Source organism: Oreochromis aureus, linkage group 18, assembly GCF_013358895.1.
Source record: "Oreochromis aureus strain Israel breed Guangdong linkage group 18, ZZ_aureus, whole genome shotgun sequence".
Classification (NCBI taxonomy): Eukaryota; Metazoa; Chordata; class Actinopteri; order Cichliformes; family Cichlidae; genus Oreochromis; species Oreochromis aureus.
In genome coordinates this window covers 33,177,823-33,246,347 of record NC_052959.1, presented here as the reverse complement: position 1 = coordinate 33,246,347, position 68,525 = coordinate 33,177,823, and the positions used below count along the sequence as shown (strand labels likewise).

Sequence of the window (68,525 nt, the reverse complement as noted above, 5' to 3'; positions counted from 1 at the left end):
ACTCCCACTCGCTCCATCGGGGCCCCCACCAGGTACTGCTGAAGGGGGGCAGTGGAGCGTCGGGTTGGGCCCTTCTGTGCCGTGCAGGTGTCACAGCAGTGCACATGAAGTTCCACATCCTGTCGACAGCCAGGCCAGTAGAACCGTCCTCTGAGACGGCGGAGAGTTTTGGCATTCCCATAGTGGCCGGCCCCCACCGAGCCGTGTACGAGCTCGAGCACCTGCGACCACAGCGTCCGAGGCACCAACAGCTGCAGGAGATCTCTGCCCTGCCCGGGGGCCCGCCATCTCCGGTACAGGAGGCCGTCGTGGGTCTCCAGGTTGTTGTACTGGGAGTAGTAGGCCTTCACTTCGGGCTCCTGTCCCGACACCCCCGTCCAGTCGGGGCGTTGCGCCGCCACCAGCCAGGCCCCCACCTGAACCAACGTCGCATCGGCCTCCTGCTCCCGCTTCAGCTGCTGCGTGGTCAATGGGAGCCATCCCCCTCCGCTGGCTGTGGCCTGAGCAGTAGCCACCCCCAGCGCCTCCTGGGCCTGCTCCTCCTGTCGCAGACAGTAGAGGCACTCGACGGCCATGCAGGGCCGTCTGGAGAGGGCATCAGCGTTGCCATGCTGTCGACCTGCCCGATGCTGGATCTCGAAGTCGTAGCCCTGAAGGACCTCCAGCCAGCGGGCCACCTGACCGTCTGGATGTTTAAAGTTCAGGAGCCAAGTCAGAGATGCGTGGTCAGTGCGCAGGAGGAACCGGCAGCCATGCAGGTATGGCCGGAAGTGCCGCACCGCTAGCACTACGGTCAGCAGCTCCCGCCGGGTCACACAGTAGTTCCTCTCGGCTCGCCCCAGAGCACGGCTGAAGTATGCCACCACTCGTTCTCCGGCCTCATCCTGCTGGGAAAGGACCGCCCCGACCCCTACATTGCTAGCGTCAGTGTCCACAATGAAAGGTTGCCGGGCGTCGGGGTAGGCCAGGACTGGGGCTCTGGTGAGGGCCTCCTTCAGCTGTGCGAAAGCCGCAGCGCAAGCATCACCCCAGCCAAACAGCTGGCCCTTGTCGGTCAAGCGGTGGAGGGGGCTGGCTGTCGTCGCGAACCCCTTGATGAACCGACGGTAGTAGGAGGCTAGGCCCAGGAAGCTCCGCAGTTCTTTGACGTTCGAGGGAGTCAGCCAATCCCGGACTGCAGCCACCTTTGCGGGATCGGTGGCGATACCCTGAGCGCTGATCACATGGCCTAAGAACGTAGTCTCTCTCGTCAACAGCCGGCACTTCGCAGGGTTGAGCCGCAGCCCAGCTCGACGGATGGCACCGAAGACCTCGCTCAGGTGGGACAGTGCACTGTCGAAGTCGCCACCGTGTACCAACAGGTCATCCAGGTACACAACACAGCGGCTACGAGGGATGTTCACGAGCACCCTCTCCATCAGCCTCTCAAACGTCGCTGGCGCATTGCAAAGCCCAAATGGGATGACGCTGAACTGCCACAGCCCCTGTCCAATGGTGAATGCAGTCTTAGGCCTTGCTTCGGGGGCTAGCTCCACCTGCCAGTAACCGCTGCGTAGGTCGAGGGAGCTGAACCAGCTGGAGCTGCTGACGTAATCTAGGGCCTCGTCGATCCGTGGAAGCGGGTACGAGTCCTTCTTGGTGACTGCGTTGAGACGGCGAAAGTCCACGCAGAACCTCGGGCTGCCATCCTTCTTCCCCACCAGGACCACGGGTGCCGCCCATGGGCTGTTGGACGGCTCGATCACCCCAGCCGCAGCCATCTCACGGATCTTTTCCTCCGCCACCTGCCGTTTTGAGAGGGGCAGCCGGTGTGGGCGCAGACGGATGGGTTGGGCAGAGCCGGTGTCGATGGTGTGCTGGACCAGCCCTGTCTGCCTGCAGTCTTTGTCACTGGTGGCAAAGATGTCCACATTCTCGTCCAGGAGGCACCTCAACCGCTGGCGCTGATCACCGTTGAGACCTACGCTGCTGCGCTGCCACAGGTCACCAACAGCCTCGGTTGTCTCGGTCGAGGGAGATTTGTTAGGCTGAGAGGCCGGGGCTGAGGTGAGTAGAGATGACCCGGAGCCACCGGCACCCGAAATCTGCTGAGCGGCAGCTGCCCGACGCCTGTCTCGTCTGGCTCTGGTCCCCTCCGCTCCCTGCTTTTGACCGCACTGGAGGGCGAGAGTCTCTGTGCCAAGAGTGATAGCCCGCTTTGCGGTGTCGACGCAGGGCCCCCCAGCGGGTCAGCAGATCAAGGCCGATGATGCACTGGTCTTGAATGTCAGCAAGCCAGAAGTCGTGCACCAGCTCCAGATCCTTCACTCGGATCTGCAACGGTTTCTTCCCCCGCATATCAGTTCTCTCCCCCGTCACTGTCATCAGCTGGGTGTCGGTGGGCGACCAACCCTGTCACGGCCCGGCGGCACGAAGTAACTGAGATGGACACAAGTGCAGGAACCAAACCGGAAACGAGACGGCAAGTGAACAAAGGATTTATTTCACCCATAAGAAAACAAAACAAAAACAAAACTACGCCACCACACTAGCGGCGCGCAGAAAAGCCCGAGGTAACTGAAATGGCCTTGACAACCCTAGGATGCTGCAGAGCAACAGAGGCAGAGGGAGCTGAGCTAGGTAGTGGCCGGGGCACTGTAATGAGAGGAGAGCACAGTCAACGTGGTCCAGCAGATAAACAGCGATCCTCCACAGTTCGAACTGAGTTGTCTTACTTGGTTTCAGGTGAAGGGGACAGAAAGGGCAGATGGCGATGGTGAGTTGTGGCCCAGTTGGCCACGTCGTGTCAGCAGCAGGTGGCCCAGGTCCAGGACAGCAGGAATGAGGGAGGCGAGACCTCCACTCCAGGAGCTACCTCTGGAAACAAGAAGAGCAGGTAGAACGTCACACAGGTTTAGGACAGAGATAAACACACTCCACTAGACTGACATGGGATTGCAGATACTCAGGCGAGGAATGGTTGAGAGCGCAGGTCTAATATGCTGCTGGAATAATTGCCCACAGGTGGTCAGCCAGGGAGGAGCAACCATTCTCCGCCCGAAGAGGAGGAGCCACTGTGGAGGCCTGCAGGTACCCACCCAGATCATGACAAACCCTTCACCAACGACCCGGACGTTCCAGGGAGCACGCCAGGTCGTATCAGGGAAATGGTAGACCCCGTGTCCACCAGGGCCCGGCATGGCTGGCCCTCAACACAGCAGCTCAGGTAGAGTCCCTTGAGGTGCCCAACCCGGCCCACCACCGTGCATCATCCTTGGAGGGGGACAGGAAGCTGGGGCGGTGGTCCCCTCGCTACACCGCTCCCACCCCGTTTCCCTGAGGCTTTGTAGTTCTGGCCGTCGGGGCAGGTGCCGGGCAGTCACGCGCCACGTGGCCAGGGTCATTGCACCGGTAACAGCGGTCGGTGGGTCGACGAGGACGCCTCCGGGGCACTGAGGGCTGCAGCTGGCATATCTCCGCGACCTCCCCCTCCCCGTCGCAGTCTGCAGCTCTGATTTGGGGGTAGTTTGGGGGGGGCACTTGCTGGTTAGGTGGCGAGGCGAGCACCAGCTCGGCCCTTTCAGCCTCAAGGAGCGCCCCACGGAGAGTTTGGGGCATGGCCAGGGGGACATGTTGGCGTAGTCGCTCTGGAAAAAGTCCTCGCAGGAAAGCATGCAGGCTAAGCTCCTCACGGGCTGCTGCTGGGAACTCTGGGTAGCCACGACGAGCATACAGCAACACATCCGCTGCAAAGGTGCCCAGGCTCTCCCCCGGCCTACGGCTCCGGGTGGTCAGTTCAATTCAATTCAATTCAATTCAATTTTATTTATATAGCGCCAAATCACAACAAAAGTCGCCTCAAGGCGCTTTATATTGTACAGTAGATAGCACAATAATAAATACAGAGAAAAACCCAACAATCATATGACCCCCTATGAGCAAGCACTTTGGCAACAGTGGGAAGGAAAAACTCCTTTTTAACAGGAAGAAACCTCCGGCAGAACCAGGCTCAGGGAGGCGGCCATCTGCTGCGACGGTTGGGGTGAAAGAAGGAAAACAGGATGAAAGACATGCTGTGGAAGAGAGACAGAGATTAATAACAGATATGATTCGATGCAGAGGGTCTATTAACACATAGTGAGTGAGAAAGGTGACTGGAAGGAAAAACTCAATGCATCATGGGAATCCCCGGCAGCCTCGTCTATTGCAGCATAACTAAGGGAGGATTCAGGGTCACCTGGTCCAGCCCTAACTATATGCTTTAGCAAAAGGAAAGTTTTAAGCCTAATCTTGAAAGTAGAGATAGTGTCTGTCTCCCGAATCCAAACTGGAAGTTGGTTCCACAGAAGAGGGGCCTGAAAACTGAAGGCTCTGCCTCCCATTCTACTTTTAAATACTCTAGGAACAACAAGTAGGCCTGCAGTGCGAGAGCGAAGTGCTCTAATAGGGTGATATGGTACTACAAGGTCATTAAGATAAGATGGGGCCTGATTATTTAAGACCTTGTATGTGAGGAGCAGGATTTTGAATTCAATTCTGGATTTAACAGGAAGCCAATGAAGGAAGCCAAAACAGGAGAAATATGCTCTCTTTCTAGTCCCTGTCAGTACCCTTGCTGCAGCATTTTGGATTAGCTGAAGGCTTTTCAGCGAGTTTTTAGGACATCCTGATAATAATGAATTACAGTAGTCCAGCCTGGAAGTAATAAATGCATGAACTAGTTTTTCAGCATCACTCTGAGACAGGATATTTCTAATTTTAGAGATGTTGCGCAAATGGAAGAAAGCAGTCTTACATATTTGTTTAATATGTGCGTTGAAGGACATGTCCTGGTCAAAAATGACTCAAGGTTTCTCACAGCATTACTGGAGGCCAAGGTAATGCCATCCAGAGTAAGAATCTGCTTAGATACCATATTTCTAAGATTTTCAGGGCCGAGTACAATAACCTCAGTTTTATCTGAATTAAGAAGCAGAAAGTTAGCGGCCATCCAGGTCTTTATGTCTTTAAGACATTCCTGCAGTTTAACTAAGTGGTCTGTGATACCTGGCTTCATGGATAGATAGAGCTGCGTGTCATCTGCATAGCAGTGAAAATTTATGCTATGTCTTCTAATGATGCTGCCTAAGGGAAGCATGTATAATGTAAATAGAATTGGTCCTAGTACTGAACCCTGAGGAACACCATAATTGACCTTAGTGTCTGAAGAGGACTCTCCATTTACATGAACAAATTGGAGTCTATTAGATAGATATGATACAAACCACTGCAGTGCAGTACCTGTAATACCTACAGCATGTTCTAACCGCTCTAATAGGATATTATGGTCAACAGTATCGAATGCAGCACTGAGGTCTAGCAGGACAAGCACAGAGATGAGTCCACTGTCAGAGGCCATAAGAAGATCATTTGTAACCTTCACTAAAGCTGTTTCTGTGCTGTGCTGAGCTCTGAAACCTGACTGAAACGCTTCAAATAAGCCATTCCTCTGCAGATGATCAGTTAGCTGTTTGACAACTACTCTTTCAAGGATTTTTGATATGAAAGGAAGGTTGGAGATTGGCCTATAATTAGGTAAGACAGCTGGGTCTAGAGATGGCTTTTTAAGTAAAGGTTTAACTACAGCCACCTTGAAGGCCTGTGGTACATAGCCGATTATTAGAGATAGGTTGATCATATTTAAGATTGAAGCATTAATTAATGGCAGGACTTCTTTGAGCAGTTTTGTAGGAATGGGGTCTAAAAGACACGTTGATGGTTTGGAGGAATTAATTATTGAAGTTAACTCAGAAAGATCAATTGGAGAAAAAGAGTTTAACTTAACATTGATGGTACTAAAAGTAGCTGTAGATAATATTACATCTGTGGGATGATTATTGGTAATTTTTCTCTAATGATAAAAATTTTATTTGTGAAGAAGTTCATGAAGTCATTACTAGTTAACGTTAAAGGGATTGTTGGCTCAGTAGAGCTCTGACTTTTTGTCAGCCTGGCTACAGTGCTGAAGAGAAACCTGGGGTTGTTCTTATTTTCTTCAATCAGTGACGAGTAGTAAGATGTTCTGGCTTTGCGGAGGGCTTTCTTATAAAGCAACAAACTATTTCTCCAGGCTAAATGATGATCCTCTAAATTTGTGACACGCCATTTCCTCTCCAGCTTACGGGTTATCTGCTTTAGGCTACGTGTTTGAGAATTATACCACGGAGTCAGGTACTTCGGATTTGAGGCTTTAGTTTTCACAGGAGCTACAGTATCCAGAGTCGTACGTAGTGAGGAGGTAAAATTATTAACAAGATAATCGACCTCTGTTGGAGTAGCGTTCAGATAGCTGCTCTGCTCTATGTTGGTACAGGGCATTGAAGATGATAACAGTGGGTGGATTATATTCTTAAACTTAGTTACAGCACTTTCAGAAAGACATCTACTTTGATAAAGTCTACTCTCCACTGCTGTGTAATCAATTATTGTAAATGTAAATGTTATCAGGAAATGATCAGACAGCAGAGGGTTTTCAGGAAACACTGTTAAATGTTCAGTTTCTATGCCATACGTTAAAACAAGATCTAGAGTGTGATTAAAGTGGTGGGTGGGTTCTTTTACATTTTGAGAGAAGCCAATTGAGTCTAATAACAGATTAAATGCGATGTTGAGGCTGTCATTTTAGCATCTACATGGATGTTAAAATCACCCACAATAATTATTTTATCTGAGCTGAGCACTAAATCAGATAAAAAGTCTGAAAAATCAGAGAGAAACTCTGTGTAAGGCCCAGGTGGACGATAGATGATAACAAGTAAGACTGGTTTCTGAGTTTTACAGCTGGGGTGGACGAGGCTAAGCATCAGGCTTTCAAATGAATTAAAAGTCTGTCTTGGTCTTTCGTTAATTAATAGGCTGGTGTGAAAATTGCTGCCACACCGCCCCCGGCCTGTGCTTCGAGATTTCTGGTAGTTAGAATGACTCGGGGTGTTGATTCATTTAAACTAACATACTCATCCTGCTGCAACCAGGTTTCTGTAAGGCAGAGTAAATCGATTTGTTGATCAATTATTAAGTCATGTACTAACAGAGACTTGGAGGAGAGAGACCTAATATTTAATAATCCACATTTCACTGTTTTACTCTTTGGTTCAGATGTGGATACTGTATTGTTCTTTCTTTGTTATTTTTTATGTTTAAGTTGTTTCTTGCTGGTTTTGGTTTGTTTTTGTCTTTTGGGAGCTGACACAGTCTCAATGGAGATGGGTTTTTGGGGGGGTAGCAGGAGGAGAGAAGCTGCAGAGAGGCGTGTAAGACTGCAACTCTGCTTCCTGGTCCCAACTCTGGATAGTCATATTTAGTAGTATTTAGTAGGATAGTCAGCTGCTCCCTGCTCTGATCAGTGGAGTGCCGCTGCCCAAATCGCCTCTCGAGTGCTATGGTGAGGGCCTGGAGCTCATGCTGCTCTGACGCGGCTAGGTCAAGGAGTACCTGCAGTGCATCTCCTTCCAATGCTAGCGCTAGGTGTGTAGCAGCCTCCTCGTCGCTCCAGCCATTATGTCTCGCGGCTAGCCGTACTTGTGAGAGGTAGGGCTCTAGCGGGGTTAGCCCGTTATATTTCGGTACCTTAGCTGGCGTTGCAGGCATCACTGCTCGCTGTCGGGGGCCTGGTGTGTCGGCCGACGGAGGCAGCCCATCGAGCATTGCCCTAGCGTCGGTCGCGGTGCGCTCGCGCCATCGGGACCCGTCGGGGGACTTACATGGCCGCTCACGTCCTCTCTCTTCAATCGCCAGCTTCCCAAGCGGGTAATGTTCTCCTCGATAGCTTGCTCTAGCCACCGAATGTCTCTCTCCATTATGGTGAGGGTGAGCAATCCCACTTCTGACACCAATGTGGCGAGCTCAGACAAGGAGGAGACAGAGGTTTCGTTTGGTCTTGCTTTCCGCCGTGTTAGCCAGGAAGCACAGCCGTTTATTCTTATCTGCCAGAAGAACACTGCCGCTAGCTAACTGCTCAGCAGCACTAGCACAACAACAACAAAAGGCGCTCTCTCACCCGGAAATACACACAGTCGCCGAGAGAGCGCGTCACCTGTAACCATGGCAACATGACAACAAAACATAACTGTAAATAACAAAACAGAACATAAATGTCCATAACAAATCCCCGAACAGCCCTGGTCCGCTACAGTATTTCCACGTTAAGCTTTACAACTGATATATTGAGCCACAGCTGGACTGGCCACCGGAGTTCCATATTGAGGCGAAAAGGAAGCGATTTGTCCCGTACTTTGGCTAGAATTAAAAAATAGACACAAAGCTGGAGTTATTCTGTCCTTGCTGCGCAGTTGCATCTACTTCTGTCATTCACTCCCCCTCCCTCTCCTGTTATTACTTCAAACATGAAATGATCAGCTGATCGGCTTTTCTGCCAGAAGTCCCGTCTTTCTTGTTTGTTTATCGCCCACTTTGCACTAGAAAGAGGAGACCAGCGGATAAACAACAGCAGCATGTTTAAGCGTTATAAGCTGTTGTTAGAATGTAGCCTATTTAATATTACTTTCTAGTAGGCCTATCAGCTGAGGTTTGCTGGAGCCACAGCTGTAAAAGCTGCTGGTCATGATATCCGTTTGGATATGTGGTCAGAGAGAAACATGAAGATGAAACCAGGAGATGTCCTTACTGAATCATCAGAGCTGAACAGGTGATGGAGAAACACGTTTACCTTTTAGGTGACATGAATGAGTTGAAGTTATGAACTGTTTCTGAGAGACAAATAACACCAGGACCCTTTTCTATGTAGCTGACAGCTGGTAACTGTGCAGGGGCGGCTCTAGCAAAGTTTTGTCGGGGGCCAGGTTGGGCATTAACAGGGAAAGGGGGGCACAAAGAAATATTTTTCTTTGTTATGTCATTTAAAAACTTTGAATAAATAATTATCTAAATCTTACAACAAAAGTGGTCATCTGATTAAATGTATAGAAATCCATTTTTGTATACAGTAACTAATAACTCTAATATACACCCTAGTAAGCTATAGTACTTTTTCCTTTGGGAAGGTACCATCTGTGCAGTCTGCAATTCTGTTGAAGAAAGATGTTGAATCTATTGTTTATTGTATTGTCTATTGTATTGTTTTATACTTGCATTAAAATAAAGTTGATTACATCGATTAAGGGCGGGGGGTGGTTCCCTGATATTTTATCTGGGAGTTGGCAACCCTATTAGTTAGGTAAGTACTCTTTAAAATACCAGTACCAGAATAGGGAGGATGGTGTAGGTTTAAATTTATTAGATTGATCAGTGTTGCTGAATTATAAAATGTTTTGGGTGGAGTGTATTTTTTGCATACAGGTATAACAGAACAGCTTCAGTCTCTTGTTTTTTGAAACTTGAGTATAAACTTATACACAATATGCAGCAAAATATTAATAAAAAACAGTTTTATTGACTACAAAATACGCTATATCGGATTCATATCGGTATCGACAGATATCCAAATTTATGATATCAGAATCGGTATCGGACATTAAAAAGCGGTATCGTGCCATCTCTAGTCCTAACTATATGCTTTATCAAAAAGGATGATGTCATCCTGTATTGAGTATAGACACAGCAAAATATAGAATGCTGACACAAAGCTGACTGACTGCAGTGAATAACTAAATTTTAAGCAGACTAAACAGAAGCCTTTTAATTGCAGTTGCATTATGGATGTCAGGTGTTTCAGTACAGACCTCAAATGTTAACCTAGATCTAAAATTCATAATCCACCGAGTCAGTTAATGAAGCAGACAGGTTTTTGTAGCAGTCTGTCTCACTGTGGGAGACATCTTTGGCTCTGGAACTAAACTGTATGTAACAGGTAAGAAAAAACATTTATTTTCCTTCAGTTGTTTTATTGTAGAAGCTGAAAATGTGTTTAAAGTCAGTTTCTGCTGCCTCAGGCTTTACATGTTAGTTTTTTCATCATTAGTAGAGAATTCATCTGCAGCCATTGTTACATAAGAAAAGCTCAATAATCTCTGAGAACATGTTGAAATCTCACTGAACAACTAAAGTTATTCTTTATTTCTGCAAATATTAGTGATGTTACAAATATTTAGGATTTGATCATCTCAGTAATTCTGCACCATCTGCTGCTTTTTCAACACAAGATCATATTTGACGTTAAAATTAATTTAGTAGCAGATTTGTAAATATGAATTTGCTCAGAAGAAAATGTAGATATGTTTTTAATAGTGAACGATATAGCATGTTGGGTCAAAGAGTCATTTTTGGAAAAATATTATTTTATTAATTGTCATAGATACTGATCAGTGAAATATTAAGCATGTCTAAATGTGATGAAAAATACTGGATAAAATATGAAATTGCTAGTCAGGTTTCATGAGTCAAAATGGCAAATGATAATGAAAGTTCAAAAATGTTACCTGTAAATACTTCTTTGAAAAATGCCAGGGACTCCTTGACGTATTTCTCCATGGCTGTCTTCTCAGGGCGTGTCAGGTTGTAGAGGCGGCTTGAGGGTAGGGTGGAGCCCGGTAACAAGTCTATGGCGCAATCGTACGGTCTGTGCGGGGGTAGTGCCTGAGCTTTGTCCTTGTTAAACACCTCCAGTAAGTCGTGATATGCCAAAGGCACAGCAGAAAGGTCCACATTGCTGCTCTCCTCACGTGCGGGGCCGCCATGGACAGACGGCGGGGCTGAGACAAGGCAATTGGCATGGCAAAACGGGCTCCAACTCATAACTTTCTGCCCTGCCCAGTCCAGATGAGGGTTATGTAGCTTTAGCCAGGTGAAACCAAGGATAATGGCTGCACTGGGGGAGTGGAAAGCTAAGAAGGGGAGTCTCTCTCTATGGTTTCCTGAGGTGACTATAGTGACAGGTGCGGTCCGGTGAGTGATGTGTGAGAAAACCTGGTTGTCTAGTGCTTTAACTGGGATGCTAGACTCCATATCATAAAGGGGAATATTTAACCGTTTGGCTAACTCCTTATCGATAAGGCTCTGCTCCGCGCCTGAATCGACTAATGCCTGAAACGACTAATGCCTGAAACGTGTGGGTCGCGGTGCCAAGCAAGAGCGTAACCGGCAACAAAAAACGGGGCTTAGAGTCAATATTAGTACCGCCCACCCGTATCCCCGGACTTACCGGCGGGCGTTCCCGTTTCCCTTCTCGGGACAGGTGGAAATGAAATGCCCCGCGGAGCCACAATAGAAACACGAGCGTGAGCGACGACGCCTCTCCCTCTCTTGCGGGGATAATCGGGACCGCCCGAGCTGCATGGGTTCCGGCTCTCTCTCGGTCCTCTCCGCGGCGACTGCGCCGGGGGCAGAACCGGAAGCGGCGACGGGGGAACGAAAACCGGGGACGCACGCCGCACTGGCCGACGGGTAATGGAGTTCTTCTCCCGCTCCCGCTCCCGCAGTCTGTTGTCAACGCGAAGCGTGAGCGAGGCTAACTCCTCGAAAGTACCCGGTTCGTCTCGGGACGCTAGCTGATCCTTCATATCCTCATTCAGCGACTGCGAATAGACTCCCTGAAGGGCCTTATCTGGCCAGCCAACTGCCGCTGCGGCAGTGCGGAAGTCTATCAAATAATCCGCGATGCTACGGCGGCCCTGACGGAGATTCAACAGCCGCCGAACCGCGCTGTCTACCGAGACGGGGTGAGCGAACATCCTCTTGAACTCGCCAAGAAAGGCATCATAGCTACAAGACGGCAACGGGTGTGCGCTCAGGTAGGCCTCGGCCCAATTCAGGGCTCGATCGCGCAGTTTATCAATGATGTACGAAATTCGAACTGTGTCTGCAATGAACGAGCGGGGCGAACGCCCGAACGCCAGCTCGCACTGCAAAAGAAAACCGCTACAGGCCCCCGGGTCGCCTGCGTACGCCTCCGGCTCCGGGGAAGCTGCGTCACGGAACAGCTGAGCGCGCTGGGGCTCGGAATCAGCCACAGGCTGAGGTGCAGGCGCCATCGGGGCGGCCTGAGCCGAGCTACCGGCGGCGGAGTCCGACTCCGCCGGAGAATGAAGGGCCTGAATGTCGGACTGCATTGTAGCCTGCTTGTCTGTGATCGCGCGCACCTGGGCTAACAGATACTGCAGCGTCTGTTCGTGACTACCGATGATAGCCCCCTGCTTACTAATCGCTACACGGGTTGGGTCCGCTGTGTCCATACAACTGGCCTGAGTATACTGTCACAACCCGGCGGCACGAAGTAACTGAGATGGACACAAGTGCAGGAACCAAACCGGAAACGAGACGGCAAGTGAACAAAGGATTTATTTCACCCATAAGAAAACAAAACAAAAACAAAACTACCCCACCACACTAGCGGCGCGCAGAAAAGCCCGAGGTAACTGAAATGGCCTTGACAACCCTAGGATGCTGCAGAGCAACAGAGGCAGAGGGAGCTGAGCTAGGTAGTGGCCGGGGCACTGTAATGAGAGGAGAGCACAGTCAACGTGGTCCAGCAGATAAACAGCGATCCTCCACAGTTCGAACTGAGTTGTCTTACTTGGTTTCAGGTGAAGGGGACAGAAAGGGCAGATGGCGATGGTGAGTTGTGGCCCAGTTGGCCACGTCGTGTCAGCAGCAGGTGGCCCAGGTCCAGGACAGCAGGAATGAGGGAGGCGAGACCTCCACTCCAGGAGCTACCTCTGGAAACAAGAAGAGCAGGTAGAACGTCACACAGGTTTAGGACAGAGATAAACACACTCCACTAGACTGACATGGGATTGCAGATACTCAGGCGAGGAATGGTTGAGAGCGCAGGTCTAATATGCTGCTGGAATAATTGCCCACAGGTGGTCAGCCAGGAGGAGCAACCATTCTCCGCCCGAAGAGGAGGAGCCACTGTGGAGGCCTGCAGGTACCCACCCAGATCATGACAAACCCTTCACCAACGACCCGGACGTTCCAGGAGCACGCCAGGTCGTATCAGGAAATGGTAGACCCGTGTCCACCAGGGCCCGGCATGACTGGCCCTCAACACAGCAGCTCAGGTAGAGTCCCTTGAGGTGCCCAACCCGGCCCACCACCGTGCATCATCCTTGGAGGGGGACAGGAAGCTGGGGCGGTGGTCCCCTCGCTACACCGCTCCCACCCCGTTTCCCTGAGGCTTTGTAGTTCTGGCCGTCGGGGCAGGTGCCGGGCAGTCACGCGCCACGTGGCCAGGGTCATTGCACCGGTAACAGCGGTCGGTGGGTCGACGAGGACGCCTCCGGGGCACTGAGGGCTGCAGCTGGCATATCTCCGCGACCTCCCCCTCCCCGTCGCAGTCTGCAGCTCTGATTTGGGGGTAGTTTGGGGGGGGCACCTGCTGGTTAGGTGGCGAGGCGAGCACCAGCTCGGCCCTTTCAGCCTCAGTATGTTGGCGTAGTCGCTCTGGAAAAAGTCCTCGCAGGAAAGCATGCAGGCTAAGCTCCTCACGGGCTGCTGCTGGGAACTCTGGGTAGCCACGACGAGCATACAGCAACACATCCGCTGCAAAGGTGCCCAGGCTCTCCCCCGGCCTACGGCTCCGGGTGGTCAGCTGCTCCCTGCTCTGATCAGTGGAGTGCCGCTGCCCAAATCGCCTCTCGAGTGCTATGGTGAGGGCCTGGAGCTCATGCTGCTCTGACGCGGCTAGGTCAAGGAGTACCTGCAGTGCATCTCCTTCCAATGCTAGCGCTAGGTGTGTAGCAGCCTCCTCGTCGCTCCAGCCATTATGTCTCGCGGCTAGCCGTACTTGTGAGAGGTAGGGCTCTAGCGGGGTTAGCCCGTTATATTTCGGTACCTTAGCTGGCGTTGCAGGCATCACTGCTCGCTGTCGGGGGCCTGGTGTGTCGGCCGACGGAGGCAGCCCATCGAGCATTGCCCTAGTGTCGGTCGCGGTGCGCTCGCGCCATCGGGACCCGTCGGGGGACTTACATGGCCGCTCACGTCCTCTCTCTTCAATCGCCAGCTTCCCAAGCGGGTAATGTTCTCCTCGATAGCTTGCTCTAGCCACCGAATGTCTCTCCATTATGGTGAGGGTGAGCAATCCCACTTCTGACACCAATGTGGCGAGCTCAGACAAGGAGGAGACAGAGGTTTCGTTTGGTCTTGCTTTCCGCCGTGTTAGCCAGGAAGCACAGCCGTTTATTCTTATCTGCCAGAAGAACACTGCCGCTAGCTAACTGCTCAGCAGCACTAGCACAACAACAACAAAAGGCGCTCTCTCACCCGGAAATACACACAGTCGCCGAGAGAGCGCGTCACCTGTAACCATGGCAACATGACAACAAAACATAACTGTAAATAACAAAACAGAACATAAATGTCCATAACAAATCCCCGAACAGCCCTGGTCCGCTACAGTATTTCCACGTTAAGCTTTACAACTGATATATTGAGCCACAGCTGGACTGGCCACGGAGTTCCATATTGAGGCGAAAAGGCGATTTGTCCCGTGCTTTGGCTAGAATTAAAAATAGACACAAAGCTGGAGTTATTCTGTCCTTGCTGCGCAGTTGCATCTACTTCTGTCATTCACTCCCCCTCCCTCTCCTGTTATTACTTCAAACATGAAATGATCAGCTGATCGGCTTTTCTGCCAGAAGTCCCGTCTTTCTTGTTTGTTTATCGCCCACTTTGCACTAGAAAGAGGAGACCAGCGGATAAACAACAGCAGCATGTTTAAGCGTTATAAGCTGTTGTTAGAATGTAGCCTATTTAATATTACTTTCTAGTAGGCCTATCAGCTGAGGTTTGCTGGAGCCACAGCTGTAAAAGCTGCTGGTCATGATATCCGTTTGGATATGTGGTCAGAGAGAAACATGAAGATGAAACCAGGAGATGTCCTTACTGAATCATCAGAGCTGAACAGGTGATGGAGAAACACGTTTACCTTTTAGATGACATGAATGAGTTGAAGTTATGAACTGTTTCTGAGAGACAAATAACACCAGGACCCTTTTCTATGTAGCTGACAGCTGGTAACTGTGCAGGGGCGGCTCTAGCAAAGTTTTGTCGGGGCCAGGTTGGGCATTAACAGGGAAGGGGGCACAAAGAAATATTTTTCTTTGTTATGTCATTTAAAAACTTTGAATAAATAATTATCTAAATCTTACAACAAAAGTGGTCATCTGATTAAATGTATAGAAATCCATTTTTGTATATAGTAACTAATAACTCTAATATACACCCTAGTAAGCTATAGTACTTTTTCCTTTGGGAAGGTACCATCTGTGCAGTCTGCAATTCTGTTGAAGAAAGATGTTGAATCTATTGTTTATTGTCTATTGTATTGTCTATTGTATTGTTTTATACTTGCATTAAAATAAAGTTGATTACATCGATTAAGGGCGGGGTGGTTCCTGATATTTTATCTGGGAGTTGGCAACCCTATTAGTTAGGTAAGTACTCTTTAAAATACCAGTACCAGAATAGGGAGGATGGTGTAGGTTTAAATTTATTAGATTGATCAGTGTTGCTGAATTATAAAATGTTTTGGGTGGAGTGTATTTTTTGCATACAGGTATAACAGAACAGCTTCAGTCTCTTGTTTTTTGAAACTTGAGTATAAACTTATACACAATATGCAGCAAAATATTAATAAAAACAGTTTTATTGACTACAAAATACGCTATATCGGTTCATATCGGTATCGACAGATATCCAAATTTATGATATCAGAATCAGTATCGGACATTAAAAAGCGGTATCGTGCCATCTCTAGTCCTAACTATATGCTTTATCAAAAAGGATGATGTCATCCTGTATTGAGTATAGACACAGCAAAATATAGAATGCTGACACAAAGCTGACTGACTGCAGTGAATAACTAAATTTTAAGCAGACTAAACAGAAGCCTTTTAATTGCAGTTGCATTATGGATGTCAGGTGTTTCAGTACAGACCTCAAATGTTAACCTAGATCTAAAATTCATAATCCACCGAGTCAGTTAATGAAGCAGACAGGTTTTTGTAGCAGTCTGTCTCACTGTGGAGACATCTTTGGCTCTGGAACTAAACTGTATGTAACAGGTAAGAAAAAACATTTATTTTCCTTCAGTTGTTTTATTGTAGAAGCTGAAAATGTGTTTAAAGTTAGTTTCTGCTGCCTCAGGCTTTACATGTTAGTTTTTTCATCATTAGTAGAGAATTCATCTGCAGCCATTGTTACATAAGAAAAGCTCAATAATCTCTGAGAACATGTTGAAATCTCACTGAACAACTAAAGTTATTCTTTATTTCTGCAAATATTAGTGATGTTACAAATATTTAGGATTTGATCATCTCAGTAATTCTGCACCATCTGCTGCTTTTTCAACACAAGATCATATTTGATGTTAAAATTAATTTAGTAGCAGATTTGTAAATATGAATTTGCTCAGAAGAAAATGTAGATATGTTTTTAATAGTGAACGATATAGCATGTTGGGTCAAAGAGTCATTTTGGAAAAATATTATTTTATTAATTGTCATAGATACTGATCAGTGAAATATTAAGCATGTCTAAATGTGATGAAAAATACTGGATAAAATATGAAATTGCTAGTCAGGTTCCATGAGTCAAAATGGCAAATGATAATGAAAGTTCAAAAATGTTACCTGTAAATACTTCTTTGAAAAATATATGTACAAGTAAATACACAATCATTCACAAAATGTAATTTTTAATTAATAATAATAATAAATTAATTGAAATGGCCAAAAATAGGATTTAATTATCTCTCAAATTGAGCTAAATTGCATTTTAATTTATTTAATAATTCATTTACATATGGAAGAAAATAACAATCAAACCAAATAATAAAATTAAAGCTGATCAAATTATTGCAGTAAAAGATTTAAGAATTTTAAAGTCTATGAAAGAAGAATGTTAGTTATTGTAACAAATATAAAACATGTCTTTAAAGACTATTTAAAATTTACATATTTTCAGTGCAGAATAATGTTAAAAAAGGTTAATGGATGTTTTGGAAGACGATCAACTCTGTTTAAACGTGTTTGGGATTGGAAATATATTTAAAAAGTTAGATAAAGACAAATCTCTCTATATATACATTTAGAGTTGTGATAAATTACATTGTGAAGTAAAGCCAAAAATAAAAGAGAAATACATTTTATTTCATGATGCAAGATCATGCTGAGTGTTCCACATGTGAGCCATGATGACATGAGGATGGGCGATCGTGGCTCAAGAGTTGGGAGTTCGCCTTGTAATCGGAAGGTTACCGGTTCGAGCCCCCGGCTCCAACAGTTTCAGTCGTTGTGTCCTTGGGCAAGACACTTCACCTGTTGCCTACTGGTGGTGGTCAGAGGGCCCGGTGGCGCCAGTGTCTGGCAGCCTCTCCTCTGTCAGTGCGCCCCAGGGTGGCTGTGGCTACAATGTAGCTTGCCATCACCAGTGTGTGAATGGGTGAATGACTGGATATGTAAAGCGCTTTGGGGTCCTTAGGGACCAGAAAGGCGCTATATAAATACAGGCCATTTACCATAAATACAGGCCATGAGGTGATGACTGTGTTTGATATGAAGCTGAATCCAGTGTATGTAGTGAACTTTGTGCTGTATTGATGAGTAGTTTAGTGATCAGAGTCCATGTAGTTTCCAGGATCAGACTGAATGCAGTGCAGTGCTGGAAGCTGCTGCTGACTGTGTGAATGTGTGTCTGTGCTGCTTGTTGCTGCTGTCAAACTTCAGATGAGCAGGTAGTGAAGCCCGTGGTGGCGTGTACCCAGCAGCATCCAGAGCCCACCTGGAGGGAACAGCTCCCTGCTGTGTGTGGCCTCAGCCATGTTTCCTCCTCTGGTCCAGTTCTCCTGGAAAAGACAGAAGAAGAACGGCGGAGAAGCAGAGGAGCTGCCCCCTGCTGAGGGAGAGCAGCTGGAGCTCAGAGAGTCGGGGCGCACCATTGCCATCAGGATGGTTGATGGGAGTGATTCTGACACATATAAATACAGCTGCTGGGTGAAGCACGAGGGGGCACAGTGGAGGCCCAAACACAACAAGGTAATGAAGGCTTGGTGACTGTGTTCAGCAGTGATTCAGCTTCATGTGGAGATGCTGTCAAAGAGAGCAGAGGAGCAGAGGACTGACATTTCTCACTGCAGCTCCAAACATTTGACTCCTTTTCTGTTTCAGAGCTTCCAGCTCCAGCAGCCTCCTGTCCTCCAGAGAGAGAGCCAGCAGACCTGCCAGCTCTGCAGCCAGCTGACTGTAAGATCACCTGCTGCCTCTCTGCATGGACAGCTCCAATGTCCAATGAGGGAACAAGTTTAGGGACTTAAAGTGTCACTAATTGATCAAATCTTCATCCAACAAGCTCTGATAAAGCCACTGTACACTAGCTGCTCAGCACCAAACAGCAGACAGACCATAATATGTCAGAGATCAGTTTGTTAGCTGCTTGTGGAGTTCTTCTGCCCCAAGTGGACACAAACACTACATCAATTCATCCACTTGAAGAAGAAGCTGTGACTGTTTCTATTTGGACTTTTTCTCCTTGATGTGAGAGGAATAACCCGACTGTCTGTCTGTCTCTTTGTGTCTGTCTGTCCTTCAGTGTCCTTCCAGTCTCAGTGCAGGGTGAAGCTGCTCTGCCTGCTGTACACAGTGCTGATAGTGAAGAGTCTGGTGTACTGCTGTGGACTCTCTCTGCTGATGATCCTCACAAACAAGGGAGCGTCCACCAACTGCACACATGCTGACTGACTGTTTTCTGCTCGCCTTTTCTCACCATCAAATCTCATCAATTCATCTCATTCATCACTTTGATCAGTATCACAAATGTTAGTTATGATGTGTTGTGCTTATTTTGGCTTTTTATTCAATAGTTAGAAGATCATCTGAAATAAATACATCTTTACATGTATTGTTACTCTGAGTTAGAATTCTTTTGTACTTATTGTGACTTTTATTGTAGTAACAAAAATCATCAGGTATATTTTTATCACAAGTTTTCTGTTTGATTTGTTTTTGGTTGATTTTCAAATGTCAAACAGTGTAGTTGTGTTTATAAGTGTGAATAATAAAGATTTCAAGATGAAGAATTTGATTCTACTTTCATTGTGTGATAAACAACAACCCGTGTGAGTGAAGCACAAACTGACTGTATCCAAACTTGCTCTCCTGCAGCAGACGGGCTGTGTGGGTTTCTGCTCTGCAGCCTCCACACCGTTAGCTGTGGCTTTTCACTTTAATAACACAATGACAGTTACAAGCATGAACTCTGCTTCAAGAATGATTCCAGGAAGGATCTGTGTTCTTCACCTGTGAGAGAAACAGCTCAAATCCTCAACTCAGAGCTGACAAATGAACTTTAATGGAATCAAAGGAGAGACCATGAAGCCCCTGCAGTCTGCTCAGCTCCCATTTTATTACCAGAGTTGGAAATGAAACACAACATGAAGAGGAAATATGACATAATGGAGAATAAAAATAGTATTTTTTGAATACTTTTGATTTTAATTAGTGTTTACAGTGGCACCAAAAGAGCACAAACCACACAGCAACAGAAACACAAACAGAAAAATACGACGTCTTTAACAGAAAAAAAAAGCTGTTTGTTTTACATCAACACATCATTATTTTAGTCGTTCAGTCAAAAGGTTCTCAGACATGTCAGAGGAGTCTGTGCAGACCAGTAAGTTTGATTCTTTCAAACTGTGGCCAATAAGTTCAAACACAAGTAAACTATGAACCATCAAATATCTATGAGACAGTGAATGATGCAGCTACATTTACTGAATATTTCCAAGCTTCAAAATAACACTCAAAAACAGAAATGACAGTAAGTTAGATATATGTGCATTTATATGTTTAGAACAACTGCTTCTAGTGTGCAGAAAGAGAACATTTACAAGCAAACACAACATGTCATAACTAACATTTCTACAGACTGATCATTTTAGGCGTCACCATGCATGAATATTTTCTACAAAGACAAATGAAAATCAGTGACAAAGCTTTTTTGCTTTATTGAGGGTGTTACACTTAAAGAATTTTCAAAGCTGCCACACGACACATAAAGTATGAAAAATAACACAAGAGCAAAAAATGTGTTAACAATGAAATCTATTGTATGCTGGATGAGCGAATGATTCAGCAGTGACAGTTAAATTCACAGCAACCTGAATGTGTTTGAGTGTTTCTGCATCATGTGACCCAGATTTTTGGATCTGCTGTCAGATTGAAATGAAGACGATGAAACCACACAGCAGCTTCAGCTGAGCTGTCAATCAGCAGCAGCAGTCTTATCTGTGGGCCGCAGGGGCTGATGGGAGCTTTGAGGACCTGTTAGAAACCACGTGGCCCTCGTCTGATCTCACAGCTCGTCCTTGTTTGGCCTCAGCTGCATCAGAGCGCCACTTCTCCCCAGGTTCACCAGAGGAAACACCACTGCACAAAATGCTTTTCCTCCCAGCTGCTGCTCTGTGCTGTCTGTGTTCAGGTGAGTGTTTCCAGCCAATCAGGAGCCAACAAAGTCAACCTGTAACAAACACTGTCACACTAACCTTCATCTATCTGTCTGTGTCTCTACAGCACTGGTTACCATGGCAGCAGGACAGCTGATTCAGGACGATTTAACATTGACCAGGAGAGTTGGAGAAAGTGTCTCCTTCAACTGTGGAGGGACTGAACAGTGTGATGTCAACAATTATGTATTCTGGTTCCAGAAAAGAGAAAAAGAAACATTCAAAGTCATTCTTTATATTGATAAGGGTAGTGGTTACATAGAGAAAGCTTTTGGTCATCCTCAGAGAAATGATTTCACTGCCGAGAACAAACAGAATGGCTGTGAGTTGAAGATCGACAAAAATAAACTCGATCATTCAGCCACCTACTACTGCAGCTGTTGGAAGAGAGATACCCACAGTGTGAAATGATCCCTGCAGCCTGAACAAAAACCAACAGATGAACAGATGTCAAACAGTGTTTGTGACAGGAAGAGAGCAGTAAACCACAGCCCAGGTTCACATGTTTCACCTCCATCTCAGATCTATATTTAATGTCAGCCACACAACTAAATTCAACAACCTGTTTGTGTAGAACTCAAAGCAGCCATCATGGACATGAGAGTGTCAGTATGCTGAGCACTGCAGCAGGTCGACGCTCTCACACATAATTCTGCTGTCAAAGCTGAATTCTACTCACATGAATCAATCTCAGTTTCGGAGGTTGGAGCCCACAGAAGGAAAGGCCCTGATGTGATTGGTCACTTTCAAAACAGTGATAGTTCACCCTGCTGTTGAAGCTGAGCTGAGAAGAGAGGTGATGATCAGTGAACAGCAGTATGGCTTCATGCTGAGAAACAGTGCCACAGATGTGATGCTTGAGAGTCTTGAAGTTTAGACGAGCTTCACTGTGTCAGGGAAAGAAGATGATTGGGCCCTAAGAGGAAGTGAGGAAGTCAGGAGTGGCAGAGAAGTATGTGAGGGTGGTGAAGGGCATGTATGAGGAGAGAGAGAGACAGTGGTGGCGTGTGGGGTAGGAGTGATAAATGGGTTCAGATGACAGCACAGGTGGAGATTACATCATGGATCTGCTCTGAGACTGACACAAAACACACAAAGCTGACTCTTGTTCAGGACATCATTTGACTTTGAACTTTTCTTCCTACAAACCATCTAGAAATTCAGCAGTATCAGAAGAAGTTCCTGATCTAAATTCTGTTCTAGATCCAGAAGTGACAAAAAGAAAAGCTTCAATATGTGTGTGACCAAGATGGATAGAAAGACACGGCGCACATTCATCAAGTACAAGAAATAAATATTCAGTAGTCAGAGAAGCTGTACCTCATGTTTGATATCCCAGCATAAAAAAGCTGTTTGTTCAGTGAGCCTGAGGTACAGAGACATGAATCTGTTCAATTTCTAATTCAGTTCAAAGATGAAAACATCGATGGTGTTAAGAGACTTTTATTCATAAATTGACTTCAACAGAGGGAAATTCAATATCTTGATCATAAATCTGTTAAGTATATTTGATAATTTTTTAATGGTTGTATTGATTTAAAACCTAAAATGTAGTGGGTCCACCAAACCCATGGACACTGAGCGAGTAACAAAAACATGAGCAGCACACAAAGGTTAATTTAAGACACGGTTACGTCCCTGAATAAGGGCTCGAGCATGGAGGTAATAAGAATATTATAACTGGGAAATGAAAAGGTCAAAATGATCAAGGATCAAGGAAGCTTTGTTGTCATTCACGTCACGTTTACATGAGGTGGAACGAAATTACGTACACACGGTCCCAGAGCGAAAAGAAACAGAATAACGGAAAAACAGAAATAACAAATAACAAGTTATAAAATAATACAATATAGGTAAAGTGCAACAACCTGAGTACCAGTATGGAGTATCTAAATATAGGTATAAATATTTTAGCAACAAGAGGGCATGATGACCAGCATTGATAAAGTGGCGGTGTCAGTAAAGTATCAATAGTGATTAAGGTGCTACAATAACAGTTCTTGTCCTTTATGCATTGAGAAGTCTAACAGCTTCTGGAATGAAGCTGTTTCTCAGTCTGGTGGTTTTGCATTTAATGCTCCTCAGCCTCCTGCCTGAGGGGAGCGGGACAAAGAGTGGGTGTGCTTGGTTAGTGGGGTCCTTCATGATACAGGTGGCCCTCTTCCTGCATCTGCAGGTGTATATGTCTGTGATGGTTGGGAGGCTACCTCCGACAACTCTCTGTGAAACCTTCACCACCCTTTGTAGAGCTTTCCTCTCTGCCACAGTGCAGTTTCTGTGCCACAGGTTGATACCAGCGCACAGAACACTCTCCACCGCACATCTGTAGAAGGAGATGAGGACTGAGTTATCTCATCATTGTTTGTGATGCATCCAACCACAGCTGTGTAGTCCACAAACTTTACAATATGACAGCCTGGATGGTTGGGGTGAGCAGTCATATATAAACAGTAGGGGACTTAGCACACAGCCCTGACCGGAGCCAGTGCTGAGGACTATGGAACATGAGGAGACATTGTGGATCCTCACATACTGTGGCCTGTTGGTCAGGAAGTCCAGAACACAGTTACAAGGAGAAGAGCTCCGACCAAGAGTCAATAATTAATCAACTAGGGTCTGCGGGATCATTGTGTTCAAAACAGATGTGAAGTCCACTAAGAGCATATGGATGTAAGAATTCTTCTGCTCCAGGTGGGTGAGCGTGGTGTGAACCACAGAAGAGATGGCATCTACGGTGGATCGATTCTTCCGGTAGGTGTACTGGTGTGGGGGTTAATCCTCTTGAGGGTCCTCTTCACTTCAGCTGCAGTCACACTGAGGGTTTCTTCTTCTGGTGGTGGGGAGAGTCTGATGCTGGGCAGGGGCGTGTTAGGGTCCTCAAAGTGGGCATAGAACCGGTTGAGAGCCTCAGGCAGAGAAGGATCTCTAGGGCATTGTGTATCCCTGGTATTGTAGTCAGTGATGCACTCAATACCCCTGCACATATTGCAGGGATCCTGGGAAGAAAAATGACCCCGAATCCTCCATGCATATGAGTTTCTGTGCATCACCAGACCTGAAGGCAGCGTCCCTGGCTTTCAGCAGGGCACTGACATCAAGTTTCAAGTTTTATTGTCATGTACAGATAAACAGTGTAGCCACATTTATCCATAATGAAATTCTTTGGCTCGTGCTCCTCAGCTTTACATGAGCATATAGAGAGTGTGCAGTTATATTGAGAAGACATTAACATTAATAATAATAACAATAAAAAGGTGAGAAAAAAAGTATTAAATATTAGAGAATTTATTTGGTATTTACAAGTTTGTACAAGAGTATTTGCAGGTTGTACAAAGTTGTGCAACGAGCATTTAAGTAGCATTTCTTGAAGTGACAGTGTACAGAGTCCTGTAATTGTAGTGACTGTTCACAGCCCATTGTTCCTTCAGTGGGCTGGTTTCAGTCATTATGCAAATGTACTGTTTATAAGGTTTGGGGAAACCTGCAGTCAGCTGAGACTGAAGAAGTCACTTGGATGAGTGACGAAACGTTTCTCCCACAAAACGCTACGTCCAGATGAACAGATTCAACTTTTGGAGAGTTCTTCTGTGTTATTCAGGATTTAAAAGTCACTTGTAGCGTAGTTGTTTTCTGTTTATGTCTTTCATTTTAAACCAGACGGGAAAGATCTCTGCAGATGGCTTTCAGAAAAGTTTTTTTGAGTGGGAAGCCGTGAGATATGAATTAGACAAGATTTTAAAGGAGGATCCCTTCACATGTCATGCATGTGCCCCAGACATGCTTGCAATTTCAGTGGATGGAAATCGCAAGCATTACCGTTTCAAGAATGCAGCCAGGTACAGCAAAATATGTGTAATACCAACGTTTGTATCAGACAATGTGACTATAAGGTGCACCAATTAACTTTGGACTAACCTTGTATGACACCATAAAGTATACTGTATTGCTATTTTGTTCAGATCTGAGGAACAGGACATCTTTGAAGACGCCTTCATAGCAAAGGATGAAGATGTGGGAAGATTTGTGGACTACATACACAGCACATCCAGACATGTAAGATTGAACGCTCTAATTACATAGACATAATTATGGTAACCTTTGACACTCTGCTGAAGAGATTGTGAAAAGACACTGTCACCAGCTATTTAATGCATTTTAGGTCTCCGGACGAGGTGTTTGTGGAGGGGAGTGGTCAGCAGCCAGAGAGACCTCCCAAAGATCCAGCAGCAAGGTGGATGAGGAGGGACTGGAGCTTGCAGTGTGTAGGCATGGAGTGCTGCTCAGTGCTCTAAATATGTACAGGGGTGAAATTTTTGCTTATCCCTTGTACCTGCAACAAAAGCTGGCCAATAGACATATCACTTTTTTTTGTACGGATGTTACCTGCAAGTATTGGCCATATCTTGAAAGAGTAACAAAAAGCTGTCCAGAGCTCAAGCACCTTATTAGCATGAAGCCATTTCTTTCAGTCTTTCATGCTAAAGCCCACGATTTCAAATGTGAGGTATGAAATTCTGACTTTAATCACTTTATCTGAACACTTGCACATCAACATTTTGTGTAATTTGTATTTTATCTGTGTGTGTATGTGCATCTGTGTGTGTGTGTTTTTTCCAGGTGAAATGGAGTGGAGCATATCAAGATGGGGCTGGTTTGACTCTAGGGGAGGAGGTGGAGCAATGTAATGCCTTTTTGTCAAGGATTGCAGTTACCACAAAACATATGTCCAAAGCAGATGAGAAGGCAAATCCTGCACTAGTTAGATTTAAGTGTCTAATTATGATGAAAGTGGTAACACTACGTTTTCTGTGTTTGCAGGACGGAGGGACATGCTAACTCTTATGGCCATGCGCTGGAATCAACAAAAGCTAGACCAGTTGGCCACTTCTCTGACCCATCGATATCAGAAGGTAATGATATTGGTACTTTATTTTTAGATGATTACTCCTCTGTGTTCTTATTATTTGGAGTAAACATATTAGTGTTCTTTTTTTTTGTTTGTTTGTTTGTTTTTTAATCTCAAATTGACAATGTAGGCCACAAAAGCTCTTCTAACCCAGCTTCAGAACCTGGAGTCCTTAAAAGTCCAATTAGCAGTGACTGACAGTCAACTGGATGAATGGGTCAGTGATGTAAAGGATTGGGCAGAAGGTGAGCAAAAACTGATTCAAAAATGTGATGCAATTGCACAATGACTTTATGTAAGTGCAGCTGTCTTATTTCTTCTAAGCAGCAACAACAAGCACAAGTGATGTTGATCCCTTAGTGAGCAGAATTGAAGTGCTCGTAGCGAGCATAAAGAGACGATCCCAGCGTCTTTATAAAGACACCGATGGAAATAAAGCCCGTGCCAAGATTCGTCGCAAGATCAGAGAAGAGAAAGGAATCTTGACTTCTGCTGTGGAAAAATACAACAGAATGGTTCCAGACAAAGAAACTCTGTGCTTGGAAGAAATTCTGTCTGGTGACACAAGCTGGCCGTGGCAGCGAGCACACAGCGGTAGTTGTACAAATATGTTGTCTACTTTCAGCATATCTGACATATAATGAAACCCTAAACTTCAGGTGTTAACCTAAAATCATTTACGACTTCAGACATTCTTTGTGAATTGATTTATAACTTTGTTATAAATGCATTTCAGACTCTGTCAGCCTTACAACAAAGAGAAGGGCATTCGATATCATCATGGCAATAAGAAGACCCGAGGAGGAAAAGAAGATTCTTGTTAGAGAGATGGACCATCACTGGAAATCTCTTTCAAAATATGATGATACCCTGAAAGAGCTGTCCGGCCTGCTTTCCAGTTAGATATTTTAAAGTATGTATTTAAGTAATGCATACAAAACACTGACTGTTTCTGAAGGCAGTAAAGCAGACTAAATTATATGTTCTGTTTTTAAGGTTCGCATTGTGGCCTAAGTGAGGAGGGCTTGAGAGGTCTACAGAGCATCATCCTCAGAAAACGACATAATGTGAAACAAAACAAGCTGCACGCAAGACAGTGTTACATGCAAGTTTTGTCAGGAGCAAAGAACATTAACCTTGATCATACTTCCGATGATGACTTTTACAGTGACTCTGAATTTTCTGATTAAAGTCGGTAATAAATATCTGTAAATATCAGTCTGTCCTCAAAGTTATATCAACTTCCTACCTAGCAGGTTTAATGCTGGGGGCCCAAATTTTTTCATGTCTGCCATATACTAGTCATTGACAGTGCATTCCCAAGACTTCATCACATTAATGCATATAGTTTTTTACAAAGACAGCTGGCACATTTTTATTTAATGTCATTTGTCGAGCCTGTTACACTGTTTTTAAACATGCATTTTGGTAATACAGAATAGTACACTGGTATGTATCAGAGGGAGATTTTGTACTTTTTACATTTTTGTCATGTTAAGTTACTGTAATATATTTTTGGCTCACAGAATTTACAAGACATACTGAAATGTGATTGATAGAACTTTGTAAGCAAATTTCAAGTATGCTTGTCACAGGTGATAGTTTTCATTCTTGAGTATTTTGATGTACATGTTAAGTATATTTTCATGGTATGTATCATTAGTATCAACAGTATCAATAATGTTAGAGTGCATTACTAGTACTTGTGCTTATTTTTAAAACAATCATACTGAAGTACAGTAGGCAGTTCAGCTGATTCTGTCACAACAACCCTGATCCACAAATTAACTTTTGGATATATAACTTTTTTTGTTTAGTTCCAGTTGTACAGCGATGTGCTCAACCATATCTTTTTCAAATTTACTGTCTTAATTGATCCAGTGGTTACTAAGCCTACAGCGTGTTGGGGTGGACCAAGATCATTGTCATTTTATCCCCACCGAATTTCATGAAATTGTCTGTATCACTGTAGTTTATTTGTTTTTAGATTACCAATGACCACAATCAAATAAAGCTGAAAAATAACTGTCAGTTTGATGTTTTCATGCAGTTTCAATGGATCATTTTGTCACCACAGTTAAAATTTAGCGACATTTATATTTCCATGACAAAGACATAAAACACATTTCTGTTTAATATAGTTATGACTGTAGACTTGATATGTAAAAACTGAAAATGACTGCCAATTATGTAAGTAATTTGTGAAAAAGAACGTAGAAATCTATTTTAAAAACAAAAACAATTTCTTATTATGCAACCCTTTCAATACTACAGCCCACACCAGATCAAATTTAGCTATTTGTGACACATACAGCACATAAATTTATTCCACAAAAGGACTAGATGGATGGCCACTATGAGGAAAGGCAGTCCTGAAACTTCATCAGGAGGACAAATCGTTGTGTTGCATCATCGTTGTTGTGTGCATCAACTTCACAGTGTCTTTTGGTCTTTTATCAAAAGCTATTTGCCATTTTTTAGTTTCTTTTAAAGTTCTTGGTTAGGTTTAGGGATTAAAGACCAAATCCAGATTATAATATTAAAATATTGTGACACATCATCAGTAGTGGGCCTTGGATTCATTGGGTGTTTTGGCCCTTACCAGTAGACACCCTCATAAATGGAGGCCCTGCCAGGGTTGATCAGGCCCCGGGGTGTGTCACTGGTTGAAGTGAAATTGTTATTTCTCTTCTACTTTTTCCTGTTTAGTTTTCTACAATTTATTTTCTTCTATCAATTCACTGCAAAATGAGAAGTACTATTTAGCTCTTTAGTGCTTAAAGAGCCACACTTCTTAAAGAGATAGAAAAGGTGAAAGAGAAAAGTAAGAGAAAAGAGATAAGATAGGAGAGAGGAGAGCCGGAAGCCGAGAGCATCTGATCTGGCATCCCATACCTCCGCGCCCAGATCGGGCTGTACCCTCTACATCTCCACTGCCTCCCACAAACAGGAAAAAGAGCTGAGGGGAGAAGAGCAAAACGTTTTTACATTCCTGCCTTATGTTTCACTACCATGAGGTTAACTGCACAGCCCCAGGAGGCCCTGAGACAGCTGTATCAGTCAACAAGGCTTCAGGTTTATCGCAGTACAAATTATAGTGTTAGGTTTTCTACCCTTTTGATGCCCTCTGCTTAGGTAGCTCCACCACAGTTTGATCAATTCTGGGCATGTGTGTCGCGGATAGCTGACTGCCCAAGTCATCTCAGCCCTCTTTAACCACAGCCAGTGATTGGCCCACTCAGCAGTGTTAGCTAATTTTCTTATAGCCTGCAGCAGCACCTGTCCTCTGGCTCCAATCTCTTTAAGCAGTTTTGCTTTTGTACTGGCCCCTAACCCTAAATAGTAGTTCAGGTTGTATCTCTCTACAGAAACAGCTTAATTCCCTTTGTCCTGTGACGGCCAATATTTATTAGTAATCTTCTAAAGCCAAAAATGACATATTCCCAAAATACAGGGTTAAGTGCTGTTAGAGCTCAGAGGGTTGACTTAACCCACTAATAATCAATGTAGTTAAAATACTCAAAACAATGTTGTCAGTGGTAATGGGACAAAGCCACATTCAATGTTGATTTTAATTTGAAAATATGTGTACATAATCTAACATGCTTATTATTTGTGGGGACATCAAACTTGAAATAATTACTGGTAGTGCAATTAAACATTTTCTGTGTTCTATGTATACATTATATGTACAAAACAGAAAAAATAATATTTGCATAGAGAATGAAGTTATGTAACAGTGTAGGTGGACCAAGGCCAAGTCAATGTTGAGCATCTAAGAAAAGTATGAAAGTTTATACTACTAGTAATGGAAACTTTCAGTCTCAACATAAAAAAGTACTACAAGTTCTCACATCTCAATAAACCTTTGATTTTTTATTTTACTTTTCATTGACAGTACTCAGTACAATTTCACCAGCCTTCATACTTCAAACAAAACAAAACACCTGTTTACAATAACAACTTCATATGAGAAACAAAGGGAAACAGACTGATGGGTTTTATGGATTCAGTTGCTAGCTTCGGGTCAAATTCACTGTAACAATGTTAACAGTCTACACTCACTTTTTAAAGAATGTAGCAAAGATAAATGCTGTACAAAAACATTCAAGTTAAGAACACAGAACTACTATTGTAGTTAACAACATAAGATAAAGTCTTTTTTTACGTAACACAATGCATTTAAACAAGTATAAATATTTGTCTAACATTTCTAAACAATCAAACTGCTGAAAATGAACATATCCTGTCTGTGAACAGAGAAGATCAATGTGACATCTGGATGTATGGACCTTTGGTTCCACATATTTCTGAAAGTGTTCCTTGTAGACAGTACACAACTGCAGTTTTCAGACATTATATGTTACTTGTTTGTAACATGGAAAAACAATCATCACAACATCATAAAAAGACTTCCTCAGTGGCTGAAGGAGGTGGCACATCTGGCATGGCAAAGTGGTGTCATCCCAGATTTTCCCACTGGAAAATATAATTATTGAAAGAAACAACACCAAAAACATTAATATCAGGTTGGGGATTACTTCATGCTTTTTATGTTTAACACCAGAGGTGGAACATGATAAATACATTTCCTTAAGTACTGTACTAAAATGCAAATTGTCATTTTTATGGATATTTTTAGCTTCTGCTACACTATTTGTAATTTAGATGGCTTACAAACAAAACACTAGTGTACAGTTACACTCGACACATATGAAAGATTTAGTTATTGTTTTTCAGTTTAACATTTCATAATATCCTTTCTGTGAAGTGAAAATAAAAATTGTCCAAATGTGATAATTACTTTCTTTTTGATCATTCTAAAGGCTGTTGTTTTCTCTTTAATTTGTAGAGATGCATTGCTGTCACACAATTGTAATGCTAGAAATACAGGATGCAAAACAACTGAAAGCTTTCACAGTGTGATATTAGTACTTCTTTGGAAAGTTCAGAATCTGAATACTCCCTCCACTGCTTAGGCAATTTATCCTTTGGCACACATAAATCTGTGTAAGACATGGACATATTCTCTCCACTTTGTCAGTGTCCTCATAGCTTTTATATATTTCTTACCATTAATGTGAGTGCTCTTATGGTCACAGCACAGTCCAGCTGAAATAATTCCCAGTACTTTTGCATCTAAGTGTGACACTACGTGTGTTTTCTGAACAGTTTCAAAAATACTTCGTATTAAATTTTTTATTTTATGATTCCACAAAGATGGCAAGAAACTTTGCAATAATCCTTAATTGATTAAATAATCGAGATAGGATAAGGAAAAAAAAGCGAGAAGTAAGACGTGACAAAACACCTGGTTTTCCATTTTAAATTCTGCTCCAACAAGGTAATAGATGGAAACAGAACATTCTCAGAGAATGAAATATCAAGAGCTTCTTACCAAACAGAGCAAGGCAAGCAACACACTTTTACTTCTGCGTTCCCCTAGACAGAAGGAATCAGAGAGGCAATCGTTAAATAACATGGTTAATGGATAGGTGTCTTCATAAAGCTTTCGTGTAATCCAGAGTGCACACCTGAGACACACACAGACCCATGTAAACACACTTTAATAGATGTGTAGGTATGTGTATGTAAGGCATTTCCGTTTATAAAAAAAAATAATAATAATAGGATTTTGAAAAGCATGTATCCAATTGTGGCATTTACAAAAAAATATTTTGATCACAGGTTTAGTTTCCTGCGTCCATCTGTTTATGACTCTGGCTATGTTCTTTTCTTCCGAAAGTTTGAAGTACTTGTAACATCACACACTGACATAATCAATATAATCCCATTATGAATTGTTAGAATTGTGTCCATTTAAACACTTCAAACTACACATGATTATCTACAATTTACAGTGAGACAGGGCTGGTAAGCATCTATCAGGATCTATAAATTGTGCTTTCTATGATCCTGATTCAACAAGACCAACTGAGGATATAGGCTTACACAGAAAACACTATGATCCTTCCTCATATACAGTCATTTCTATGATAGTCATGTAGGTTTTTGTAGCAAGATGTAGCAAGTATTCAATGTCTGTGATTCATTTTGCAGAATTGTTTAAGAACAAACACATGAAATACAATCTTTTAATGTAATTCCATTAATCATTTCCCTTCACTAATCTCAAAAGTACATTTGAATTTCTCCATGTAGCACAGTTCATGGCTGTAGTGCATGGATGAAAACAACTTGAGATAGGCTTACTTTAAAAAGTCTACTGAAAAGCAAATTAAAACATTTTAAGTATTACCTCATTTATCCTGCTCTCAGTGACTGCTTCAAACTGGAACACCTTCTGCCTACTACATCTTCGATAGCCTAAGAAATGAAAAATTACATTTAAAAAAACATAAGACTCTGTATACACAAGAAATCAAATATGAGTTTTCACTCAAGAAGTGAAAATCTGTAATGTCCTCCTGATTGCCATACTCCATTTGTCCTCTGGGGTCAAAAAGTGAACCCACTTCAGTTGAGTGTTTTTTTAAAGTACATACTATAAATTGTGAATCAATTCTGTGTAAAACCTTAGTTTTACTTAGGACCAACAAATTAACAAAAAACTTCAACCTTCATTTTGCAATTTAGGGCCACCACACCTTGTTTAGATAAATGCATACCCTATTTTTTGAGAGAAACTAAAATGTTCTCTCAAAGTGCGTTTTAGTTTTCTCAATCAAATCAAGTTGAATTACAAAGTCCTCTTAACTAAAGTAAGGGATTGACCATATTTAATTATAGTCATTTTATAGTGTACACCAAAATGCAGCTAAATAACTAGTGAATAATACTTTGCAATGGTTTGTTAGTTCTCTAGGACAACATATGTATCATTTTCGGGTAAGAAACTTAAAAATCTCAAGACATACCATGCAAAGCAATACTTACTCTTTCTCTTCTTATTTTCATGTTGGCCACCCTGACTTGAGGACTGGGAGATCGCGTGGCTAGCAGGTGGATGAAGAGACTGCAGAGATGGCTGGTCTGTGGGTTTAAAAGGTGGTGGAGAGGTTGTTTGTGAGGTGCTTCTGTCTCTCTTCTTTTTTTGGAAAGACTGGGAGCATGGAACAGAAGAAGGAGATAAAGGAACAAGATTGGGAACTAAATCAGTCTGTCTGCTCGTCTGAAAGGCTCTTTGGGTGCTCCTCGAGGAGCCTAGAAGCTTGATGCTCCTGGGTGGTCAGCTCAGGCTGCTCCTTGGCGAGGCTCTCTGCTTTCTTGTTGATCAGGGTCTCTGCCTGTTCTTCACTGGGGATCTCTGCGTGCTCTTTGATGTGGGTCTGTTTGTCGGCACAATGCTCCTTGGTGGCATTCTTGGACTGCACAACCTGCTGTTCTGTGGGGGTATTGGGGTGCACTGGTGTGGAGGTTCCTATAAAACATATTTACTTTCATAAAAATATTTTACAAAAAAGGCCTTATATTTAGCAGGAACTACACTTTGGCTACGTTCACACTATTTTCAAATCCAATTTGGGTCACTTTCGTATGTGGTACTGAATCCGATACATAGCTGATATTTTAGAAAGCGAATGCTGTTTGAACGGTCATGTCGCATTAAATCGGTCTTCCACGTCACTGACACAAGACAGACGCCAATTATCAGCGCCAGAGAAGCACCCGAGAAGACATTGTGAACCCTTCCTGGCCATCCAGCTAAACTGTTGGGAAGACAACGTTGGAGAAACGTGAACATTTTATTTGTACTGTATAATCTGCAGATTCTGACAGAAATCTGAAACTATCCTTTGAAGCACCGCTCCTCTCTAAAACAGCAATAAGGATCATTATTAGGCCATATGTAAATAACAAAATAACTTAAAGCAAAATTGGGAAACATAAAGTCCGAAACAAGTCTTTATAATAAGGGCCATCAGTCAAAAAATACTGTTTGGTCTGGGTCTAAACAGAGCGCAATGTGTGTGACGTCTTCTTTTGCGCATGCGGACCGCTTTGAGTGTTCACACTGGAGAGCGTTTGCTGTCACATTTTATTTGTTGTGTGAACAAGCAGACAAAAAAAATCGGATTTGATCAAAAAATCGGAATTGAGCATTAAGACCTGCAGTGTGAACGTAGCCTTTGATAACATATCCTTCAATGGCTATTTAATGACCTTAAAATATACTTACACAATTTGCTTAAAGATTAATGAAGTATTCTGATTGTGAAAGCAAGTTGAGATGACTTGTTGTGAAATGTTGCTATATAAATTAGCATTAATTAACTGGACTGAAAGTATACAACAGACTTCACTCTTACCCTTAGACAGTATTCATAATTTAAATTCATAAGCCCTCTGCATCTTCTCCGGGAAATTTCTTGTAGTAGAAGTGGGGTCCAAATGGGTAATAACATCTGCTACCCACTTATGTGAATCCTTGTCTTTTTTGCCAATAAATAAAATGAGCTTGTAGCCTATAGACTCAAATTTCCGCACCTGAAATTAATAAAAAAATTAGTTGGCACAAATTAGTCAAACACAGCCTGTTGTTAAATGGTAAACGAAATGACTCTTATATAGCGTTTTTCTACTCTCGTGGAGTACTAAAAGTGCTTTATACAACATGCAATATTAACCCATATTCACACAAGCTTCTTAAAAGTTTCCATTTAAGCATTCATCGTGGCTCAAGAGTTGGCAGTTCGTTTTGTAATCGGAAGGTTGCCAGTTCGAGCCCCAGCTCAGACAGTCTCAGTCGTTGTGTCCTTGGGCAAGACACTTCACCCGTTGCCTACTGGTGGTGGTCAGAGGGCCCGGTGGCGCCAGTGTCCAGCAGCCTCGCCTCTGTCAGTGCGCCCCAGGGTGGCTGTGGCTACAATGTAGCTTGCCATCACCAGCATGTGAATGTGTGTGTGAATGGGTGGATGACTGAATGTAGTGTAAAGTGCTTTGGGTTCCTTAGGGACTAAGTAAAGTGCTATACAAATACAGACCATTTACACATTCATACTGATATGAATACATACAGCCACCACTGATGTATTAGAGTTAAAGTAATTGTTTGTCTTTAGCAAAATGTAGATAAAATATTGTTGCATGTTCTCAAAAGCACATATGTTGAGCTGTTTTAATGTGCCAGCAACATCTTATAACAGCTTAATGATAATATATGAAACAAAAGAATTTTTACTTACTGCAATACGGGCAGAATCAATTATCCGGCCAACATTTCTGTTTTTCAAGACAACTTGCGCCCACTGGCTATCCAATGATTCTACTTTTTCTTTTAGCTTCTTTTTGGTGGACAGACTTCTGAAGCAGACACAGCAGGTTCTTCTGCTTGCCTGATTGGGAGTCTGGCAAGATGTACAGGGCCTGAATTTGGGGCGTGTTTTTCAAAAAGCAGATATAGGAAGCAATAATAGGCTGATTGATGAAGAACCTGTTTAGAAAAAAAAAGTATTCAGAATTCAGAAGTACCTTATAAATAAATATATACATTAAACCCTTTTGTAACGATTTAGATAAACCCTGTTTACTGTCCATTTGTATTTCATTTGCATTTGCAGCATAGATGATCTGTCTGCTATTTAATGATTATGTAATGCTGTTATTAAGTTTTTAATCGAGAGAGAGAGAGCCAGAAAGAGAGAGAGCCAGAAAGAGAGAGCTAGATTGATAGATAAGGTCTATCTTGAATTTGAGCATCAACCCAATTTCTTCTCTTGCTCTCGGCGAAGGCGGTCGCACTTTTTTCCTCCTCCTCTCCTCTCCCTTAGCTTCCCTGCTTAGCCTCTTGTGTCCTTGTCTAGTCTCGTGTTTTTTGTATTACTTTTCCCTGGAACACTCTCTCACAGTCTGTTCTCTAAAACCTAAAAGAGAATTATGGATTTGATCAACTGGTCTCTGAATGCAATTGACACCCTTTCAACGAGAAGTCTGGGCTTGGGTGAGCCTGACTGCTGAAGATATCTACCTATTCGGAACCATGATAACAGGGTTCTTGCTGATCGGAGCTGGCTTGGCCCTGGCTTATCGAAGAATTAAGGAAGCGGAACCAGCTGTTCAAACCCCCACAAGGCTGCCCGCTGGGATTGAAACGATGGGACGAGGCGTGAGTTTCTCAAATGGGCTCATTGAGTGCAGCACGGATAAGATCTTGGAGAACCACACGGCTGCCGTGAATACTCAGAACAAGACCTCTGAGTGCAAACTGATTACATCTGGAGGGGCTTGCTCAGAATAACACCTCTGAGCGCAAATTGGATCACATCTTGGAGAAGTGCACTGCGGTCGTGAGTTCTCAGAATCGGCTCTTTGAGCACAAGAATGACAACATCACGGAGCGTAAGTCTGATAACATCATGGAGAAGCTCGCGGCTCTCCAACGGGAGATTGAGAGACCAGTGTGTTAGAACAGCTTTGAAATTCATATGAGTTGTTCGCTGTAAAGTTAAAACCACCATCACTTCATGCGGATACCCCTTCGGCGCCAGCTGCGGTCTCAAGGCTGGAGCTGAACAAAACACCCTGATAACGACTGTGTTTAGACTGTTCTTCCCATTCTACGCAAGGCCACCTGGGTTGGCTGGAAGACTGTTTACTTAGCCTGGCAGGGCGAAGGACACTGTCTCAGCTGAACTCTGGACACACACACACACAGACATATATACACATGCAGATATACACTCATCCCCCCTCCCCCCTCCAAATGCCTTCGACGCTTATTCCCTTCCGATGCTGACGGTGGATCAAGGAGACCAGCACATAGGCTGCAGGCCCGGATGTACTGTCTACATTGGCTGTCTCTCACCCTTTACCCATCCCTGTTGCTTGTCATGTGTTTCTTTGGTGTATTAGAGGTTTTTTCATGTGCTATGTGCAGAGGTGTTTTTTTCTGTTCTCAAACTGATCTCCCTGTTGGAGCTCAGTCTGGGGGGAGTTATTTTTTCTCCTTATCTTTCCTCATGTTGTGCTTTTCCATGTTATACCCCTCTGACCTGTCTTCCCCATGTGATGTTTGTGTAATGTATGTATGGTCGGAAGGGTAAGACGGCGCTGGCACGGCTGGCAGCCTTAACCCAATTTCCCTCGGGATGAATAAAGTATGATCAATCAATCAATCAATCAATCTGGCAACACTGACCCTTATTAGAACCCTCAAATTTTACAAAGTGGCAACAACAGCAAACGTCAGCACACACTTCTCTATCACTGTACCCTGGATGATGATATATGATAAGCTTAACTTGATTGGCTAACAGAAACGAATTTAGCTAGCTTACAGCACATGTGGTGTGGCAACATATATGCTATTAAATGTTAAGTCATTCGCTGTTCCACGAAATTGCTAATCTTAACCCATAGAACTGCTAAAAGCAGCTTTGTGAGCTCACTGTTTCGGGTTTTTTTTCTTTAGTTTTAAATAAGAAAAATAATTTAAAAAAATCTACAGATTCAGATTCGTACTTACCTGTGGTACGATTGAGTATGGTAACGTCACTGCCGCTCATCTAATATGATAAAAAATAAACTTTCTCAAAAATAAACAAGTGAGTCGCTGTGAATTCTTTAACAGCACCGAAAATGTTTTTGCCTAATAAAAAAGCTGTTCTTTTTTATTTGTTTAATTTTATTTTATTTAATACGTAAGAGCGTGATTAGCCAAAGCAGACGGTAAAATGACTGCATGTATTCAGAGGAGTTGGAGAAGATATGTTACAGCTGCAGCAGAATTATCGACAGGTTAAAAATGTAAATGGATTTCCAAATATGAAAAGGATTGTAGAACAGTTTATAAAACCGGTGCAATAAATTCACCCAATCGCTAGCTGTGCCATTACCCAGCATACATCACTCACTCCATCAATGCAATAACCGATACAAAAATAACAGCCTGTAATTAGTTTTATCTGCAATAATTTTCTCTCAGATAGTTGCCTGCATTATATAATTTATTGTGTTCAGTATAGGTCGTTACAATGTGATTTGGAAAATGTCTAAATATACCGACAACAGGCACTTCCGCGGCAATCTCTTGTCGTCAATATACAACGTTTAAGGAGCAGTATAGTATTCAATCGGAGGACCCTTCACGTCAATTCCCGACGTGAGGGGGGTACCCTGCGCGTCCGCAGAGGGAGCCTGACCATGCGTCACACGTTTGAAGAGTTGGGAGTGAGAACGTGTTGACGTGAGAAGTGGAACGAAAATCATACATGTTTCCAAACATATTTTACAAATAAATAACTGAAAAGTGGGGTGTGCGTAATTATTCAGCCCCCTGAGTCAATACTTTGTAGAACCACCTTTTGCTGCAATTCCAGCTGCCAGTCTTTTAGGGTATGTCTCTACCAGCTTTGCACATCTACAGACTGAAATCCTTGCCCATTCTTCTTTGCAAAACAGCTCCAGCTCAGTCAGATTAGATGGACAGCATTTGTGAACAGCAGTTTTCAGATCTTGCCACAGATTCTCGACTGGATTTAGATCTGGACTTTGACTGGGCCATTCTAACACATGGATATGTTTTGTTTTAAACCATCCCATTGTTGCCCTGGCTTTATGTTTACGGTCGTTGTCCTGCTGAAAGGTGAACCTCCGCCCCAGTCTCAAGTCTTTTGCAGACTCCAAGAGGTTTTCTTCCAAGATTGCCCTGTATTTGGCTCCATCCATCTTCCCATCAACTCTGACCAGCTTCCCTGTCCCTGCTGAAGAGAAGCACCCCCAGAGCATGATGCTGCCACCACCATATTTGACAGTGGGGATGGTGTGTTCAGAGTGATGTGCACTGTTAGTTTTCCGCCACACATAGCATTTTGCGTTTTGGCCAAAAAGTTCCATTTTGGTCTCATCTGACCAGAGCACCTTCTTCCACATGTTTGCTGTGTCCCCCACATGGCTTGTAGAAAACTGCAAACGGGACTTCTTATGGTTTTCTGTTAACAATGGCTTTCTTCTTGCCACTCTTCCATAAAGGCCAACTTTGTGCAGTGCCCGACTAATAGTTGTCCTATGGACAGATTCCCCCACCTGAGCTGTAGATCTCTGCAGCTCGTCCAGAGTCACCATGGGCCTCTTGGCTGCATTTCTGATCAGCACTCTCCTTGTTCGGCCTGTGAGTTTAGGTGGACGGTCTTGTCTTGGTAGGTTTACAGTTGTGCCATACTCCTTCCATTTCTGAATGATGGCTTGAACAGTGCTCCGTGGGATGTTCAAGGCTTGGGAAATCTTTTTGTAGCCTAAGCCTGCTTTAAATTTCTCAATAACTTTATCCCTGACCTGTCTGGTGTGTTCTTTGGACTTCATGGTGTTGTTGCTCCCAATATTCTCTTAGACAACCTCTGAGGCCGTCACAGAGCAGCTGTATTTGTACTGACATTAGATTACATACAGGTGCACTCTATTTAGTCATTAGCACTCATCAGGCAATGTCTATGGGCAACTGACTGCACTCAGACTAAAGGGGGCTGAATAATTACGCACACCCCACTTTGCAGTTTTTAGGTTTAATGTATGTGTTGTAGGTTGCCATTTAAAAAGCTAGAATGCTTCTGTTTGCTTTCTAGGTAATCTACGCATATGACTACGTGCATGACCTTGATAAGGGGAACAAGCAGCCTTGAGAAGAACAGATTCTACCGACAACAATCTGGGAGAGCTGAACTCCCATCATATAACCACACATTGTATAACCATGCTTGCACAGCATAATCACACTTTGTAACCAGTTATAGTAATTTCTCATAGGTAATACAGCAACAAGCTTTATGAATATTCATGTGTGCAACCAATAAAAACAACCTGCAGGAGGAAAGCAAGTTGAAGTGGGTTGGAGACAACTGCTTCCCTCTCGCGAGTGAAAACTTGAGCTCTGTGTGACCTCGTTCCTGAGTGAGTTTCTGTTTATCCAGCAGTATCAGGGGTAAAACTCTGACAGAAGTTATTTATTTGTAAAAAATGTTTGGAATCATGTATGATTTTCGTTCCACTTCTCATGTGTACACCACTTTGTATTGGTCTTTCACGTGGAATTTCAATAAAATTGACTCATATTTGTTGCTGTAATGTGACAAAATGTGGGAAAGTTGAAGGGGGCCGAATACTTTTGCAAGCCACTGTATTTATATGTTAACTAGATGGTTCACCCGTTTGTTTCCTTTTATTTTTTTGTGTTTTTATAGGTTGTGTCTTACTTCATGTTCCTTAATTAAAAATGTATATCTTTGTTTGTGGTAAATTCTAAATAAAAAAAAGAAAGAAGAAAAACTCCCTTTTAACAGGAAGAAACCTCCGGCAGAACCAGGCTCAGGGAGGGGCGGGGCCATCTGCTGCGACCGGTTGGGGTGAGAGAAGGAAGACAGGATAAAGACATGCTGTGGAAGAAAGACAGAGAAAAATAACAGATATGATTCAATGCAGAGAGGTCTGTTAACACATAGTGAGTGAGAAAGGTGACTGAAAAGAAATACTCAATGCATCACGGGGAGTCCCCCAGCAGCCTATACGTATTGCAGCATAACTAAGGGAGGATTCAGGGTTGCCTGATCCAGCCCTAACTACACTGATAAAAGCTATTTTGGAGAGAGGTATATATAATCTATGCAAATCATATAAAATTTACTCTATTATTGCACTCAGCCAAGGAATTATAAGGTAATGGGTTAATTATACCCTTTTCTTAAGAGTAACAGCATTACATTAAAAAAAACTGCAGTAAAATATACCCCCAAACCGTGAGTCTTATGTTCCTAATTGCGCATGTGCCAGACTGCGCTTTTTGACTGAGCGGGACAGCAAGCAAATTCAGTATTCAATACAGAGGACTAGAGAGGCAAGGCTTCACTTGCGACACGTGAAAGGCGTTATGGATTCTCATATTTCGAGGCAGTTTAAGACGGACAGAGACAGGGTTAATCACAGAGTCGATTTCAAAGGGACAGATGAAAGTGGGAGACAGTTACTTGGATTCAGACCTGAGAGGGATGAATCTGGTGGACAGCCAAACCTTTTGTCCAGGCGTGTAGGTGGGAGCAGGGGTCCGGTGGCGATCCGCCAGGCGCTTGTTGCGTTCCACTGTGAGGAGAAGGGCGGCCCAAGATGCTCTCCAGGCTCGCCGACACCTCCGAAGATGCTGTTGAATGGAGGGAACAAAGTGCTCACCTTCGACGGCTGGGAAGAGTGGCGGTTGATAACCCAGGGACGCCTCAAAGGGGGACACCCAGTGGCAGAGGAGGTAAGGCTGTTATGGGCATAATCAATCCATGGCAGTTGCTCGTTCCAAGTAGAAGAGAGAGAGAAACCGATAGAAAGTGCCGATCAGCGTGTAGCTGATCCGCCTGGCCGTGACAGGTAAGCTATTTACATAGGGTGAATAATATATAATAGCGCATGCAAATGGTAATTTTTGAAGTGATGAGCTGTTACACTTCACTTGTATTGCTTAGGTCTGTGTAATGCACCATTACTTGAAATGAAACTTTGAATCTGTTGCTGTCTGTTAACCGTCTAGACAACTGTCGGTAAGTTGCAATGAAATGTGTTCGTGGTGCGCTTCTTATCAGTCAGCATGCATGACCAGTCCTGGACTGGTAATCGGAATACTGAGGTCGTGTCCAAATTCATGGGCTGAATCCTCCCGAGGACCCGGCCTTCGCGGGCTACGTGGGCCGGGTCCTCAGAAGGTCGGGTAGGCCGGATGTAAACCTACGTTTAACCTGAGTAGCGAAAGACAGCGGTGATCTGAAAATGATGTGCCAGGAGTTGTGCCGTTCTCTGCGGCTCTAGTGACCCTCGGGCTCTCGGCTAGCTATCGAGCTGGTGGGTAACAGACATCTCCGAAAACATCGAAGCACTTTTGCAAATATGCGATATCTTGATAAACCGAGCAGATATTTGAAGTTTACACATCCACATTCTCGCCTGAAAATATGTTAAAAGTTTATTTTGTGACCCAGAAAGATAAATAAGAGTAATTTTAAAACTTAGTAGCGGCCACCATTGCCGGAAACTGGAGTTTGGCTGGGCCAAGCTATGAATTCTGGGATATGGTCGGCCGCGAAAGACACACCCGACCCATCCTTCAAATTCGGGGAAAAGGACGACGCATTGGTCGGCTGCATTCGGAGGAGTCCATGAATTTGGACAGCCTTCGGCGCGTCACTGTGACGTAATCGGTCTACAAATGCATCCCCAGGAGGATGCGGCCCATGAATTTGGACACCCCCAATAATTACAATCGCAGTCTTTGCAAACTACTTTCCTGCCTTGATGGAAAAGATAATGGACGTCAGATGATTTTTTTCTTTTTTTTTGAGAAATGAGACGGGCAATCCTTAAGTTGTGGTGGCTCCGTTTCTGGGTCAACACATAGAACAGGTAAACAAACTTAAATCCTGTATGTCTTTGAGATTCTATGAACATTGGGCAGATCATTCCCAACAGTCGTGTTTTAAAACTCTTAAAAAACAGCTGTTGCATCCGTCTGCGTCTCCCCATTGATCTTCACTGTAGCTCATCATCCCGGAGAGCTCACTGAAAGCTTTCTCCCAGCTGTAACTGGCAGCTTTGTTTTAGCAGCACCAGAACTTTCTGAAAAAGCTCTGAAGCATGCTTGCTTGTATTTAAAAATGTGCGTGGCAGTAGTCGCTTGTTCTGTCATGCAGATACAGCTTTGCTCACGTATCTGCTTCATATTCCGCTCAGATGTTCGCACTGCGGGGAAACACTGGGACACAGCAGCATCATGAACTCCAGCTATAGGGAGATTTTTCAGCACCAAAACAAATAAAGCCAACGTGAAACGATCAGTAAAAAACAAAGACTGCTCTGAGAGTTTGAATTATTAACTGTATTTATTGATGTATGGTTAAAGAGTATCTTACTCATCAGTAAGTAGGGGCAGTTCCTGGCTTCCTCACCTCTGATTGGATAGAAAGTCTCTCCTACTTACTGATGATTAAGATACTCGCTCATGGGGCGGGACAAGTGTGTCTGGGAAAGGGAGGGCGTCTCATGAGACCATCAGTGTTGCCAACGGTCTCTGAGAGAAAGTAGCTGAAGTTGCCCCAGGGTGTCACACCAAAATAAAAGCGGGGGGGGGGGTAAAGCTCCCAGCCTGAAATGTTGTCCCAGTCCAGGCCTGTGCATGACTGTCTGATTGCTTGTTTAAAAGTTTAAAAACTAGTCAATGCTAGCTTTTTCTAAAATATTGAAATGGCAGATGTTAAAAAATAAAACAAAGTACTACTATATCCCACTAGTATGTGTGAAAATACCCACTGTTGCTGCACCTAAGTTTTTTTTTTGGAATTGTGGGATCAAGTAAAATATTTTTGAATTGATTTTATATTATATTGGGTAGTGTTAGAACGCCAGTGCTTAATAATTGTTTTCAAAATCATACTTCCCCAATTATTCAGCGGGCCACATATAGCCACCTGGTTCTTTTAAACACCTGGGGTCCAAATTAATTTTGCATATTATATGTCTGGGCTATAATTTGGAGAAATACGGCATGTTCTATGAAGCATATTACATCTATGAATATGATCTATGAAGCTAATTCCATGAAGCATGAATATTAATCTATGCAACTGCAATGCCTTTATTTTAGTGAGGTAAGTACACAATCTGTTATTTCTGCATAACAGACCCTTGTTAAGTATAACAGACAGACAGACTTCTCAGATAAGAGGAGCAAAGAAAAACTGAAGAAGAATATTAACCTTATGTTTAATTTCTACCTTCATTAAAGAGACTCAGAGAAATTTTGAGGTTAGATAAACAACTTGTAACTTGTTAGTTCTCACAGGGGAGTGGAGGCTCGATTCCACAGCATGGTTTAAAACTAAACCTGCATGATCAGAACCTTGGACCCTGTGTCACAGCTCTTGTGTCTGCGGCACCGCAAGTCTGAGCCCTGTAAAGCATAATCTCTTGTTTATGACGTTGTTCATGAGGTTAGCATGAAGATAACAACCTCTAAACTAGACATTATCCCTTATATATTTGTTTTCCCAGTCACATGTCTGAAAATTTCTTCTGTGTAATGTATTTTCTTATTTTTGTTGCAGGAAGAATCTGTGTATGTGGACACTCACTATTTGCCCTTTTTTTCAGGTCCTCACGTGTGTCCTTTACAAGCAGAGACTCACTGATAGACGACTCTGTTACCAGTTCTAGGGCTGACGCACCCACCCACGTCCCTACCCCCGGTGTATCCTTTACAGGTATGCAAGTTTCTAAATGAAATAAATCACATTGACCTTAAAAATGTGGTTAATCTTAACCAAAGTCCTCAGTTATGGGAAAATGAACTGGAAATGCAAGTTGTGCAACTTCACAACCACAAAAAGATTAGACCTGCTGAAACACATCAGGCTAATACATGGGCATTTTGGTCGAGTCCACTCCATACCCTGCCTTCATGCAGATTGCCCTTGCACCGTCAAGACATGGGGTGCATTAAGGACACATTTGTCAAGGCATCATTCACAGTCATCCCAGCCAGGCAACATCCTTTCGTTCACATGCATTGTCTGTAATTCATGCTCTTTTGACAATGAGAGGCAGTTTTTTGAACATCTTGGTGGCCATCTAAAAAAGTTTGAAACTGTGCCATGTGTTTTTGAGGATTGTGATTATAAGGTTAACAAATATACAACATTCCACAGCCACAAGAGTAGAAAACACAACCAACATTCCTTGGAAGATTTCAAGACTAATGTTCTTCATCAATACCAAAAGAACCCGGACGAAGAATGTGATATTGTTGAAGATGACAATGAATGTGGGTCAGTCCTTGAGGAGGATGAGGATTTAAACAAAATTATTACTAAGAAAGTGTGGCTACTCCTCCTGAAAATGGAGAGCATTTTCAATGTCTCCAATTCATGCATTGACGAACTAGTAAAGGAACTTCATTTCCTTACAGCATCTGCATCTGGTCCCGTCATTAAAGAGATAATTCTGAGCACTTTGAGAAAACATGGCTGTACATTGGAAGACTCAGTGATTTCAGAACTGGTCAAAGACCTTTGCCGGCTAAGCCCTGTCTGTGCTGCTTTAAGAGTGGAAGGGCTTTTAAGCAGTCAGTTCAGGAGAGAGCAATTTAGAAAGGAGCATCTCTCATTGACTGAACCTGTTGAGTACATACTTGATAGTACAGATAATAAAACATTTCAGTATATACCAATCCTCCCATTATTATCTCAACTTGTGGACAATGGACACATTCAAAACACAATATTACAAAACAAAAGGCCATCTGATGTCTCTTCGGAATACAAATCATTTAATGATGGATCTTTACTAAGAGAAAACAGCTTTTTATGTGAAGACGAACTTAAACTCCCACTCATCCTTTATATAGATGACTTTGAGATATGCAACCCTCTGGGAACATCCCTCAAGAAGCATAAAGTCACAGCTGTGTATTAGGTTTTGTGAACATACCTGCCACATTGAGATCTACACTGACTTCCATTTACTTAACCGTTTTATACAAGGCAAATGATGTCAACCAGTTTGGCTATGCAAAAGTTTTGGACCCACTGCTCAAAGATTTGAAGTCCTTTCAAGATAATGGTATTTTTGTTTCAAGTCTGGGCAAAGTGGTCAAGGGCACTGTACTTACTGTAGTCGCTGACAATCTTGTCGCTCACTCAGTAGGCGGGTTTGTTGAAAGCGTTTCAGCTTCATATTTCTGTCGCTTTTGCATTGGAGAAAGGTCACAGATCCAGGAGCATGAAGTAGGAGAAGGACTGTTTCCTCTACGGACTAAGTCCAACTATGCCATCCATGTCAAAGCAGCACTGTCTGATCCTGCAGAAGCTCACCACTGTGGAGTTAAAAGACAGTGTCCAATCTCAGACAGACTCAGTCACTTTCGTGCTACATCAGGTTATCCCCCAGATTCTTTGCATGATTTGCTTGAAGGGATTGTACCTGTGGAAATATCACTCTGTCTTGATGTGTTAATCAGGAAGAAATACATATCTCTTGAGCAGCTCAACCATTCCATCCGTTGCTTTCCTTACAAATGGAGTGACAAAACAAACTGTCCACAACCCATAGCCCCAAATTTCACAGCACGAAAAAGTGTAGGAGGTAATGCACACAAAAACTGGTGTTTGTTGAGAATGATACCACTCATGATTGGTGACAAAGTACCAGAAGATGAGCCTGCTTGGGAGGTTTTGATGACCCTGAAAAATGTTGTTGAGCTTGTCATGGCTCCTCTCCACACAGATCACACAATAGGATACATGCAAAGTAAGATCTCAGAACACTGTTACAGATATTTAAAAGTGTTCCCAGAGGAGAAACTGAGACCAAAACATCACTTTCTCGAGCACTATCCTTTGCTTACAACTGTTTACGGGCCACTTGTACATTTCTGGACTATGCGATTTGAAGCCAAACATCGATTCTTTAAAAGGATTGTGAGGCAGACTGGGTGTTTTAGAAACATCCTCATGACAATAGCAAGAAAACACCAATTGATGATTGCGTATCATACCCACAATTACAACCACCAAAGGCCAGCACTGTCAGTGTCCCAGAAGACTCAAATGGCAGTCGATGTTCTAAAAGACAGCATTAAGGAGTCCTTTGCAAGGAAGTTCCCCAGGGAAGATTTTGTGAACATGACAAATAAAGCAACCATTTTATGCACAGACTATAATATTGGCATGATGCTGCCGTTTGGCTCAACAGGAGGCCTACCTGACTTTGCAGAAATCCATCAAATAATCATTGTGCACAAAACTCCTGTCTTTGTTCTGAAGTTGCTTAGAGGCTGGTACTGTGAACACCTGAGGAGTTTCAAAGTAGAGCCCACAGGAGAGACAGAAATCCTTAAACATTCTGAACTGAAAGAAACATACCCCATGGCTGCATACAATACAGCAGATGGCCGTATGGTGTCCCTTAAACACTTCATTTGCACATCAGCGTAAGTGTAATGGGTTGATTATTTATGTTATATCAAATGTTTCTGCACTTATTGAAATTATTGAAAAAAAAATATTTTACCAACAACTATATGGGCAGGCATCCTGTCTTATTTGTTTATTGTAATGTTTATTTAACAGGCACAATACATATAACATTGAAAAAGAAAATGGAAACGTGATGCATACTTGACTCTCCTCTATTCTTCTTCCCTTATCTCCCTCTTCTTAAAATGACAATCAAAAATTATTTATTCAAAATTCTACTGAACTAAATCTCTGCTTTTATTTCTCTGGCAAAAGAATAATGATGAAAATATATCCATGTAAGCTTATCAACTATTAATAACCTGTCTCAATTTCTTTTCTTTCTCTGTCTCTACAGCTGAGGAAACACAAACCAAATAACAATGGCAGTCCAGTTAAGAGTCATTTTAGAAGAACACAGCATTCAAAAGTTGACACTTCCAACAGGAATTCCTAATACAGTGGAAGATCTTGTTTCCATAATTACTGAAACTTTCCAGTTGCATGGGGAGTTTGGACTGCTATACCAAGACAAAGACTTTGACAATCAGTTTTTCAGTGTCATCTCGACTGCTGACTTGTATGACAAGGCTACTGTTAAAGTGATGCTTAAAGAGCCAATAATCACCCTTGACTTACAACCAGTATGTGAATCAGGATCATCGTCTACATTGAACTCTTCAACTTCAGTGAGCACCCATCCTGCAAGTACTACTGAAACGGACATCTGCCCTGCCAATCATGATGCATCCTCACAGGTGTCCGACTGCACATTGGCAAGTTCCAGTGACACCATCATTCTCCCTGATTCATGTCGCCCTGCTGCAAGTAGTTGTATGTCTCGGGAAAACCGGAGTTTTCCCGAGACATACAACTAATCCTCGCTTAGTCAAACAACTCATATCACAACACTGGAAGACCTTTCATGGATGCCAGTGTTAAATCAGCAATAATGCTAGACCTTGCAAAAGTATTTTTTTCATACACTGCTTACCCAACCAATCAGCAGATCCTCTCAGTGGCTAAAGCCTTGGTTTCAAAGTTTCCATGTCTTAAGGAGCCAGGATCATTTGCTGGCTTATATGGCTGGCGCATAAAAAACAAGATGCACAATTACTGTGCCAAGCTAAAATCTCGAAAATTTTCTTACCCGGAAATTGAAATTAATGCCTTAAAAAGGAAGCATCCAGCTGATGCAGTGCCATCAAAGAATGTAAAAAAGCCAAAAAAAGAGCAAAGGTTAATTATCTCCCTCCGCATCCTACTGGAGAAACCCAAGAGACACTGGCGAAAGAGAGGCTTGAATTAATTTATGAAATAACGAAGAAAAACAACGCAAAGATAATTGCAGATAAAATGAATAAAACGTTCTCTAGCCGAAGAGTTGAAGTGGTCAGCCTCTGCCCCTCTGAGGGTGAGTTAAAAGAAAGGTGGCCAGCATTATTCACTAAGGCTCAGGTGAGTATGTGTAATAACTTTCCCTTCCCACCAAAAAACATTCATGTTATAACTATGAGATCTGGTCTGTCATTTAAAATGTCTTTTTTTTTTGTCCCCTTACTTCTTAGCTCATTGAAGAGTTCGGACGCATCACCACAGTTTCCTTGGTGGAGACATTCATGCTGAAACTTGATGAGTACACACCAGGTCTTTTGCAGCTTATGCGTGCCAAAGGAGGAGCTGCTGGTTCCAAGATGAGACCTTTGCTGGACACTTTGAATGACGTATGTTATTTGACTTTTTTCACAAATATGTAATTATGGAGGGCTGCAGTGGGTAGCAAGAAGGTCCTGGGTTCGAATCCCGGCCCAGGGTCTTTATGCATGGAGTTTGCATGTTCTCCCTGTGCATGTGTGGGTTCCCCCTGGGTACTCCAGCTTCCTCCCACAGTCAAAAAACATGACTGTTAGGTTAATTGGTCTCTCTAAATTGTCCTTAGGTTTGAGTGTCTGCATGCACAGTTGTTGTTCGTGTCTGTCTCTATGTTGCCTTGTGATTGACTGTCCAGGGTGTACCCAGCCTCTCACCTGTTGAGAGCTGGAGATAGGCATCAGCCATGTTTTTGTTTTTAATTCAGTCTTAATGTAAGTAAATCACTCGACTTAGTCTTTTCACTAAATTGTATCTCCCTACAGACACAGAGCATTGAGAATAAAAGGGATGTCATTATCTGCTGCCTCATTAGCTACCTCAGGGAAAGACAAGAAGATCTTTTTCATGACTGCCAGGTATATCATATTGATAACAGTTTACTTATTAACTCAAGGGATCCTAATGTTCTACTCTCCTGTCCTCTCCTATCCCCTGTTCCCCCCTTCTCCATTCATCTTCTGTCCACTCCCCTCTTTAGATAAACTGAAATGCATTGAAAAAGCATCTTAAATAAAATAAAACGTGTATGCTTTTTCTTTCTTTCTTTTTAACACGTAGGAATGTGAGGATTACACAGACAATATGATGAAGGTGATCGTGATCCACAACATCATGGCTGAGGAGGATCCATCAGATGTGTCCATTGTGATTGAGGGAAACCAAGTGATGGAGGGATGTGGAAGCCGAACAAAGGCATGTGTTCTGCTGATGGGACTGATATATGCCCTCAACTTTGAATATCCGAAGGAGCTGAAGAACACATTTGACACTTTTCAAAAACTTTTTTTGGAACTTGACGGGGCCAAACTACTGAAAAAGGTCCACGGCCTCAAAAATAAGCTTATGCAATGCACACACATTTCCCCTCTTGTTCCAAGAGGATCTTTTGTCCTTTTTTTGGGGGGGGGGTACCCCATTTTACCTTATATTAATAGGTAATAAAACGTCTTGATGCATTCTCAATCATCCAGGAAAGTAAATCTCCAAAAGTTGAATCTGTTCATCTGGACGTAGCGTTTTGTGGGAGAAACGTTTCGTCACTCATCCAAGTGACTTCTTCAGTCTCAGCTGACTGCAGGTTTACCAAAACCTTATAAACAGTACATTTGCATAATGACTGAAACCAGCCCACTGAGTCATTCTAACTACCAGAAACCTCGAAGCACAGGCCGAGGGGGCGGTGTGGCAGCAATTTCTCACACCAGTCTATTAATTAACGAAAGACCAAGACAGACGTTTAATTCATTTGAAAGCCTGATGCTTAGCCTCGTCCACCCCAGCTGTAAAACTCAGAAACCAGTCTTACTTGTTATCGTCTATCGTCCACCTGGGCCTTACACAGAGTTTCTCTCTGATTTCTCAGACTTTTTATCTGATTTAGTGCTCAGCTCAGATAAAATAATTATTGTGGGTGATTTTAACATCCATGTAGATGCTAAAAATGACAGCCTCAACATGGCATTTAATCTGTTATTAGACTCAATTGGCTTCTCTCAAAATGTAAAAGAACCCACCCACCACTTTAATCACACTCTAGATCTTGTTTTAACATATGGCATAGAAACTGAACATTTAACAGTGTTTCCTGAAAACCCTCTGCTGTCTGATCATTTCCTGACAACATTTACATTTACAATAATTGATTACACAGCAGTGGAGAGTAGACTTTATCACAGTAGATGTCTTTCTGAAAGTGCTGTAACTAAGGTTAAGAATATAATCCACCCACTGTTATCATCTTCAATGCCCTGTACCAACACAGAGCAGAGCAGCTACCTGAACGCTACTCCAACAGAGGTCGATTATCTTGTTAATAATTTTACCTCCTCACTACGTACGACTCTGGATACTGTAGCTCCTGTGAAAACTAAGGTCTCAAATCAGAAGTCCCTGACTCCGTGGTATAATTCTCAAACACGTAGCCTAAAGCAGATGACTCGTAAGCTGGAGAGGAAATGGCGTGTCACAAATTTAGAGGATCATCATTTAGCCTGGAGAAATAGTTTGCTGCTTTATAAGAAAGCCCTCCGCAAAGCCAGAACATCTTACTATTCGTCACTGATTGAAGAAAATAAGAACAACCCCAGATTTCTCTTCAGCACTGTAGCCAGGCTGACAAACAGTCAGAGCTCTACTGAGCCAACCATCCCTTTAACGTTAACTAGTAATGACTTCATGAACTTCTTCACAAATAAAATTTTTATCATTAGAGAAAAAATTACCAATAATCATCCCACAGATGTAATATTATCTACAGCTACTTTTAGTACCATCGATGTTAAGTTAAACTCTTTTTCTCCAATTGATCTTTCTGAGTTAACTTCAATAATTAATTCCTCCAAACCATCAACGTGTCTTTTAGACCCCATTCCTACAAAACTGCTCAAAGAAGTCCTGCCATTAATTAATTCATCAATCTTAAATATGATCAACCTATCTCTAATAATCAGCTATGTACCACAGGCCTTCAAGCTGGCTGTAGTTAAACCTTTACTTAAAAAGCATCTCTAGACCCAGCTGTCTTACCTAATTATAGGCCAATCTCCAACCTTCCTTTCATATCAAACATCCTTGAAAGAGTAGTTGTCAAACAGCTAACAGATCATCTGCAGAGGAATGGCTTATTTGAAGAGTTTCAGTCAGGTTTCAGAGCTCATCACAGCACAGAAACAGCTTTAGTGAAGGTTACAAATGATCTTCTTATGGCCTCTGACAGTGGACTCATCTCTGTGCTTGTCCTGCTAGACCTCAGTGCAGCGTTTGATACTGTTGACCATAATATCCTATTAGAGTGATTAGAACATGCTGTAGGTATTACAGGTACTGCGCTGCAGTGGTTTGTATCATATCTATCTAATAGACTCCAATTTGTGCATGTAAATGGAGAGTCCTCTTCACCCACTAAGGTCAATTATGGAGTTCCACAGGGTTCAGTGCTAGGACCAATTCTATTTACATTATACATGCTTCCCTTAGGCAGCATCATTAGAAGACATAGCATAAATTTTCACTGCTATGCAGATGACACCCAGCTCTATCTATCCATGAAGCCAGGTAACACACACCAATTAGTTAAACTGCAGGAATGTCTTAAAGACATAAAGACCTGGATGGCCGCTAACTTTCTGCTTCTTAATTCAGATAAAACTGAGGTTATTGTACTCGGCCCTGAAAATCTTAGAAATATGGTATCTAACCAGATTCTTACTCTGGATGGCATTACCTTGGCCTCCAGTAATGCTGTGAGGAACCTTGGAGTCATTTTTGACCAGGACATGTCCTTTAACGCACATATTAAACAAATATGTAAGACTGCTTTCTTCCATTTGTGCAACATCTCTAAAATTAGAAATATCCTGTCTCAGAGTGATGCTGAAAAACTAGTTCATGCATTCATTACTTCCAGGCTGGACGACTGTAATTCATTATTATCAGGATGTCCTAAAAACTCCCTGAAAAGTCTTCAGCTAATCCAAAATGCTGCAGCAAGAGTCCTGACAGGGACTAGAAAGAGAGAGCAGATTTCTCCTGTTTTGACTTCCCTTCATTGGCTTCCTGTTAAATCCAGAATTGAATTCAAAATCCTGCTCCTCACATACAAGGTCTTAAATAATCAGGCCCCATCTTATCTTAATGACCTTGTAGTGCCATATCACCCTATTAGAGCACTTCGCTCTCGCTCTGCAGGCCTACTTGTTGTTCCTAGAGTATTTAAAAGTAGAATGGGAGGCAGAGCCTTCAGTTTTCAGGCCCCTCTTCTGTGGAACCAGCTTCCAGTTTGGATTCGGGAGACAGACACTATCTCTACTTTCAAGATTAGGCTTAAAACTTTCCTTTTTGCTAAAGCATATAGTTAGGGCTGGACCAGGTGACCCTGAATCCTCCCTTAGTTATGCTGCAATAGACGTAGGCTGCCGGGGATTCCCATGATGCATTGAGTTTTTCCTTTCCAGTCACCTTCTCACTCACTTTGTGTTAATAGACCTCTCTGCATTGAATCATGTCTGTTATTAACCTCTGTCTCTCTTCCACAGCATGTCTTTATCCTGTCTTCCTTCTTTCACCCCAACCAGTCGCAGCAGATGGCCCCGCCCCTCCCTGAGCCTGGTTCTGTCGGAGGTTTCTTCCTGTTAAAAGGGAGTTTTTCCTTCCCACTGTCGCCAAAGTGCTTGCTCATAGGGGGTCATATGATTGTTGGGTTTTTCTCTGTATTTATTATTGTGCGATCTACTGTGCAATATAAAGCGCCTTGAGGCGACTTTTGTTGTGATTTGGCGCTATATAAATAAAACTGAATTGAATTGAATTGAATTGAATTGAAGGAACAATGGGCTGTGAGGTCAGTTCCTTAATCATAATATCATTAAGGAACTGACCTCACAGCCCATTGTTCCTTCAGTGGGCTGGTTTCAGTCATTATGCAAATGTACTGTTTATAAGATTTGGGGAAACCTGCAGTCAGCTGAGACTGAAGAAGTCACTTGGATGAGTGACGAAAACGTTTCTCCCACAAAACGCTACGTCCAGATGAACAGATTCAACTTTTGGAGATTAATAGGTAATGTTTATCAACTGATAATAATTAAATTTTATTAGTAATTATCAGGTATTACTGACTAGCAACCAAGAGATTATTTTGCCTAATTTCAATGAGTAAGTAGCTGTTGAATATATACATAAATATGGGGTAAATTTTATCCAATTTAATTAAGTATTTCATAGCTTTTTATTGAAGCTATTTTATACACAATATATTGAATTAAATCTACCCCAAAAAAGTCAATGCAAATTGTTACCTCAGATTTATTGGGTAAATTCTATAGATGACTTCTGACAGTGTATATGCTTTAGCAAAAAGGAAAGTTTTAAGCCTAATCTTGAAAGTAGAGATAGTGTCTGTCTCCCGAATCCAAACTGGAAGCTGGTTCCACAGAAGAGGGGCCTGAAAACTGAAGGCTCTCCCTCCCATTCTACTTTTAAATACTCTAGGAACAACAAGTAGGCCTGCAGAGCGAGAGCGAAGTGCTCTAATAGGGTGATATGGCACTACAAGGTCATTAAGATAAGATGGGGCCTGATTATTTAAGACCTTGTATGTGAGGAGCAGGATTTTGAATTCAATTCTGGATTTAACAGGAAGCCAATGAAGGGAAGCCAATACAGGAGAAATCTGCTCTCTCTTTCTAGTCCCTGTCAGGACTCTTGCTGCAGCATTTTGGATTAACTGGAGGCTTTTCGGGGAGTTTTTTGGGGATCTTGATAATAATGAATTACAGTAGTCCAGCCTGGAAGTAATAAATGCATGAAGTAGTTTTTCAGCGTCACTCTGAGACAGGATATTTCTAACTTTAGAGATGCTGCGCAAATGGAAGAAAGCAGTCTTACATATTTGTTTAATATGTGCAATGAAGTAAATATCTTGGTTAAAAATGATTCCACGTTTCCCCATAGTGTTACTGGAGGCCAAGGTAATGCCATCCAGAGTAAGAATCTGGTTAGATACCATATTTCTAAGATTTTCAGGGCCGAGTACAATAACCTCAGTTTTATCTGAATTAAGAAGCAGAAACTTAGCGGCCATTCAGGTCTTTATGTCTTTTCACACAATTGGTGTGTGTTATCTGGCTTCATGGATAGGGTTAGGGTTAAAGTTGTGTGTCATCTGCATAGCCGTGAAAATTTATGCTATGTCTTCTAATGATGCTGCCTAGGGGAAGCATGTATAATGTAAATAGAATTGGTCCTAGCACTGAACCCTGTGGAACACCATAATTGACCTTAGTGTGTGAAGAGGACTCTCCATTTACATGAACAAATTGGAGTCTATTAGATAGATATGATACAAACCACTGCAGTGCAGTACCTGTAATACCTACAGCATGTTCTAATCGCTCTAATAGGATATTATGGTCAACAGTACCGAACGCTGCACTGAGGTCTAGCAGGACAAGCACAGAGATGAGTCCACTGTCAGAGGCCATAAGAAGATCATTTGTAACCTTCACTAAAGCTGTTTCTGTGCTGTGATGAGCTCTGAAACCTGACTGAAACTCTTCAGTAAGCCATTGCAAGCAACCATACTCGGCGCCATCTTGGTATCTTGGTAAGGCAGAGTAAGTCGATTTGTTAATCAATTATTAAGTAACAGAGACTTGAAAGAGAGAGAAAGACTTAATGTTTAATAATCCACATTACACTGTTTTACTCTGTGGTTCACATGTGAATACTGTATTCTATTTTCTTTGTGATTTTTTGTTTAAGTTATTTTTTTGATGGTTTTTAGTTTGTTTTTTTCCTGTTTGGGAGCTGACACAGTCTCTAAGGCAGAGGTCTCAAACTCAAATGAGCCGCGGGCCACTTCCTGCACCATCATCTCATTGGCGGTCCACTTTAGTGTTCAAGTAGTAAAAAACAAACAAACAAGAAAACACCCACATACTGTTTGTTTTGTTTTGTTTTATTAAATTTCAAATACTGTATAACAAGAGAAAAACTGCAAACATGAATGCATTTTTTTCTCACTCTTAACTATCTGAAGCCTTCCATTGAACTACCAAATAAAGAAATTGGTACGTTCTTTCTGGCCAGACACGTGGCACCACTTTTGCTATAATTTTGTTTGTATTTAACAAAATAAAAATGCAGACATAAATGTAAACATTAGTTTTTGACTGCAATTGAAAATTGTTTTCTTTCCAAATAAATCTCTCACTGAACTAACACAGCCAATCCCTCAACATGATTGTACTCTCTTGTTACCTCGGCCAGGTCCGCAGCTCCGAACTGTGGTAAGGAGACCTCTGGCTAATACGACGGGTTCTGTGTCGGGCTCGTAGCTGAAAACTAGCTTTATTTTGTTGTCTGGGTCAACTTTGCTAGCGAGAGACAGAGAGAGGCGTTTCAAGGCTGCTGCAGCAGAACTTTATTGTATCGGAGGTGAAGCGAGATCGATCAACTGCAGACCAGAAAACAAACGACGGAGGCCCAGACAAGTGCAATCAAACGATGAGTTTATTGACAACGGAGAACAATCATCAGCATATGGCTTATTTGCTCTGATAAAAATAAACTGAGTTCTGGTTTTATAGCAAAGAGGATCACGCCCCCACGTACACGTCAAATACAGTTCAAAAATACATTGTTTGCAGACAAGGGTGCATCATGTACATCTTAATAACTATAAACAGACATATAACTTCTCCTTTCTATATCAGTTACCTTTTAAGGTAATAAACTTCAAGCTCCAGGGTCCCTGAAAGTTAATTATGGACCCTCGTCATCAATCTCTAAGTAGACAGAATTACAGCAAGTCTCAAATAAGAAGCAGAAGACACTTGGGCCTTTACTCAGGCCTGCTACTAGATTTAATATGTGTACTGTAAGCATGCATGCAATTAACCTGCTATGTTCTCATCTTTCCTCAACATGTATCACCTGGACACTCTCACCAGTGAAGCTTAAAACCCTTTTGGACGGAACATCAACTCTAAACAAGCACAGTTATGCATTGTGTATTAAATGAACTCAACCTGTAAATAGAAAGAATGTGATGACAAACCTATTCACTGCAATATGAACCCTGTAAGAAATGTTACTATTAAAATAATACTGTAGAACATGTTATTAATGCAGTCATCATAAGGCAGATTATATGATAGCAATAAAAGAATCTCTGAATCCCAATAGAGGAAAACACGAACACAGGGTACAGTCGAATTTTAATAGCTTACTTACAACTGGGCTCGTCAGGCACTCTTTTTGGCTGCAGTGGTTATTATTATATTTACATGCTTCAATCTCCTGTTTCTGGTCGGTAGCACCTTGTACTGTTTGACTTTCCTCTTTCTCCTTCCCTCGCGCTCACACAAACAAACACACAGCTCGAGGGGCAGTCCCACACGTTCTCCGTGCAGCAAGGACTACACCGCCCATGAGGCTACAGTCTTAAAGGGCTATGCCTGTAACACTCTCCTCAAGTAGAGGTGACGTGGACTGCAAATGGCCTGCGGGCCGCCTGCTCTAAGGCAATGGGGTTTTGGCTGGATAACAGGAGGGGAGAAGCTTCAGAGACGCGTGTAAGACTGCAACTCTGTAAACTCTCCATATTAGAGAGTTTACATACAATTGTTGACCAAGTGATAGTGTCAGGGACTTTGTTTATTTATTGAATACGTAAATAGCCCCTTGATAATGAAACTCTAGCCATGAAACCATCAAACCAAACTTTTAATTTAGAATAAATTTATCTTGAAAAGTTTGCATTCAAGTCTTTTTGAAATTACAGACAACAAAATTATGACCACAAGTGGATGAACCCTATTGGTTTTTGGTGATGAAATAACCTTTTCTCTAGCGCTACCAAACTTTCAATTTTAGATGTAGTGTATCTTCAAAATCTTTCATCCATTTTTTTTTTCTAATTTTGGGTGCACATCCATACTCTTTAGAATGAATCCTGTTGATTTTTGTGACGCTAGACCCCTTTGCTCGAGCACCACCCCTCCTCTTTTCTTAGACAGGCTTGGGACTGGATAAACGCCTGCAGTTCTTTGGCCATGTAAAGCACCACTCTTTTGCCTTGATTTTTTTTCACGTGGTTCACCAGGGGATTTGCCTGTGTAAACTTGCATATCCTAGGTAAAGCTGGACTATGCATCACATGCTTTCATTGTCATAAAACACAATCAAGCACTCGTCAACAGTCACATGGGGGTCTGGAATGTACAGCAGGGGTAAATGCCATACCCACTTGTCCTTCACATCCCTTATTGCTGCCAGTTTGTCACGCTCTCCTCAGCCCTGCCTTGTTTCCCTTTATTGAATTGTATGACATGGAACAAAACCTGGAAGGTCTTAAGAGACATGGTGGTTGCAAATATTGTCCTTCTAGTCTCAGCATTCCAAAGGCTTGCTGTTGCTTCAAATTTTGATTGTAAACTCCTGCCAAAATGAGCAAGCCAATGCAGGCTTACAAGTCAGTTACATCCAAGTCTTTCCAACTGTCCCATACACACATTCCCTTTAAATTTGTACAATATTTTCAATCAATGGTGTCATGAAGAGCTCAAGTGATGACTTGATGTCCTCAGTATGGCTGACTGTGTATCTACTGGGCCTGGATCCATTTTGATAATATTAGCAGCACTAACTCTACCCTGTTGTTGGAGTTGGAAGAGGGGCCATGTTATCTTTCCATTTTTGGAAGGGATTATGTCTGCTGGTGGTTGAGAGACAACTGGAGGGTTGACACTAATTTTCATCACATGAGAATTGCTCAAAATCAGGGTCCTCCTCAAGACAATCGTCTGTCTCTGACACATTCTCCTCTATGTCACTGTCACTGTCAAAGAGTTGTGCCAAAACCTCATTGGTCAGTGGATCACCAGCTTCCTGACAGACAGGAAGCAGCAAGTGAGGCTGGGGTAGATCACCTCTGAAACTCTGTCCCTTAGTATTGGTGCCCCTCAAGGATGTGTCCTCTCACCACTACTGTTCTCCCTCTACACTAATGACTGCATCTCCAAGAACTCGGCTGTTAAACTCCTAAACTGTAGAGATGACACCACCGTCATTGGACTCATCAAGGATGGTGATGAGTCTTCATACCGGCAGAAAGTTGAGCGGCTGGTACTCTGGTGCAGTCAGCACAATCTGGAGCTGAACACTCTTAAAACTGTAGAGATGACAGTGGACTTCAGGAGACATCCCTCAACACTGCTCCCCCTCACCATATCAGGCAGGCCCGGTGTCGACTGTGGAGATCTTCAAGTTCCTGGGTACCACCATCTCCCAGGACCTGAAGTGGGAGACCAACATCAACTCCATCCTCAAAAAGACCCAGCAGAGGATGTACTTCCTGAGACAACTGGGGGAGTACAGTCTTCCACAGGAGTTGCTATCCAGTTCTACACTGCGGTCATTGAGTCTGTCCTGTGCTCCTCCATCACAGTCTGGTATGGAGCAGCCACTAAACAGGACAGGTGCAGACTGCAGCGGACTGTACGGGCAGCAGAAAGGATCATCGGCACCCCCCTGCCCTTCACCCAGGACCTGCACCTCTCAAGAACCAGGAAATGGGCAGGGAAAATTATCACAGACCCCTCACACCCTGGACACAGACTCTTTGACCTGCTGCTGTCTGGCAGACAGTATAGAAGCCTGCAGACCAGGACCACCCGACATAGGAACAGTTTCTTTCCCCTCTCCATCTCCCTCCTTAGTGACAGTTGAACTGTCACACTGCTCCCACTGCCAGACTGCAACTGCACCTTATGTACATTCTGTGGTATTCATTTCACTTCATTTCATTTGTGTCATCCTGTATTTTTGTATATAAGATTTAGATTGGTTATTTATGTGTGGGTGAGTGGGTGTATTGTGTTGCTTACATTGTTGAGATTTATTTACACTGCTGTGCTTGAGAGTCACCATCTACCGGAACCAAATTCCTTTTATGTGTGTGTGCATATACATGGCCAATAAACGCCATTCTGATTCTGATTCTGATGTGTGTGTGTGTGCACCGGTCTACAGGCATCATCAGGCCTGGTGGGTGTGTTCAGCCTGAAGGCTGGCCACACCTGAGGTAGATGATCATGCACATGCACGTGCTTTGTGTAGCTGTCTGAAATTGGAGCAGTTGTTTAACCCTTTAAAACCGGTCGGAGCGGGCATGCTCTGTTTTGCGTAACTATTTTTAAATCCCTGTATAACCGGAACCACGTAAGCTAGCGCAATAATTTTTTTGCGTAATGTTAAGGGTCCGAAATTGAGGACGAGAGTAAAACAATGATGGTCCAGAAGAGCATGATCAAAACAATTGATTTTAATGAATACACGCAGCGTGGGGAGGTTTAAACTGCAAAACATCAGTTGTAAATCTCCACCCAAAAATACACTTCAGATTGCTTTTATAACATCAGGGTATTGTAACGCCCCCTCTTGCGTTTACAAGCACATAATTTGCATCTTAAGAACATTATTTGCCTCTTCTACAGACAATGATCACTTTGAAGAGATAAATGCAGACACAGAAGTTCCCCTTTCTGGCATCCTTTTCCAAATATGATGATGAGGTCCCCATGGACTTGTCCTCCTTCCGTCACCTGTTGTCAAGTAAACTCTAGTGCAATATGTTGCTGAATACACTGAGGCCTTTGCTCAGCTACTATTTTACTGTAACAATATACTCAGCATATAAGCTTTTAAGATTATAGATTTAACTCAATGATTTAAAGTGGTTATAACTGCACCTGTAATAAACATGTTAATATGTGATTATGATAACCCCTGTAATACAAATTATAACATAATGCCAACAACTTCAATAAATGCTTTGATGAAATGATAATTAATGCAATGATAAAGATGATGGTTATGTAAAATAATCCCTGTAATTCTACAGTATGAAACCGGAGGAGTTGAACTTACATCTTATGCCATCAGCTTGTCCTAGGTCACGGTTTCCTTCCACATATAGCTTTGCAAAAATTGCATAAAAAGCACTTGCAGCAACAAAAACATAATATTCCAGAAACATGCTTCGCCGAGCCAAACAGCTGTTCAAAACATTTCCTACATTGAAATAGACGTCAGCGCGACCTATCGCATGTCCGCCATTACCTGCCCGAAACTGGAAGTGACGTCATTTTGCGGAAATGTATTTTTTTTACTTACAGGCCTTATAAGCCTGGTGTTACTGGTGTTTTTAAAAGTCATGTTTGACTTCATGCTTTTCTGAATAGTTTCTGGGATGCTTAGAACTCAAATTGCACTGCTTTAAATAGTTTATTTAGTTTTATTTACAAATTTGCATTATAGGATTTATTTTCATTTTTTGTGCAGCATATAAAAATTGGTGTATCTCAAAAATAAAGCTATGAAGACACTCAAAGTAAATTTCCTGTTGTTGTAAACTATTTTTTGCAACTTTTTTGTACTTAAAATTTTGAGGGATAAACATCTTAAATTTCTCCAACTAGAAATATATGTTAAAAAAAAAAGCAAAAACGATTTTCAATTTTTTTGTAGTTTATTGCACATTTTTGCAATTTATGTAGTTACTATGGACTTAATGCATACACATTATTAAAATTTGGGCTATAACAGTTGTATTGATGTATAGCAACTTGAAATGCTCCCAAAAATGGCACTACAGCATGTAAAAATATAAAGTCAGCTCTGGCGGACTTGGTTCTCGGGTAGGTCTTAAAGGGTTAAAGAGTGATCAAGGCTGTTACAATAAGGACAATACTTCTTCCCATTATGTTTGGCTGCTGCTGCTGTTGAAGGGGCACCAGATCCTTGGGGCTCAGTGTTCAACAGTATTGTGGTTGTCTTACTGGTGAACTTCCTCCTTTCCTCTCCTCTCAGAAACGGCGCTTTCTTTGAGCTGAACCGTGTCGTGTCAACTTGCACCTGCAGCTCATATTCAAGCCAGTGTGAGAAGTCAGTCAGTGTTGGAATGGGAGTGTTTTCAGGTTGAATTTATCAATGGAAGCTGGACCTCAAATCATGCGGCAGTTTTTCAAGCAACCTTGACATATGGGATCCACATTCCAGCTCCACAATTACTTTCCTTCCTAATTGTGCAAGCAGGCTGATCAGGGAGCATACCTTTAGTGCAAACATCCTGAAGGTCTTCGTATCTCCTGACATAACAGGTGGCCCATCCATTAACCCTGCAATATGCTGGAGTGCCAGTTGATGCGGCTGTCCATACTCCTGGTTGAGGGCATCCATTGTGTTGGTATAAGGGTGCCTAGAATGAATATAGGAGTCAGCAATAAGCAGGGCCTCCTCCAGTTTAAGATGATCTACCAATATTTGGAATCTGAAACGTTCTGTTACATCCGCTGGGAGAATATTTTCCATCCTCATCCTTGCAAACCCCCGTGGGTTTGGGTGTACAAAACTGGGATTGTAGGTGCTGGCCCCCAATAGTAGTGCTCCCGATCCCCCATGGGCTCTGATGTCGGGACCTAGAGTACCTAGAGTACAAATAGTAATCCGAGTGAATGGGTCTGGGAGGGGAATGGTAATGCAACCCATAATCACGATGGGGTCCATCCCAACCTCCAGCTGGTGGCTCCAGGGCAACGGTAAGAATCCCTGTCCAAACTGTGAGGGTGACACAATGATGCTTCATGGTGTTTCCTCTCTGACAAGGTGAAACCCTCAGGTGAGTAATCACCATGTGTACTTCAAGCATGCTAGTGATGCTGACATTCTCTCTGAGGGACGGGTAAAGTGTCTGGAGTGAACAGCATACCTTTCGGGAGAATGCCGGCGTGCCGCTGTATGTTCTAAAGGCTGCTGACAACCTAAATCTGGCTATCCAACAGGTTCCCGCAGAGCCCCATCATATGGCATTGTCATATCAGGTCCCAGGAGAATGTGTCCCTTAACTCCTCAGATTGAAGCTGCGCAGAGTTTCTCCCCACCATCAGACTGGCTAGGACTTGCTGAGCTGCTGTGCCAATCGAGCTTGGCAGACTGGTCCCTTTGCTCTAACTATTGAGGAAGTCGTGTGTCCTATGCACTCTGCAACTGAGTAATAACACTGCTGAGATGGTTGAGTGCTCGCGTAACTGTTCTGTCTCGTTTGTAGCCTGGGGGTGAAGCTGCCCCATTCTCCAGTCACTTTCTTTAGCCTATTCCGCATTCTGCAGCCTCAGCTGGTCCAATATTTCCAGCAAGGCTTCCTGCTTAATTCTCAACCTTTTATTCTCCTGCTGCAATGTTTTGGCGTCCTCTTCTCACCGATATCTGATGTTCCATCCACACTGGATGCTATCCTGAGTGATGGGAGATTCAGGCTCCTCCTCATATCTCGGATGTGGAGGGAGAGTGTGAGCTGATCTGGGAAGTGATAAGCTTCTCTGGGGGAGATAGTCACTTAGGTCATATCCTCGAAGATGGACAGGAAGAGCATGGTGTCTCCTGGAACGCTGTTCTTCCATGTTGAACATAATTTGTTACAGGGATCAGAATCCGTCTCGAAGGACCGCTTGTTATAGCGGGCGCCCTGGACCACTATCTCTAAAACGTGATTCTGTACTGTTCCCTGGTAATATGGTCCTGTCAGAGACGTGGAATGATGTCAGAGTGGAAGAACTTTATTTACAACAAGCCCACTTTGAACACGCACTCTCGCTGGTGAGAAAGGATGTGGTTCTGAAATTAATACAAATAAGAATTAACATAAACATCTCTCGCACTTGTTTAGCATCTAAACGCAAGGGTTATAAACAAGAACAGGTTTGTATGCTAGCATAGTAACTGCATCAGGTAAAATCTTTGTGAACATTAACTCTCCACAACAACTGAAACAACTTAGAAATAAGGAATATCCTGTGGAGCCAGGCTACTACTTACTTTATTCCTACAGCATGGCTGCTAACACACAAGGTAATAGTAACAGGTGTCTACATTGGTACATTAACTGCAACAGAAATAAAAATATGTTCCCAATGTGACTTACTGGTTTTATGAACACACACTTGCCAGCATTGTCAGTCTCAGTTCAAGTCCATCACTTGCTTGCAGCAGCGTTACTCTCTGACTACACTTTTAATTGCCACAGCAAGGAGAGGACGGATGCGCACTCTAACTGGACTGGCCATTGGCTGCTGGGGAAATCATGTTCCTCCCATGCAGGTAACGTATGCCCTGGCAGGAGGACTTTTTAACAGTGTCTGACTTGGCTCCCTCTCTGTCTGTCTCTGTGCTTTTTTGTTCTTTAGGCCTTTAGTGAGCTGTCCATGGTGCTGAATATGCACAAATCACTGTTTATAGGAAACTACATGAAATTTTCCTTTAGATTTCATCCATGCTCATTCAGTCACTTTTAATTTCCAAACACAATAAAGTTTTACTTTTGTTTCTTTGAGGGAATTGTTTATGATGCTTTAATTTCCTTTGGTGCACTATAGTAGTTGTTGAGAAAACTGATGTTTCTACTATTGCTATGTCTTCTCTGTTGTGCAAAAAGCTGAAAAAAAGACATTTAAATTAAAATCCAAAATTTTAACATTTACTCAGTAAATGTTATATTTACACAGTTAATAACTGTGTAAGATGGTATTATGCCCCCAATCCTCTGCTGTCTCCCCACCATCGATCTTTCCTCCCTCTCTTTTCTATCTTTGTCTCTCTGTGAGTGTGGCATTTGTGGTGTGTGTGATGTGTGTCAGTGGGGTTTGGCAGTTCTGGTGGTTCCTGCTCCTCCTCGGCTGGAGCACCTGCAGTAACTGATAATCAGTCCAGCACATCAGTTTGGAAGAATTTGACTCCATTTTTGACACAGAGCAGCTTTAATTCTGACATGTTGGATTTTCTCACATGAACTGCTCGCTTCCAGCTCTTTCACACCATTTTTGTTGAACCCTGTTGGACTTGGTTGTTCCAAAGCTCTATTTTTAATAGCAGGTATGGACACTTTGTGTTCCTACGAGGCTGCTGGAGCTGATTGAGGCCACTCAATACAACACTGATGATTCCAGCAGACATGCCACAGCACATTCCAGAAGCATCCCTGAAGCATCTCTTTGCTCCGCACCACTAAAAATAACTCTGGCTCTATTTTTTACAGAAGCCCCATCAAGCTGCACAAAACAGAGGAAAATGTGCAGGACAGAAGAAACAGCAAAGGAAATCCTGTCAGTGTTGAAAATAGAAGAGCCTGTGCAGACCAACATGTTTCACTTCTAAAATACACCAGGTGTGGTTTGAAGGACGCAACAAAACCACATTAGAAAGACATCAGAGACTCATCACATCACTCGCTGGATTCACTGGATTATTTTTCTTTATTATTTGGAACAAAGAAAACAAACTTGACTGGTTTGTGTCATTGTGGTGCTGCATGCAACTCTAAATATGACTATCCAGAGTTGGGACCAGGAAGCAGAGTTGCAGTCTTACACGCCTCTCTGCAGCTTCTCTCCTCCTGCTACCCCCCCAAAAACCCATCTCCATTGAGACTGTGTCAGCTCCCAAAATGACAAAAAACAAACCAAAAACCAGCAACAAACAACTTAAACATAAAAAATCACAAAGAAAGAACAATACAGAATCCACATCTGAACCAAAGAGTAAAACAATGAAATGTGGATTATTAAATATTAGGTCTCTCTCCTCCAAGTCTCTGTTAGTACATGACTTAATAATTGATCAACAAATCGATTTACTCTGCCTTACAGAAACCTGGTTGCAGCAGGATGATTATGTTAGTTTAAATGAATCAACACCCCCGAGTCATTCTAACTACCAGAAATCCCGAAGCACAGGCCGAGGGGGCGGTGTGGCAGCAATTTTCACACCAGCCTATTAATTAACGAAAGACCAAGACAGACGTTTAATTCATTTGAAAGCCTGATGCTTAGCCTCGTCCACCCCAGCTGTAAAACTCAGAAACCAGTCTTACTTGTTATCATCTATCGTCCACCTGGGCCTTACACAGAGTTTCTCTCTGATTTCTCAGACTTTTATCTGATTTAGTGCTCAGCTCAGATAAAATAATTATTGTGGGTGATTTTAACATCCATGTAGAGGCTAAAAATGACAGCCTCAACATCGCATTTAATCTGTTATTAGACTCAATTGGCTTCTCTCAAAATGTAAAAGAACCCACCCACCACTTTAATCACACTCTAGATCTTGTTTTAACATATGGCATAGAAACTGAACATTTAACAGTGTTTCCTGAAAACCCTCTGCTGTCTGATCATTTCCTGATAACATTTACATTTACAATAATTGATTACACAGCAATGGAGAGTAGACTTTATCAAAGTAGATGTCTTTCTGAAAGTGCTGTAACTAAGTTTAAGAATATAATCCACCCACTGTTATCATCTTCAATGCCCTGTACCAACATAGAGCAGAGCAGCTATCTGAACGCTACTCCAACAGAGGTTGATTATCTTGTTAATAATTTTACCTTCTCACTACGTACGACTCTGGATACTGTAGCTCCTGTGAAAACTAAGGCCTCAAATCCAAAGTCCCTGACTCCGTGGTATAATTCTCAAACACGTAGCCTAAAGCAGATAACTCGTAAGCTGGAGAGGAAATGGCGTGTCACAAATTTAGAGGATCATCATTTAGCCTGGAGAAATAGTTTGCTGCTTTATAAGAAAGCCCTCCGCAAAGCCAGAACATCTTACTATTCATCACTGATTGAAGAAAATAAGAACAACCCCAGGTTTCTCTTCAGCACTGTAGCCAGGCTGACAAAAGTCAGAGCTCTACTGAGCCAACAATCCCTTTAACGTTAACTAGTAATGACTTCATGAACTTCTTCACAAATAAAATTTTTATCATTAGAGAAAAATTACCAATAATCATCCCACAGATGTAATATCGTCTACAGCTACTTTTAGTACCATCAATGTCAAGTTAGACTCTTTTTCTCCAATTGATCTTTCTGAGTTAACTTCAATAATTAATTCCTCCAAACCATCAACGTGTCTTTTAGACCCCATTCCTACAAAACTGCTCAAAGAAGTCCTGCCATTAATTAATGCTTCAATCTTAAATATGATCAACCTATCTCTAATAATCGGCTATGTACCACAGGCCTTCAAGCTGGCTGTAGTTAAACCTTTACTCAAAAAGCATCTCTAGACCCAGCTGTCTTAGCTAATTATAGGCCAATCTCCAACCTTCCTTTTATATCAAAAATCCTTGAAAGAGTAGTTGTCAAACAGCTAACAGATCATCTGCAGAGGAATGGCTTATTTGAAGAGTTTCAGTCAGGTTTCAGAGCTCATCACAGCACAGAAACAGCTTTAGTGAAGGTTACAAATGATCTTCTTATGGCCTCTGACAGTGGACTCATCTCTGTGCTTGTCCTGCTAGACCTTAGTGCTGCGTTTGATACTGTTGATCATAATATCCTATTAGAGCGATTAGAACATGCTGTAGGTATTACAGGTACTGCGCTGCAGTGGTTTGTATCATATCTATCTAATAGACTCCAATTTGTTCAAGTAAATGGAGAGTCGTCTTCACACACTAAGGTCAATTATGGTGTTCCACAGGGTTCAGTGCTAGGACCAATTCTATTTACATTATATATGCTTCCCCTAGGCAGCATCATTAGAAGACATAGCATAAATTTTCACTGCTATGCAGATGACACGCAGCTCTATCTATCCATGAAGCCAGGTAACACACACCAATTAGTTAAACTGCAGGAATGTCTTAAAGACATAAAGACCTGGATGGCCGCTAACTTTCTGCTTCTTAATTCAGATAAAACTGAGGTTATTGTACTCAGCCCTGAAAATCTTAGAAATATGGTATCTAACCAGATTCTGACTCTGGATGGCATTACCTTGGCCTCCAGTAACACTGTGAGGAACCTTGGAGTCATTTTTGACCAGGACATGTCCTTTAACGCACATATTAAACAAATATGTAAGACTGCTTTCTTCCATTTGCGCAACATCTCTAAAATTAGAAATATCCTGTCTCAGAGTGATGCTGAAAAACTAGTTCATGCCTTCATTACTTCCAGGCTGGACTACTGTAATTCTTTATTATCAGGATGTCCTAAAAACTCCCTGAAAAGTCTTCAGCTAATCCAAAATGCTGCAGCAAGAGTCCTGACAGGGACTAGAAAGAGAGAGCAGATTTCTCCTGTTTTGGCTTCCCTTCATTGGCTTCCTGTTAAATCCAGAATTGAATTCAAAATCCTGCTCCTCACATACAAGGTCTTAAATAATCAGGCCCCATCTTATCTTAATGACCTTGTGGTACCATATCACCCTATTAGAGCACTTCGCTCTCGCTCTGCAGGCCTACTTGTTGTTCCTAGAGTATTTAAAAGTAGAATGGGAGGGAGAGCCTTCAGTTTTCAGGCCCCTCTTCTGTGGAACCAGCTTCCAGTTTGGATTCGGAGACAGACACTATCTCTACTTTCAAGATTAGGCTTAAAACTTTCCTTTTGCTAAAGCATATAGTTAGGGCTGGACCAGGTGACCCTGAATCCTCCCTTAGTTATGCTGCAATAGACGTGAGGCTGCCGGGGATTCCCATGATGCATTGAGTTTTTCCTTTCCAGCCACTCACTATGTGTTAATAGACCTCTCTGCATCGAATCATATCTGTTATTAATTTCTGTCTCTCTTCCACAGCATGTCTTTCATCTTGTTTTCCTTCTTCACCCCAACCGGTCGCAGCAGATGGCCGCCCCTCCCTGAGCCTGGTTCTGCCGGAGGTTTCTTCCTGTTAAAAGGGAGTTTTTCCTTCCCACTGTCGCCAAAGTGCTTGCTCATAGGGGGTCATATGATATGATTGTTGGGGTTTTCTCTGTATTTATTATTGTGCGATCTATTGTACAATATAAAGCGCCTTGAGGCGACTTTTGTTGTGATTTGGCGCTATATAAATAAAATTGAATTGAATTGAATGGCCCACTTTCTCCTGAGATTCAGTTCACAGACAGATGTTCTGATAGTTTTCTTTAGAATTTGCTGCTAGAATTCAAAATTGATTGTGTGATTAATGATGGTGAGTCAGATGGACCAAACCATGATACTATCAGCAGCATGTTTCATTGTAGTGGTGGTATCATTGATGGGATAATTGGACTGGTGCTTATATAGTGATTTTCTATTTTCATGTGGACTAAAGTAGTGGACTGACCAACAGACTGACATTAACATCAGAGCCGTGCTGCTAGTGTGGCTAAAAGAAAAGAGAAGAAGAGACAGTCATGTTGATATGAACATTAGAGAAACACATCATGGAGCTGAAATATGATCCTGCTTCCTCATTTGGACTCTTTCACCTCAGCTGACACATTCAACAGCAGACAGGTTTTTGTAGCAGTCTGTCTCACTGTGGGAGGATACCTGTACTTCATCTTTGGCTCTGGAACTAAACTGTCTGTAACAGGTAAGAACAAACATTTATTTTCCTTCAGTTGTTTTATTGTAGAAGCTGAAAATGTGTTTAAAGTCAGTTTCTGCTGCTTCAGGCTTTACATGTTAGTTTTTTCATCATTAGTAGAGAATTCATCTGCAGCCATTGTTACATAAGAAAAGCTCAATAATCTCTGAAAACATGTTGAAATCTCACTGAACAACTAAAGTTATTCTTTATTTCTGCAAATATTAGTGATGTTACAAATATTTAGGATTTGATCATCTCAGTAATTCTGCACCATCTGCTGGTTTTTCAACACAAGATCATATTTGATGTTAAGATTAAAGTAACATATATTTATAAATGTATTGTTAGAAGATTTTTACTTTAGGTGGAGGAAGAAAATGTATTTTTAATAGTCAAACATTTTTGTGGCTACGTTATAAAGAGTCTTTCGGTAAAGAAAATTATTAGAAAATTCAGAAGCTATATCACATTATAAAAATTTAGGATAAAACACAGTAACTCA

At 42.6% G+C, this 68,525-nt stretch overlaps 2 protein-coding genes, 1 long non-coding RNA gene and 2 pseudogenes across 3 annotated transcripts; 4 read left to right on the top strand and 1 right to left on the bottom strand.

Moving 5' to 3' along the window:
• The first annotated feature begins 9,668 nt into the window (after positions 1-9,668).
• Positions 9,669-18,922, top strand: LOC116314395 (annotated as a pseudogene).
• Positions 18,923-24,786: 5,864 nt separating this feature from the next.
• LOC120434145 lies at positions 24,787-26,219 on the top strand. The gene is made up of 5 exons (XM_039601707.1): positions 24,787-24,799; positions 25,229-25,320; positions 25,447-25,561; positions 25,644-25,910; positions 26,053-26,219. Exons 1-5 carry the CDS (start codon positions 24,787-24,789, stop codon positions 26,217-26,219), a joined length of 654 nt encoding a protein of 217 aa, XP_039457641.1.
• Positions 26,220-29,324: 3,105 nt separating this feature from the next.
• Positions 29,325-34,565, bottom strand: LOC120434339. The gene is made up of 6 exons (XR_005609054.1): positions 34,463-34,565; positions 33,587-33,764; positions 32,214-32,697; positions 31,576-31,643; positions 30,715-30,758; positions 29,325-29,795 (listed from the first exon to the last, which is right to left on the bottom strand). It is a non-coding gene; the product is annotated as an uncharacterized LOC120434339 (long non-coding RNA).
• A 12,818-nt stretch (positions 34,566-47,383) lies between these two features.
• LOC120434335 lies at positions 47,384-49,081 on the top strand. The gene is made up of 4 exons (XM_039602188.1): positions 47,384-47,707; positions 47,818-47,973; positions 48,385-48,477; positions 48,680-49,081. Exons 1-4 carry the CDS (start codon positions 47,606-47,608, stop codon positions 49,058-49,060), a joined length of 732 nt encoding a protein of 243 aa, XP_039458122.1. The 5' UTR covers positions 47,384-47,605; the 3' UTR covers positions 49,061-49,081.
• An 18,653-nt stretch (positions 49,082-67,734) lies between these two features.
• Positions 67,735-68,525, top strand: part of LOC120434338 — a 3,020-nt pseudogene continuing 2,229 nt past the window's right edge.

Bases quoted from the DNA above. Each gene is read 5' to 3' on its own strand.
- LOC120434145 (XM_039601707.1), top strand. The intron at 25,321-25,446 runs GTAATGATATTG...TTGACAATGTAG, and splicing joins TGACCCATCGATATCAGAAG to GCCACAAAAGCTCTTCTAAC. The intron at 25,562-25,643 runs GTGAGCAAAAAC...TCTTCTAAGCAG, and splicing joins TGTAAAGGATTGGGCAGAAG to CAACAACAAGCACAAGTGAT.
- LOC120434335 (XM_039602188.1), top strand. From the start codon at position 47,606: ATGAATAAAACGTTCTCTAGCCGAAGAGTTGAAGTGGTCAGCCTCTGC. The intron at 47,708-47,817 runs GTGAGTATGTGT...CTTACTTCTTAG, and splicing joins CATTATTCACTAAGGCTCAG to CTCATTGAAGAGTTCGGACG. The intron at 47,974-48,384 runs GTATGTTATTTG...ATCTCCCTACAG, and splicing joins TGCTGGACACTTTGAATGAC to ACACAGAGCATTGAGAATAA.